Raw genomic sequence first — 71,680 nt, 5'->3', positions numbered from 1 at the left:
CGAAGGCACCATTGCCAACCCATTGGATCTGATATCATAGTAGTTGGTGTTATGTTGAGTATGAATTAGTTATGCATACTAGTTGCTTTGCCATTTTGGTAGATCTGTAGGACTACCTGTGTTACTATCTGATTATTTGTATGTGCATTAGTTATGTTATATGCTAACATGTTATGTGGGATGGGTTGAGGTTATACTGCTCAGTGCGATAACCAACAAACCCTAGCGTATTCTAGATATGAGTTGAGGGTCGGGAAGGGCATGCCAGACTCATACTGAGGACTCAGGAGTATTCCAGATATGAGCTGAGGGTCAGGCAGGGTATGTCAGACTCATACTGAGGACTCAAGAGCATTCCAGATACGAGTTATGGGTCGGGAAAGGCATTCCAGACTTGTATTGTGGGCTCAGAAGCATTCCAGATACGAGCTGAGGGTCGGGCAAGGCATACCAGACTCGTACTATGGGCTTGGTGGCAAGCCATATGTGAGTTGTGAGCCCAGGGGTAAATCCAGTCTGTAAAGTTGTGGACCCATTACATTCTATTATTTGTATATGTGTTATTTGTTATGTATCGGTATTTTGGGAGAACTCACTAAGATTTGGGCTTATAGTTTTAGTTTTTGTTTCAGGTACCTCAAATGATAGCGGGAAGGCAAAGGCATGATCGTATAGCTCCTCACATTTTATAACTATGTTTCTGGGTTACTCTGATATAAAACTGTTTCGAAAACAAAATTGTAATAACTGTTGGTTTCTAAATGTTTTTAAAAGTTTAAATTTGGCCTGATTTTTATGGATATTACAAGTTGGTATTAAAGCCCTGGTTTGAGTGAATTAGAGGAACATTTGTGTGAATCCAGTCTTAAATCAAGGAAAGGATTTTCAAATGTTTTTCAAAATATCAAAGGAGGATGCAAAGGGTACAATCAGCTAGAGTCAGTAAGTAGACCCCAAAATACCATACGAATATTTGATATTATGATACGTTAGAACAACATGTTAGTACTAGGCTAAGGATATTCAAGAATTGCATGATAGAATTTCCTGATTTTATGATGCCTGATAGCCTAGGGTTTTCCTTTTATGAAATTGACATCATTACTGTAGTTGCTTAGTGTATGCATCAAGGTCGTACATATTTAAGATCTTATAGCCTGAGAATGTTTGGTTTGGCCTTATTTCCTATTCTTGTTTGATGAAGGGCTTAGGGTAGGATCAGGTATTCGAAAGTCTATAGGGTCCAACATTATGTGTGGCTAGCATACACGAGTGTTGCAGGGTTGGTGGAAGTTTCATGGGTGGGTTGTGTGAGGCCGGTAGGTCAGTTATGAGATAGTTAGCCTTCCTCTAGGAGTGAGGATTGAGCGACCACCATGCATATGTATATTGTTAGGGTTTTTTGATGATACTTGAGACAAATATGGGTAGGTGTGGAAGGTAGTATGGGCCCGTACTACTGAAAGCATAGGACCCATAAGCATAGCAAGGAAGTCACAGTCCTTAGGGTTTAGTTGGGAGTTGGTTCCCTGTTATTTATGCGGATTATCTGATATCTTCCTGGTATGTTTTTAGAATGGTGGTTACGAGGCGCTATGTGATTGGATCCGAATCAGGATCAGGACCAGGAGATGGCAGTCAGGAGGGACCGACAGCGCCTGAGGTTGTTGGTCAGATGGGGACAGATGAGCTAGACACCATGATTCGACAGATCCTGCACGATGAGGTTGCCACTTTGTTCCGAGTACATTTGCCAGAGATGTTTGGGTCTATTAAGACCGCCATGGTTGAGTATTCCGACGCGCTCTACACAGCCCTTGCAGAGACGGCTGTCGCAGCAGCTGCATCAACTATAATAGCAGCAGGGGGAGGAGCCAATCGGGCTTTTCAGTACATGGACTTCGATAAAACGAAGTTTCCTACTTTTGATGGGACTCAGGATCCGATCAAAGACATGAGGTGGGTTTCTGACATGGAGGAGTGCTTCTTTACATGTTCATGTCCTACTGACCAGAAGGTCAGATGTTCCTTAAACCTACTGAGGTCCGGGGCAAAGGACTGGTGGATGTTGACGACTGGTTCGTACATGGATGATCAGAGAGTTGCAGTTACTTGGGAGCAGTTCAGGGATATGTTCCGCGCTCGTTACATTCTTCGGGATGAGTGGGAAAAATTAGGTCAGGAGTGTTGGGGATTTAGATAGGATAGTGAGTCGGTGATGGAGATCACCCGCATGTTCATGGAGAGGGCATTGTTCTGCCCGAAGTTTGCTTCTGAGCAGGCTCAGATGACACGTTATCTGAGCATGCTCAAGACTGACATCCATCAGTTTGTTTCTACCCAGCGATGTCATACCTTATTAGAGTTGCAGGAGGCTGCTAGGTGGCGTGAGTTGGAGATTAAGCTACAGTTGAGGGAGCAGCGGCAGGCCCCGACACAGTCACAGTCGGCGCTGAAGCGTTCTAAGACCACTGATTCTAGGACCGGGGGTCAGCAGGGCCGCTCTTATGGAAAGTGCAGCAAGGGTCATTTTGTGGTTTGTCAAGTAGGTAGTGGGTGCCACAAGTGTGGCAAGGAGGATAATTATGTGAAGGATCCTGGCCAGCCCGCCTCGGTTCCGAGTATAAGGCTATGTTACCACTGTGATCAGGGTAGCCACTTGAAGGCCAACTATCCGTTACTCGCCGCCAACCCAGCGCAGTCTCCCGCACTAGCTACACTGAGGATTACAGATGGGAGACCGGGTAGAGCAGGGCCCCCGAGGGCTCAAGGATGCGCCTTCCAGCTCACAGCAGAAGAGGCCATGGCAGCACCAGATGTGGTTGTTGGTATTTTTCTATCCCTTAACTTACTGATTATATATGTTTTATGCTTATCTATTTGTAGCTGTGATTAAGTATGTTTTTAGTGAACTCCTTTCCTGCATTTGTTTTATTTGACTTGGGGGCGAGTCGTTCATTTATCTCCCAGACATTTAGTAGGGAGTTCAGTGTGCCAGTTGGAGAGCTAGAGTGTCCGTTTCGAGTCTCTATCGCCAACAAACACGGGGTTTCTACTTCCTCAGTTTATCATGGATGTGAGTTGGAGATCTTTGGGGTGTCCTTCCCGACCGACTTGATTCCGATTCCCATAGGGGATGTGTGTGTGATTGTGGGTATGGACTGGCTTAGTCGTTGCGGTGCCATGATCGACTGCAAGGGTCAGCAGGTAGTGGTTCAAAACCCAAGTGGGGGAGAGCTGATTCTCTATGGCGAGGGTACCAGATTGGGATCAGGGATTTGTTCAGCTACTAGGGGTCGGCAGTATATTCAGCACGGGTGTGCGGGTTATCTAGCATATGTTGTGGATACGCAGGTCAGGGATCAGATTTCAGTTTTAGAGGTTCTAGTGGTCAGGGAGTTTGTTGATGTATTTACGGAGGAGTTACCCGTAGTGCCTCCGGAGAGGCAAGTCGAGTTTAGGATTGACCTAGTGTCAGGTGCGACCCCTATTGCCAAGGGGCCGTACCGGTTGGTACCACCATAGATGCAAGCTGTCATCACAACTGCATGAACTGTTGGGCAAGCTGTTCATCCGTCCGAGCAGTTCCCCATGGGGAGCACCAATTCTCTTCGTCAGGAAGAGGGATGCTTCACACCGGATGTGCATTGATTACCAGGAGTTGAACAAGTTGAAGTGAAGAACTGTTATCCACTTTCGATGATAGATGATCTTTTCGATCAGTTGCAGGGGGCATCTTGGTTCTTCAAGATAGACTTGAGGTCTGGGTATCATTAGGTCAGGGTTATGGAGGAGGACGTGGAGAAGACCGTGTTCAGGATTCGTTATGGACATTATGAGTTCGTGGTGATGCCATTTGGGCTCACCAATGCGCCTACAATTTTTATGGACCTGATGAATAGGATCTGCAGACCGATGCTCGATCGCTCGGTCATCGTATTCATTGACGATATCTTGGTATACTCCAAGACCCGAGAGCAGCATGAGGAGCACCTTCGGGAGTTATTGGGAGTTTTGAGGCAAGAACGACTTTACGCCATGTTATCGAAGTGCGAGTTTTGGTAACGAGAGGTTCATTTCCTTGGACACCTCATTAACCAGGAGGGGATTTTGGTCGATCCGTCCAAAATCAAGGCGATTATGCAGTGGGAGGTTCCAAAATCTCCTTTAGACATCATGAGCTTTCTAGGATTAGCAGGGTACTACCGGAGATTCATACAGGATTTCTTCAAGATTGCAGTACCCCTCACTCGCCTGATGAGGAAATGGGTGGATTTTCAGTGGGGCTCCGAGCAGCAGAGGGCGTTTGAGACCCTCTGATAGTGTTTATGTGAGGCTCCAGTATTGACTCTTCTAGAAGGATTCGAGGATTTTGTGGTCTTCTGTGATGCTTCCATCACGGGACTGAGAGCGGTCCTCATGCAGAGAGGATGGGTGATAGCCTACGCATCTCTGTAGATGTAAAATTGTAAAAGTCGAATATAGTGTATTGTATAGTTTCGCATTTTATGTTATTTTACTAAGTCATCTGTTTTGCGAAGTGAAAATGTTTAGACTTAGTATATTTTTTGTACACTCCTGTTCCCTATAAATAGGGACTGAGGTTAGAAGTAGAAAGAGACTTTTTCGTAACAGATATCTCTTTTCTGCTTATTTTGTAATCAGTCTTTATCAATATGAGATCTGATTAATATTTACACTTCGTGTTCTTAATCTTCAATCACTCAAATCTAACTTTGTTTTCTCAAATCTCGATAACAATTCTCATCAATTGGTATCAGAGCAGGATTCAAACTGCTTCGATCTGATTTTCGTGTTAGAATCATTTGCTTTTTGAGTTGCAACTTTACTCAAAATTTTCCGCGCATTTTGGTTTTGAAAATCACATTTGATCTTCAGATTTGAATTGATTCGGTCTTTGAATTGTTAAGTCGAGTAATCGATTAAGTGATTTGTGATCAATTCATTTGATCAAATTCTCTATTAAATCAAGTTTTTCAAGCTTTCTGAAAATTTCTGTGTTCGTCAATGGCGAACTTCAACATGAATACAATGACTTCCTACTCTCACTTGCTTGGTTCCTCAACCAAAATTCCGATGTTAATTCCAGAATACTATGATCAATAGGCTGATAGAATGGAAGATTACTTAAATGGAATTGATGAAGAACTTTGGAATTGTATCGATGGAACAGTACAAGCTCCTGCTAATGTTCAACCAATTGGACCATCTACTGCATCTACTGAAGTTGATGATCAACTAAAACGACTAAAGAATAATGAAAAGAGGTGCATGAGGGAACTAAGAGGTGCTCTACCTCCTGTGGTTTACAATTACATCCATAGTTGTAAAACAGCCAAGGACATCTGGAACACTCTAAAAGAGAAGTATCAAGGTAGCGAAAAGACAAAGATCAACTATGTGAAGCAATGTCTAGTTGAATTGAAGGAATTCAGACAAAAGGATGCAGAAACTCTTGAAAATTACTATGATCGTCTGAATGAGCTTATGTTTCACTGCAATAGGTATGGAATCACTAGGTCTCTCATGGAGTTCAATTTAACTTTCATTATGGGTCTTCGCAAGGAATGGCGAAGTGTGAGCATGATGATTAAGAATCAACAGAGTTTTGATACAACTAAATTGAATGATCTCTACAATCAACTGAAAACACATGAATGTGAGGTTTCAGAAATGTATGAAGAATCAAAACAGGTTATTGGAGGTCCTTTGGCTCTTGTTTCAAAGGTATCAGAAACTGATGTTAATAAAAAAGATGGTTCAAATGAAGAAGGATTTTTGATGAACTCTGATGATGAAGTTGTGGCATTCTATTCAAACAACAGAGTTAAGAATTTTTTCAAAAAGCCTTTTAATCCAAAAGGAAAGAGAAGTGATGTGAAAAATGCAGTCAGAAGAACTGGAGGGGAGGAGAGGAAGAAATTGGAGAAAGCTGATGAGAAACAAAAAGATGAGAAAGAAGAGAAGAAGTTGAAAGGTGATTCAGGAATTTACTGTCACTACTGCAACGGTGCGAATCACTTCGCAGCCGATTGCATGTTGCGAAAGAAAGAAGAGAAGAAGAAAAAAGTTAAAGATGAAGCATACTACTCTGAAAAGATTGAAGAGATACGTGCTAAGACCAAAGGAGTGTCTTTGGTTCCGAAGGGTGAATTTGCTGATGAAGAAAGTGGAACGTATCAGATCTGGTCTTCAGGATCTGATGATGAGGAAATGAGGCATCCCACACATGGAGCAATGTTTGCAAGTTTTGAAGATTGCGAAGAGAACATTTCAAGGAGAAGCTTCGTATCTAAATCCACTGACAAATCACCAATGACAACCAAGGTACGTGCAATACTTGAATCTTTTAATATTCCTTTATCTGCTTATAATGCTGAAATTGTTTCATTTGATGATACTGTGGCTTATTTTGATTCTGTGATTGTGTCTGCTAGTACTGAAGCTCAAAAATTAAATTTGCAACTAGGTGAGACACTGAGAGAATTAGAAATAAAGAGGAGCAGAGTAGAAAAACTTGAAATGTAGATCAAAAATATAGATTGTGATAGGAATAATCTTACAAATGATGTTAGGTTGTTGCTAGCACAAAGAAACATATATTGTAATTTTGCAAAACGATTGTATGCAAAATTAACTGCTTTACATCATTCTTCTGACATTAGCAAAGAACAACATAGGAAACTTTTACCTTTTCTTGAGTATGAACGTGAAAAAGTTGATGTTGTTTCTTATGATTGTGAAAGTACAATTGATTAATTTGATAAAATACCTAATGATAGATATTCATACAGTATTGTCAAAATTGATGAATTTCTGAATGCTGATGAGTTGGTTAACATTGTCAATGAAAGTTTGACAAAGAGTGAACAAGTGAAAATCATAAAGAAAACCGAAAATTCAATTCTTGCCTCACAATTCAATTATGCTGATATTGATGAAAATTCAGATAATGTGAGTGAAATCAGTGAGATAGAAGAGGAAGAAGAGGTTGATTGTTCTTAATTGTCAATCATTAATATCACATCTAAGATCAAAGGTAAAGAAATAATAGTTGATTCAATAGTGGAGGATGAAATTGATACATCTTCAACTTCGCAACATTGTAAGTTTGATAATGTGGAAGTTGAAAGCTGGAAATCTGATGATACTAATGAGAACAAAGAAGAAAAGAAAGATTCAAATGAAACACCTCAACAAGTTGTGGTTGATCAAGTGTTTGAAAATACAAAAGAATTTGACAAAATCTTAAATGACAAAGGCGCACATTATTTGGAAACCAACACAGTGGTATATCCAAATTTTGTATGTACTGATAAAATCATTTTTTCAAATCAAGTTTTTGTCACTACTGGAAATGCTGAAAAAGTTCATCCTGAATTCAACAAAATGATTGAAAAAGATAATCTAAAGTCAACCACAGAAGGTTTTTTTGCAAATCAAAACACAGAAGAAAACAATTTAACTCAAAATCCTTATGTGTTTCAAAAACAAAAATCATTACAAAAATGGGTGGTTAAAGGTGAAAAATCAAACAAAATTTTTGAAAAAGTTGAAAAATCAAACAAAATTTTTGAAAAAGTTGAAAAATCAAACAAATTTTTTGAAAAAGTTGAAAAATCAAAGTCTGAAGTGAAACTAAATTTACATGAATTAAAATTGATGGTTGGAAATTATTCATTCAAGCTTTTTCAGATTCTGCTCTAGAAGGATGTACTTTGGATAGGAAAAGTACGAGTGGTGGATGTCAACTATTGGATGGGAAGTTGGTGAGTTGGCAATCAAAGAAACAGACTTGTGTGGTTATATCAACCGCTGAGGCAGAATACATAGCTGCTGCTGCTTGCACTTCGCAAATTATTTGGATTCAGAGTCAACTTCGTGACTATGCAATAAACATGAACAAGATTCCTTTGTATTGTGATTCGCAAAGTGCAATTCGCATTTGTCATAATCCAGTACAGCATTCAAAGACAAAACACATTGCTCTTCGATATCATTTTATAAAAGATCATGTGGAAGATGGAAATATTGAAATTCATTTTGTTAAAACAACTGAACAACTTGCTGATATTTTTACAAAACCTCTTGATGAAAAATCATTTGTTAGAATTTTAGCAGGTTTGGGGATGATTAATGCGAATTCAATTTCAAAAACACCTGACTAAAAGTCTAGTTCAGCAGTTATAAGTCAAATTTGTTCAGAGGTTATTGTTCATTCGTAGGCTTCGCATGGCTTCGCATCCACATATTTTCACATCTGAGATCATAACAACTAAGGTAAGGTTTACGACTAATTTTTTTTTTTTACTTTTGAAAAATTAAAAATCCAAAAAGATTTTATTTTGTTCTGTTCTTAATTTTGAAAAATTAAAAATCCAAAAAGATTTTATTTTGTTATGTTTTTAATTTTGAAAAATTCAAAAATCACAAAAATATTTTTGTTTTCATTGTTTTTTAAACCTTGTGTGCTGATAATTTAAAACAGGGCTAAAATGCGAAGAGGTCATACTTATGTGTTTCTACGGGAAGGTATCATTTTTTTTTTAAAATAGTTAGGATGTCCCTAGAAGCATGTTGTTGTATGTAGACCAAAAGCCTCAACATGACTCTATGTGTGAAAAGAAAGCCTTAATGAAATTATCACAGGAAAATTTCTTCCCAAAAAGGCTTATATTCACATAAGTCAACAGAGCTACCTTACTCTTCTCAAATGAGTTAAGAGTTTTCTGTTTTGTCCATAATCACAGAGGTACACTTCGATTCTTATCCAATCTTTTTATACCAAACAATTCTTACACTCCAAATTTTTGAAGAGATTTGTCCTTGAGGTCTTTGATCAAACCAATCAAAACCTAGACAAATCACAAGTCTGTGTTTATGATCTAACATCATGAGTTCGTGATGGAAGTGAAACCCAAAAATCATAAACCTTAAGGAATTGACGGGGAACTTTGTTCTAGATTTTTACGAAACCTTTGTTTCAGTATCAAAAATTTCGAAACTTCAAATCACATTCAATTCGCATGTGTGGTCTTGATCAAATATTCACAACCAAGAATGTTTGTTACCCAACAAGATCCAGAACAAATTTTTCTTTTGAATATGATTTCAGTGTAAGTTTCATTCGCAAATCCTTGTCATGATAAATATTTTCACAAGCCAACTTGTCACTGACTACACTGGTTAAACAAGTAATTTCATTTACAATTTCTCACCTTATGTTAAGGCTGATATGTAATGAAATTTCAAACCAATCCACAATGTCTTTTAAAAAGAAGCCCTTCGATACTTCTCTACAAGTATTTGATTGTAAATCACGGGAAACTACACAAGTTATTGATTATCTCTCTTGATGATTAACGAAGCAACCTTTGCCTGGGGTTTTACTGCATTCATGTCAAATTAAATTTTTGACATCACAACATTCCAAAATTTTTTGTTTCTCACCTTATTTTGTTGACACAATGCACACACAAAATCCTTGAGGTTTTGAGTAAAATCAACTCAGACTGGTGATTTCGCAAATCTGGCATATGACTTCACTTTATATCCCAAAACTGAAAGAGCCTTGACTCCATATGAAGGGTTTTAACGATTCAGATTCTATAACGGGAAACTTGACAGGCTATGTACTCAAGATGGTTGGTATTCTATCCGGTTTTCAAGGAGATGTGACAGTTACTTTTTGAAGCATGGTTATCTTTTGCAGTAATGATCCGATTTTCAAGGTGCCACATCGGATAACATTAAATGCATCCCGCTTCAATTTCAAATCACTTTGAGTAAACTATAAAAGGGGGATCAAGAACACCATATACGGTTATGCAAACAAAACTCTCACAAACCTTCAAAGTTTCAACCTTGCTTAAAACTTCATCTTTTTCAAACCCTACAAATGGCAGCCACTCAATCCAACACTGATGAAGTTCTTTCTCAATCCCTTATGAAAATCCAAAGCACAAACTATCAAGTTGATCCAAATGTATCTTCGTATCCTGAAGAATTGAAAATGCTTATCGTTTCCCTGAAACGATCACCTCTGTCAACTGCCATGTTCAGTTCCTTCTCTGTTCCAATGATATGGTTATCCTTGGCAGCTTCAACGACATCATACAATCACACAGCGGATGTGATAACCTTCAATTTAACCAACAACAAACGGGTTAAACTGTCCAAGAAGATGTTTGTTGAAATCTTGCAGATTCCAAACAACCCTCCGTTTGTCAAACCTGTCAACTCGCATATCATTCACATGTTCAATGAGACGGGTCATCAACCGGAGCTTGAGAAAATCAGTGACTTTAGAAAGTCTGGGTTGCCGTGTATCTGGAATTTCTTATTTGGAATTTTTCTAAAATATCTTACAGGAAAATCCGTTGGACTGGATAGAGGATGAATGGAAGTATATGCCATGGTAATGGGCATATACTATGATATAAACGTAGATTATGCAACCCAGTTATGGAAGGAATTTGTTAAAAGTCTTGAAAACACAAATTCGGAAAAGGGGATCTCGTGTGCAAGATATTGGAGCTTGATTCTAGAAAAGGTCTATGAAAAAGAATCAATTCCAGTAATGGAGGATGCTTAAGTTGCAGAATTTTATTTCTATCAGTTTCCAAAGACAGTAAAAGATGATGAAGCCATCTTTACTCATGTGGCTCGCATTCCAGATACGATGTGATATTGCTATATTTATACTTATTTTTAGGCAGTATTTAAGTACATTTTTATTAATAAATTGATAATATGTTTAGAATAATGATACTTATGAGTTTCAATTGTTATTTTCAGTCAATACAAAGGATTTTCGAAGAGAGGGACCAAAGGTGACAAAATGGGGAACATGGGAGGCTTGGAAGACAAGAAAATAATAAATTCACGAAAAGAGCTCAATTCACGACGTGGCGATGAAGCCCACGACGTGGCACGGGTGTTCCAGAAGATAAACATCGTGACACTGAGGATTTCCTTGAAGGATACGGATTACTTGAAGCCCACGACGTGGCGCATCTGGCCACGACGTGGCGCGGGTTTTTGAGGATTATATAAGTCCTCCTGATTATTACGAGAAGAGAAGCTTTTGGCAGAAAAAAAGGATTCCAGGAGACGATTCAGAGCGAGAGAAAGGTTCTGGAAGAGGGTTTTCAACACCAAAAGAAGTAAAGGTTTATAATTTAGTAAAATAAGAACATGTCTTTCATTAATTTTAGCTGTGTTAGTTTAATTACTATGATGAGCAGCTGAATCTAGCTACTCTTGTTTAGCTAGATGAAGCTTTAAACCTATGAATAGTTATATGATTATGGATCGAACTTAGTTGGTGAAAATTTGCTTTTGTTTGATTTGTGTAACCTAGCATGTTATTATTTGTTTACCTAATTGCTTAATTGCATGTTTTATGTAGCATAGTGACCATTAAACTGCATGAACCTGTTTACCTAATAATTTAGTGAACATTGAATTATTAGAGCTAGGATTGACCAATCTTAGTTAGTAATTAGAATAAATAAAGTTTAGCTGTGCTGGAGAACGTGAATTGTGATCATAATTGCGTTTATACAACAAATCTTACATAGCATATTTACATTCATAATTAGTTCTGTGTTTAATTATGTGTGAACATACATGGTTTGACATGAATTAGTTAGTTATTGGTAAGATAGAACTAAATTACTAATACAACTAAAACCCAACTTAATAATCTGTAATCATTAGCTAGCCATAAGGGAGAAGTGGATTCAAAACTAAACAAGAGTGTGTTTTTATTATTGAATTTGATTTAAGTTCATCTGATCTTGTAAAACCAGATAAAACCCCTTATTAAACTTGTTAATAAATTAGGTCAATTTAATAAGCAAGTAAATTAATTAGAACACCATTCCCTGTGATCGACACCCGACTTACCCAAGCTATACTGTAATCTGACTAGGTACACTGCCTATAAGTGCATAGTTAGTTAAGTTTGTTAGGTTATAAATATTAAAATTAGTGAGTACTTTCGTGCACATCAAGTTTTTGGCGCCGTTGCCGGGGAACGGCTTAGTTTTTAGCTTATTTATTTGCATTAATTTGATCGATCCTTCTTGTGGAGTAAAAACCCACAAAAAGTTAATTTTTCAGCAAAATCATTTTTTTTTTCTGTCATTCACAGAGTCCACGACGTGGCACTCCTCTGGCCACGACATGGACAGTTAAAAAATTAGATTTTCAGTTTGAGTTTAGTTTTTCTTATTTTAGTTTAGTTTTACGTTTTTAGTTTAGCACGTTGCAGGAGTTCATGACCAGAAGCTCAAACACACACTTGGTGCCACCACTAGAAGACCCCGAGTCTGCACTTCACAAGAAAAAGACGCCCTTGCAAGAATTAAAGTCAGCCTTTTCTAGGAAGTCGGGAAAGAAGACAGGAGAGTCAAGTTCATCAGCAAAGCACGAGAGCAATCTTGAGCATTTGGATCGTACACCCGTGCAAACCGAGTCCGAATACGATACCGAGCCAGAATTTGAAGAACACACAAGTGAACCCGAGAACGAGCCAAGGAACGAGATGGCAGCAATTGAAGAAATGACCATGGGAGCATACAAGAAGCAGATCCGAGAAGATATGGGTCCCGGTTTAGTCCAACCTGCAATACCTATCACTGCCACGTTCGAGCTAAAGGGACACATATTGACTGCGCTGAAGGACATCCCATTTTTCGGGAAAGACCATGAGGATGCTTTAAGCATCTAGATGTAGTCAACGACATTGCAGATTACTTCAATGTCCCAAATGTCAACAGGAACACAATCTTGCTTAGGATGCTTCCCATCACTTTCAAAGGAGCTGCTAAGGAGTGGTTAAAAGCACTCCCACTGGGTACAATCACCACTTGGGCTCAAATGCGTGAGCAATTCCTGGACCAGTTTTGCCCACCATCCAAGATAGCAAAACTCAAGAAGGCAATAGCCAACTTTGAGCAACAGCCGGGGGAGTCACTATAAGAAGCATGGGAGCGGTACAAGGGCTTACTCAGAAATTGCCCGCAACATGACCTAAATGTGCAGCAAGAGATGTCAATCTTTTATGATGGGGTCAATGTCATGACAAGACAACTCCTTGATTCTCAAGGACCGTTGACAAAGAAAAATCCAAGGGAGGTCAAGGAGCTAATTGAAGAATTCGCGAAACACTCCCGCGAATACCATAATCCGAGGCAAGATGGAAGCAAAGGCGGTGGAGGGGCCCAAACTGAAGAAATTGCAGCTGTCATGGCCATGCTGAATAACATGGATCGCAGGATAACACAAATGGACCAGTCGATACATGCCATAAGAGTGGGGTGCGAGCGATGCAGTGGTCCACACTTGACCAAGGACTGCAACGTGGATGAGTTTGGGAACAGAAAAGCTCAAGTGTGCTACTCTAGTGGGGATAAGTTTGAGGAGGACTGGAGGAAACCGAAGAAGGAGTGGCTGCAATATGAAGAGTATAAGAAGCAAAAAGAAGAGAAGTATAGGCAGACAGGTCGAGGCCTTTATCAAAAGGAGCATCCACCAACCGAGAAGAAACCCGACCTAGAGACCATTTTGATGAAGTTTATGGAGGCTTCGGAAAAAAGACACGATGCCACGGATTCCGCTATCATGGAACAACAAACATTGATAAAGAACCAGCAAGCCTCCATCCATAACCTTGAAGTACAATTTGGTCAACTAGCCACTTTAGTTCATGAAAAATTATCCCCGAAGAATCCCGAAATAAAAGCACAATCTCACGTAATGGCCATCGATACTGAAGAAGATACAATATCTGAGTTCCTGGAGGCGTTGAAAGAAGAACCGCAGCAGCCCAAGAAATTAAGGATCGAAAATGGAGAAAGTGCTGAGCCAAGCTCACCACGACGTAGCACTACTCTGGCCACGACGTGGCGCAAGTCTGAGCAAAAATCTTTTGAGCCTATTCCAGCTTATCATCCACCTATGCTATTTCCCACCCGCGCAGCACTTAGTCAACTGGAGAAGGAACATTTGGAGTTGGTGAAGCATGTGAAAGGGATTCCAATTAATACTCCCTTTGTTGAGTCCTTATCCAAAGCTCCCGAGAACCAGAAATTACTGCAAGACTTGATAGATACGCGAAGGCAATTAAAGAAGCAGTCTACAGTGATTCTAGGTGAACAAACTTCAAAAGCTGTGTTAGGAGAAACACCAGAAAAGATGGGGGATCATGGACGCCTCACTCTTCCATGCGAGTTTGGGAATAAAATGAAGGTTAATGCTTTAGCTGATTCCGGGGCTAGCATTAATCTAATGCCTTTTTCATTTTATCAAAATTTGGAGATTCAGAAGATAAAGGCTACAAAAATGAAGATTCACATGGCGAACCGTTCGGTGACACAACCCCGAGGCATAGTGGAGGATATTTTGGTGAAAATTGGAAAATTTGTTTTTCCAATAGACTTTGTAGTCTTAGACATGAAAGAAGATTCGGATGTTCCGATAATCCTTGGTCGGCCATTGCTTAACACTGTTGGTGCCCTTTTGATATCCGCGAGTCTAAGCTAACTTTGAGGGTTGGAGATGAACAAGAAGTCTTTGGGATAAAGGATGACTTTCAAGAAGATAAAGAAGAGGTGTTCACAATTAATGAAGAGAATGAACTAGAAGAACTGGAAAAGCTTATGGAAGAAGAGATAAAGGCAGTTCATCAAGTCAAAAGGACAAAACCAAGGGCATCTGTTCCATATTTGATTGAAGTCATAGCTTACAAGAGCCCGCCTTCTTGGGTGAGCAAAGAGGACGAGGAAATGACAAGTGATGAAGAGGAAGTCACTTCAAAAGTAACAAGGCCGGTAGTGAAAGAAGAGGAGAATGTTATGGAATGCAAGGAACAAACAAAGGGCACGAAACGCAAGCTTGAAGAAGATGGAAAAGCTAAAAAGGAAAATTCAAAGAAGGCGTATAAAAGGAGAGTTCAAGCTTATAAACGGCGGTTCAAGGAACAAAAGATCCTGGTGGTAGACTCTTCCGAAGATTCAACGTAGAAGGCACGGAGTCCAGCTCAAGACTCCAAGAAAAAGAAGCGCTTCTCGGGAGGCAACCCGAGTTTGGTTTGCATTTTTTTAAAAAATTTTCTTTCTTTCTTTTCTTTTTTAATAGGAAAGACATCGATTCATCATCTAAAAAACCGGTAATAACTAGAGAATTAGCTGTAGGGAACTTTAAATAATGAATGATATGCAAAGAACTTAGTTAATATGATAAACATTATTAAAAATATTTGCACCTGGCAGTTTCCACGACGTGGGCATAGCCCAGCCACGTCGTGGGTTAAAATGGAATACGCGATCTTAAAAAAGGCTTAAGGTCCACGACCTGGGCATATCCAGCCACGTCGTGGCCTTTAAAAATCAGGGGCGGAGACCAATTGCTTAAAACCCTTTGACCGAGAAATCTCATTCCCCACTTGGAGACTGCCGCACTCACGGGAACATCATAACCCCACAGCCAATTTCTTATTCTACTTCCAATTTCCTTGCAAGATCTTGCCAATTAATCTATTTGGTACGTGTTTTACTCATTATTTTGTAGTAATTCTTCCAATTTCAAGTTTTCATGGGTAGGGTTTGTATGATTCACGAAATTGGTTGAATCTAGTGGTTGATTTTAGATTAAAATATCCCTTTAATGGTCATAGGAACAAACCCCAACCATTGATTTTAGTAGATATTGCATGCATATAGACCGATTTAGAATCTGTGCACGACGCGACCCACGACGTAGCGCAGCCTAGCCACGTCGTGACTTTTGTGAACATGTTTAAACTGTTTAATGTGTTGGTTGTTTGCTGTTTTGGTTTGCTTTTGTTTGCAGAAATGGGACCACGACGAGCTGTTCAGCAGGAGGAAAACCCGATAGATGTAGCAAGCATACATCCTTTATACCAGTTTCCTCAAAACATTCCCCAACCGTTGCTAACAACCTACGAGAATCGGCTTGGATGGTTATACAATAGGGAGTTTGCAATAGCCCCAATTATTGATTGGGGATGGCTTGGTAGAGTGGGAATGGTAGCGGAGCTGGATCGTTATTGGTCGAAGATTTATGTTGGAGATCAATTTTCGTTCACTTGTCACGGGTGGAGGAATTTATTCGCCATTCAAGAACCCGTGTACCGGGAATTGTCGGTAGAATTTTTCTCTACCGTATGTTTCGAAGAACGCACCCTTGATGTCACCTACAATAGGGCACTTGTGTTTCGTTTGGGTGGTGTATATCGTGAGTGTAGCCTTCGTGAATTTGCTTGGCGTATGGGGCTCTATGCGGAAGTGGAGATGCAATCTCCGTTTTTTTATCCCTTTCTTGCTTGGATGTGTGCGGGACTTTGCTCCGGGTACTTTGGATGTGCAGTTTTGGCAGGGCATTTCTAACCATGAGTACAACACTCGTGACTCGAGTAAGTCACAAATTCGGAATCCTGTTTTCCGATTTTTGCACCACCTTATCACGTTTTCAATCAATCACAAGCATCATGGTGACAAGGTCCCCATCCAAAATTTATTTTATTTATGGACTCTTATTACCCCAGGGGTTTGCTGTGATTTGCCTTATATGTTGGCAAGGTTTATGGGGAAGAAAGCGGCCAATTCTAGGCCTGGGAGTCTGATTACTGGGGGGGCATTTGGTTACTCGTCTGGCTAGGTCATATCATATTTTGACCCATGACTTTGTGAGGAATCTTACTCGATTCCCGGACACAGACTTGACCATTCAAGTCTTGGGTGTGATGCGAGCGGTGGTGAATATCAGGGGTCGTTTTGTTATACCGCCGATAGATGATGAGCAGGAGGAGGTGCAGCCGGGACAGCAACCACCAGCCAGGCCGAGGCGTCGGAATGTGCGGGCTAGAGGTGAGGTCGAGCGAGAGTGTGCTGCTTCGCAGTATGTGCAGGGAGTGCCCACCGACCCTTCTCAGAGTCGGGTGGGAACATATTTGGATAATCTACGGGGTCATGCCATTTACCATACCCAGCTTACTAAGGGTATTTACTCACATTTGGGTGTGACCCGACCACCTTCTATGCCACCACAATATCCCTATTTTCCGACATGGGAGGAGCTATGGCGTCTGCAAAATGATGGGGCAGGGCCAAGTGGAGCACAAGATCAAGATGATGATTGATTTTATTTCTTTTGTTTTGTTTTTGAGTAGTTTTTTTTGTTGACTTTGGTGTGTGATGTAAAACCTTATTAAGACTATGATGTTACTTTTTGTTTCTTTTGGGTTGTTCTAATTTTTCAGATTAGCGTTGGAATTCTAAGGAGCATAGAAGGTTAACTTTCGAGTCGTGTTTGTCTAGTCAAGGAAGCTTAGAGTCGTGAGTCGGAACCCACAATTCAAGATAAGTGTGGGGTATATTAGGAGAGAGGTTATAGTTGGGAAATATATTTGCATAGAAGCGTCGGAAACCAGTTAGCCATTGGTCAAAGCTGCTAGAGTAAATAAAGCAAACAAGTCATTTTCTACTGATGCCCAGTTTCCACAACGTGGACTCCTTATGCCACGTCGTGGCACTCTTGCAGTTTGTAGAAATTCAGCATTTTGGTGTTCGCGGTTTCAACCCATATCACAACGTGTCCAGATATATGCCACGACGTGATCCAGTTTATCATTGCCACATTTTTCTTTAAATACCCACTTTGACGAATTGAAGTTTCGAGTCCTGTTTGTGGTTTATTTACGTATTCAATCAGTTCTACACCAAGTTTCTATTTTTGGAAGTCCAATTGCACATTTTCCACATTTTTGGAGATGCTCACGCCGCTATCCCAGGGGAGTCTGTTCCTTTTTCTCCCTTTTCTTTAATTTTGATTTGTTTTTATACATACAATGAGGGCATTGTATGAAATAAGTGTGGGGTAGGGGTAGAAAAAGTAAATTGCTAGAAAATTTTGAAAATTCAAATTTTTATTAATTGAATCTAGTAATAATAATTTGAGCTATAATTGCTAGTATTACGCGGGATGATCCGATGAAAGTTCAAATGTTTAGTTGAGCCAATATACGTTATAGTGCATTTGTGGCCTCCCTTATTTTAGTGAAATCATGAAACAAAAACATAACCCCGCTTGGTTTGAGGGATGCAATATGTTTAGCAGCCTAAACCTGAAATGTATCCAGGAAAATTATTATCATTAACCAATAAAGGTTGAGGTTGAGCGCCTCTGCTTAAGCATGTAGGTTTTGAGTGAAAAAAAGTGAGGTACATGTAAAAAAAAAGAGAGAGAATTACGAGTAAAGTTGGAAGAATTTTGGAGCAAATAAAGTGAAGATCAAAAGATCAAAATTCTGAAGAAATCCAAAAAGTTGAAGATACCAGAAATCAAATCAAATAAGGTGGTGAATTCAAAGAAATAAAAGATCAAATTATCAAGAAAGTGAAGAATTCCAAAAGAGCTCCATAGTGGTATCGAAAAAATTGTAATTCTAGTTTATGTATGCTTAGGTTGCTCAACTAAAAATACCTTGAGGTTGGGAGGTTTTCTGCGGATGGATTCGGAGGGTTGCATAAAATGAGCGTTGTTCGGAAAAAGGGGGCGAGTGTTTATGAAGATTGTTAGTATTTAAAGTATGGGGGGTACTTTAGGAGAATTTTAGACACAAATGCATGTGTTGAGGTTTTGGCATAATGGCTGAACTAGAGTCAGATTGTTCTGTGTAGTGTTAGTAATTAAGAATTAAGTTTAAATTTGCTTGAGGGCAAGCAAAGCCTAAGTGTGGGGTATTTTGATATTGCTATATTTATACTTATTTTTAGGCAGTATTTAAGTACATTTTTATTAATAAATTGATAATATGTTTAGAATAATGATACTTATGAGTTTAAATTGTTATTTTCAGTCAATACAAAGGATTTTCGAAGAGAGGGACCAAAGGTGACAAAATGGGGAACATGGGAGGCTTGGAAGACAAGAAAATAATAAATTCACGAAAAGAGCTCAATTCACGACGTGGCGATGAAGCCCACGACGTGGCACGGGTGTTCCAGAAGATAAACATCGCGACACGGAGGATTTCCTTGAAGGATGCGGATTACTTGAAGCCCACGACGTGGTGCATCTGGCTACGACGTGGCGCGGGTTTTTGAGGATTATATAAGTCCTCCTGATTATTACGAGAAGAGAAGCTTTTGGCAGAAAAAAAGGATTCCAGGAGACGATTCAGAGTGAGAGAAAGGTTCTGGAAGAGGATTTTCAACACCAAAAGAAGTAAAGGTTTATAATTTAGTAAAATAAGAACATGTCTTTCATTAATTTTAGCTGTGTTAGTTTAATTACTATGATGAGCAGCTGAATCTAGCTACTCTTGTTTAGCTAGATGAAGCTTTAAACCTATGAATAGTTATATGATTATGGATCGAACTTAGTTGGTGAAAATTTGCTTGTGTTTGATTTGTGTAACCTAACATGTTATTATTTGTTTACCTAATTGCTTAATTGCATGTTTTGTGTAGCATAGTGACCATTAAACCGCATGAACCTGTTTACCTAATAATTTAGTGATCATTGAATTATTAGAGCTAGGATTGACCAATCTTAGTTAGTAATTAGAATAAATAAAGTTTAGCTGTGCTAGAGAACGTGAATTGTGATCATAATTGCGTTTATACAACAAATCTTACATAGCATATTTACGTTCATAATTAGTTTTGTGTTTAATTATGTGTGAACATACATGGTTTGACATGAATTAGTTAGTTATTGGTAAGATAGAACTAAATTACTAATACAACTAAAAACCAACTTAATAATCCGTAATCATTAGCTAGCCATAAGGGAGAAATGGATTCAAAACTAAACAAGAGTGTGTTTTTATTATTGAATTTGATTTAAGTTCATCTGATCTTGTAAAACCAGATAAAACCCCTTATTAAACTTGTTAATAAATTAGGTCAATTTAATAAGCAAGTAAATTAATTAGAACACTGTTCCCTGTGATCGACACCCGACTTACCCAAGCTATACTGTAATCTGACTAGGTACATTGCCTATAAGTGCATAGTTAGTTAAGTTTGTTAGGTTATAAATATTAAAATTAGTGAGTACTTTCGTGCACATCACGATGCTTTGTAAAGTGTCTCAAACTCACAAAGTTTTAGTGAGATATTTGCGAACTGTTGATCCATCAGAGCAGACTGGAGTATTACTGGATGTTGCTGCTCCGTCAAAGAAGAAGAAGATTATAAAGAAGGATGTGAAAGGTTCTTCTCCACAAAAAGTTCAAGATGAAGATATTCAGATTGAAGAAACTTCATCAAAATCAAAGAAAGAAATAATACCTTCCAATTCTGGTGTATTGAAGAAAATTCGCAAGGCTGAGGTGATTACTAAAGGTGTCACTATTCGCAGTATTCCAGCTCCGGTTTCTCCAGTCAAGAAAAGACAAAGAGCTGAAGATGTTGCCAAAAACATGCAACGTACACTTGTCAAAAGAAGGAAGATGGTAATTCGTAATGAGTCATCTGATGAAGAAATTGTACCAGAAACTCCACCAATGACATCTACGGTAAATGTTTCATTACCGATCATTCATACTTCACAAATTACTACCACCTTACCACTCACCAAACCACTCGAATTAGTCCCTACCAAATCAGTTTCTGAGGAGGTACCTATTTCTGATACGGCTGTCAACGTATCTGATACAGGGGCATCTATCCTGAGTGTTGCAACCACAATCCCAATCTCCTTAATTATTTCATTACCAGTTGTTTCAATTCCAGTTACAACTTTATCCACCACTTCATCAATTTTTGATCATGTTCTTCAAAACCCATTTACAACTCTTTTTCCTTCTCAATCACTCGAAAATCCTCAACCTTCACAATCTTTATCTGATACTGAAGCTGAAGGCGGTGCCTTTGGAGGGATCATTGAAGATATTCATTTTGATTCAGAGGAGGAGGATATTCCTGATCATATGCTTATGACAGGAAAACAATTTAAAATCCTGAATCAAAAATTAAATGCTATTATTCAGTCACAAGCTGATTCTGGCAGGATGTCCTCTATTTCTGCTATGGAGGTTGATGTAATGATCAAAGGGGCTGAGAAGCGGATTATGGAGAAGGTTGATCAATCCGACAAAAATAATGAGCTTCGCATTCAAGCACAAGGGAGCAATTTTTCTTCAGTAGTCAAGGATTTGAAATCTGTTGCAAAAGAACGTCATGTTCTTTTTGTATAAGATGTGAAGAAAGTTCGCGAAGATGTCAACTATAAGATTCAAGAGTTGAAATCTGAACTTGCGAAGGAGCTTCAGGATATTCATGCACAAAATGTTGAAGTTCAAAAACAAATTGTGGAGGTTTCTTCACGAGTACAAAAGTTTGTTGATATTCTTGTTCGTGAAGCTCATACTGAAGAAACAAAGGAAAAGCTTGATCAGCTAACCAAGTTGGTGACTGAGCTCAAAGTGATGGTTTCGCAATCTTCAACAACACAAATTCTCATTCCTGAGTTCTTGTCTCTAAAGATTAATACTTTAGAACAAGCAATTCAGAAAGCTCTTGCTCCACTCGCAAATTTTACTTCTTTACTACCAAGGAGTGCCCCACCTGCCTTCACAGGGGTGCAAGGGGGAGAGAAAAGATCAAGTAAAGAAGGAGATGCGAAGACAGTTGGGAAATTTATATCTACTCAACTTATCACTACTCTTCCCATACTTACGAAGCCAATTTCCTCAACCACAGTAACCACAAAAACGATTGCCAAAGGAATCGTTATTGAAGAAAAAGAAGGAGGTTCAAGTTCAAAATCTCAAACAGATACGGTGGGAAAAGGAAAAAGGATTTTATATGAAAAATCAAAGGAGCAGAAGAAAGCTGGGGCTGAAGCTGAATTGGAAAGAATGAGGCAAGTACAGAGCATTATGAGGCAGAGGGCAAGTGATCCTTCCACAATGAACAAAGGAGATCCTGCGAAGCTTTACTCTTATGAAACAATAGAGTCAAAAGTTGTAAGAAGGGAGATGTACGAATTTGAGAAGAAGCCGAAGAGGAGTTATGATATTGCGAACTCAGATAATTGTCAGCTAGATTTTCCGATAAATGAAATGCTATTCATTACTGCTCAGTACAAGATAAGTGAGAAGTTTGATAATCCTGATGATTATACTCACATGAAAATCAGATTTCATGCTGTCTTGGGGAAGAATCCAGATGAAGTTTGGTCTTTATTGAAGATCAAAAAGGTTCTAACAATCAAGAAAGACGTATTGTTTGAAGATATGCTTCAAAATTTTCGTTATTTTGTTATCAGAGCAGACAACAAGCAGTATGACTTCACGGTAGTTGATTTTTCATTGATGAACTGCAATGATTTAATTCAAGTGGCTCTGATCTTGAAGCATATGGAAGAAAATAATCTCAAAGGCTCTGAGACAGAAGTGTTCAAGGTTGGATTCTCACATGTGAAAACATTCATTGACAACTACTTCAATTGTTTAGCCCTTACAGATGACGAATTGGCTAATGTGTTGGGAAGAGAAGTAAATGTTCCTTGGGAAGAAACTTTATCTCAATCAGCACTATCGAAATATGTAGTTGGAGAAATATGCCTAAAACCGTTCGGCATGGTGTTTTCTGGAAGAGACACAAAAGGGAAGCCCAAAAAATTCTTGTTCAAAGTCTCAGAGATTGAAAGATATAATTCTTCGTAATATACGCACTTTATTGTCCATATGAATAATTGCAAGAAGAATAATGAAGGAGACAAGAAAGATCTCAAGAAGGTGATCTCCTGGTATGGAGAAGTGCGAAAGACAATCCACTCAGCTGTTCAAAAGCTTATGGGATGAATAGCTTCGACTGTTTACAAAGGGGGAGAATGTAGATGTAAAATTGTAAAAGTCGAATATAGTGTATTGTATAGTTTCGCATTTTATGTTATTTTACTAATTCATTTGTTTTGCGAAGTGAAAATGTTTAGACTTAGTATATTTTTTGTACACTCATGTTCCCTATAAATAGGGACTGAGGTTAGAAGTAGAAAGAGACTTTTTCGTAACAGATATCTCTTTTCCGCTTATTTTGTAATCAGTCTTTATCAATATGAGATCTGATTAATATTTACACTTCGTGTTCTTAATCTTCAATCACTCAAATCTAACTTTGTTTTCTCAAATCTCGATAACAATTCTCATCAATCTCGGCAACTGAAGCCACACGAGATGAGATACCCTACTCATGATTTGGAGTTGGGAGCAGTGGTATTCGCTCTCAAGATTTGGAGACATTACCTCTATGGGGTCTGTTGTACCATTTACACGGACCACAAGTGCCAGAGAAACATCATGGATCAGTCGAACCTGAACATGCGACAACGCACGAGGCTAGATGTAGTCAAGAACTATGACTGTGAGATCCTTTACCACCCAGGTAAAGAAAATGTGGTGGCGGGCGCTCTAAGCTGCAAGTCAACTGGATCTTCCACTCCGAAATATGTATGAGGATATCAGTGGATTCTCTGCTTGTGGGCTTGATCATAGAAGCTCAAGCTGAGGGTATGCGTCATGAGAATTGGAAGCTTGAGAAGATTAGGGGTGGAAACACTCGGCTTGTGCAAGATAGCCAGGGGCTATTGAACCGCTATGGTTGTGCCTGGATTCCAACGTCTGGTAGGGTCAAACAGACGATATTGTAGCAGGCTCATAAGTCTCGCTTCTCTATTCACCCAAGGGCCACCAAGATGTACCGGGATTTACGTTTGAGTTATTGGTGGCCAGGCATGAAGAGAGAGATAGCATGGTACGCTGAGAGGTGTTTGACCTACCCTATGGTCAAGGCCGAGCATCAGAGGCTGCATGGTCAGCTACAGCCCCTGGAGATTCCCATGTGGAAGTGGGAACATATCACGATGGATTTCATCATCAAACTTCCAAGAACAGCGAGGGGCTTCGATGCTATTTGGGTCATCGTGGATCGATTGACCAAGAGCACCCACTTTATAGCGATACAGGAGAGTTCATCGGCCGAGAAGCTGGCCGACTTATATATCCACGAGATTGTTGTCCACCATGGGGTACCGGTCTCTATTGTTTTAGATCGTGATGTTTGGTTCACCCCCCATTTCTGGCAGAAGTTCCACGAGGAACTGAGCACTCGGCTACACTTTAGTACAGCCTACCATCTGTAGACTGATGGCCATAGTGTGCGGACCATACAGACTCTCGAGGATATGCTGAGAGCCTGTGTTATTGATTTCGGTGGGAGCTAGGACTCCTACCTACCCCTCGTAGAGTTCTCCTAAAACAACAACCTTCATTCCAGTATTGGTGCCCCACCATATGAGTTGTTGTATAAACGGAGATGTCGCACCCAATTTGTTGGGGGGAGGTCGGTCACAGGGTGATGGGTCGGACCGAGGTGGTCCTACAGACTACCGAGAGGATTCATCAGATCAGAAAGCGGTTGCAGATCGCATAGAGTTGGCAGAAGAGTTATGCTGACTGACACCGATCTGAGTTGGAGTTCCATGTCGGTGACATGGTACTCCTGAAGGCCTCGCCCTGGAAGGGTGTGATCCGCTTCAAGAAGAGGGGGAAATTGGTTCCCCGTTAAATCGAGTCGTTCAGGATCATTTCCAGGGTTGGCAAGGTGGCATACAGACTAGATCTACCAGAGGAGCTTAGTCATATCCACAACACTTTCCATGTGTCACAGTTATGAAAGTGCGTATTAGATGAGGAGGCAGTACTGTCCCTGGATGAGATATAGGTCAACGAGCACCTGAATTACATAGAGTGGCCAATGGCCGTATTGAAGAGGAAAGTGAAGGTTCTAAGGAACAAGGAGGTACCTTAGGTAAAGGTACAATGGGAGCATCAGAGGGGATCTGAGTGGACTTGGGAGCTGGAGGCTAAGATGCGGGAGCATTATCCGGAGTTGTTCACTGAAGCAGACTTCGAGGATGAATTCTAGTTCAAGTGGGGGAGAATTGTAACACCCCGACTCTCAGGTATAAACTTTAGTCTTATATCTTCATTTTGAAAGGTCGACTCGTCGAGTAGGAACGGATTTGGCCGCGTGACTTAAGTGACCAACTCGACGAGTCAGAGGACACGACTCGACGAGTTGGAGATGGAGGATGAAACCCTACTTTCCAGGGTTTTTCACCCTATATTAAGAGTCGTTAGCCTCCCTCACCCTCCCTTATAGCCCCTTTTGAGCTCAGAAACCCAAAATCATGCTTTCTTTCCATATTTGTGTGTTATTAAGCTTGGAAGGTGGATCTTGGTGAGAGGAGCTTGAAGATCAAGAAGCTTGGAGCAAGGAACAGTTCGGGATCTGAACTCTACTCCATTTTAGCATCACTTGAAGGTAACAAGTCGTTACCTTGAACTTCCTTCCATCTAGATCTCTTCATGCTTGAGATTAGGGCCATTTTAGCATGATTGGTGATTCATTTCGGGTATTGAGCACGATCTAAAGTTACAACTTCAGATCTAGGCTCATCTTGGTTCTTATAGTCATAAAGCTTCAGCGTTTAGCAGGATAATGCCTTTTCCCTATCTAGAACTACTTCTTTAGCTTGATTTTGGCCCTTAACACCTTGCATGTATGTAAAGTTTGCAACTTTACATAGGAAGTATGCCTTAGGAGCTTGGATCTACAATATCGTGCTTTGGGGTGGCTTAAAATCATCTGAATGGAGAAAGGATTGAAGCGACTCGATGAATTGCATGGCCAACTCAGCGAGTCTTAAAAAGATTAGTCGTTGAACGTTCTACATTAACTCGGTGAGTCCGATGAAGATTTGTCGTTGAAGGTTCCGCAAGACGACTCGACGAGTCAGTTAGGGTCTTCTCAACTGGTGAACACGCATGGAATCGACGAGTTTTCTAGAAACTCGACGAGTCAACTGGGGGGTTTCACGACTTCTCGAGTTCTTGAAGGACTCGAAGAGTCAGTGATCTATACTCGACGAGTTGGGTCAACATGGACTGTTGACCTTGACTTTGACTAAGCATGGACTAGTTAACTTCTGGTGGTATTTTGGTAAATTGGAAATTTATGGAATGGTTTTATGGTAAATATAGGTGGTGGAGTTTGTGGTTGTGATTTGAGAGTTTGAGCTTATCACTTCAGTTCGATAGTTGTGAGGTGAGTTATCCTCACTATACCTAGGGGTCGAAGGTGTCAATGTCGTCCCATTGGATCTGATATCCAAGTAGTTGGTGTTATGTTGAGAATGAGTTAGTTATGCATGCTAATTGATATGCCAGTTTGGTAGATCTGTAGGACTACATGTGTTACTATCTGATTATCTATGTGTGCATTAGTTATATTATATGTCGACACGTTATGTGGGATGGGATGAGGTTGTACTGCTCCGTCCGGTAACCAAAAAACCCTAGAGTACTCCAGATATGAGCTAAGGGCCGGGCAAGGCATGCCAGACTCATACTGAGGACTCAGGAGTATTCTAGATATGCGTTGAGGGCCAGGCAGGGCATGCCAGACTCATACTAAGGACTCAGGAGCATTCCAGATACCAATTGTGGGTCGGGCAATGCATGCAAGACTCGTACTGTGGGCTTAGGAGCATTCCAAATATGAGTTGAGGGTTGGGCAGGGCATACCAGACTCGTACTGTGGGCTCAGAAGCAAGCCAGATGTGAGTTGTGGTCCCGGAAGGCAAGCCAAACTCACACTATGGGCCCATCGGTAATCCACTCTGTAAAGTTGTGGACCCATTACATGCTATTATTTGTATATATGCTATTTTTCGTGTATCGGTATTTTGGGGGAACTCACTAAGCTTTGGGCTTATAGTTTTAGTTTTTGTTTCAGGTACCTCAGATGATCTCAGGAAGGCAAAGGCGTGATCGTACAACTCCTCACATTTTATGACTAGGTTTCTAGGATACTCTGGTATTGAACAATTTTGAAAACAAAATTGTAATCACTGTTGGTTTCTAAATGTTTTTAAAAGTCTAAATTTGGCCTGATTTTTATGGATGTTACAATCATCGATCACTCTACCAACATTCATCTTGTTCCAGGTTAGATTTCTTTCCTGGTTACCAATTTCATCACTACATCGGTTGCACTTTATCGTTAATTTAGGTTAAATAGTTATGGGTTTCACTCAAGTTGTCATAATGTTTGATTATTTATTGTTGATTTAGCATGTTAAAGGTAGACTTTTTTTTGAATTCATTCCCGGTTTGCAGGAACTACCCTCGTTTGTGATTCGATGTTCCAGATCATAGTTCATTATGGGTTTTTGAGCTCCTGGTTTGTTTTGGATAAATTAGATCTTTCTTTTATTTTTTCTTCTTTTGTTCTACTAATAGCTATAATTTGAATATAATTTTTACTAAAAATGAGTGTTGGAATGAAAACAGGATTTATATACCGTGAAACTTCACATGGTCACATGGATGTGGAGTTTTTGGTGACACACACCAATTGTTTGATTAAAGTCCTCTTATAACTTTTCATAGTGGAATTGGATCTCATGAAGCCTTACATGTGAGATACGATGGAGAGTGTTTTATTTCACATCTTACTTTACTTATTTTTTATGGCATATGTGTTTATGTGTCATATTCACCATAACTTGAACACTATGAAAACAACCTTAAATATTATTTTGATAAAACATTCAATGTAACCTTATCCTTATCCTATGTAATTCCATTTCCAATTTTTTATATTTGTTATCATATTAATGGTTTTGAAACACAGTTTTATAATAAATTTAATAAGAAACATTTCATTTTATAATTTAGTTTGACCAATTTGGTATATCTATTTGAAATTGTATTTGTATAGGAATTTGCTAGAGGCCAATAACCAATTTCGTTGCCCTTTCCATCTGTCATGGTAAGTTAGTTGTTTTCTATAGCTATGTAAGTTCATATTTCGGAAACTATTATCTTCTATTTGTTCAGTTGGGAGCCTGATATTGGCTTTAGAATCAAGAAATCATCAAGCAGAAGTGGAATCTCTTAGGTTGCTTCTTGATTAATTTGGTTTATATGATAAATGAAAATAGTAAGCTCTAGGGGGGTAGATTGGAGTCTATTAGAGATTTAATGATCACTGTTGGATTTCATGCACACAAGGTGTTTGTCATATTGTCTGAAAGAACCTATTAAGTGTAAAAGTGGCATTTTATGTGAATATTCTTAACTTTGAACCCTCATTAAGCCAAAATTAAGGCCCTTAGGTTAAATTGAATTTCACATCTAAAGAGCCTAATAAGTAACCAACAATCATGTTAAAAGTGATAAACTTAAGTCATAAGCATTAAGCCCTTAATAGAACACCTAAAGTGATTTAAAAGCTATTATGATGAATTTACCCAAATCTGTCCTCCGAGTTCTAAAATTTGTGCAAGTCAATAAGAACACTTAAAAATCATGAGACTTAGTTTTCTAGAAATATTAGTGTATCTAGTTTCTTCAAACCTTGAATCACATTTAGAAATTCCAGATCCTTGATGGATAAAATTGGCAATCTTCTCAGGCTAGTCCATGCTGTCACAAATTTCATGCATTGTCTTCAAAAAAATCATAATAAATTCATTAAAACTCCAAATACCAAAATTTCAAATGTTATAGTTAGATATGGATGTATAGTCTCTCACATATGAAGGGACCGATGTAATTCTTAGTATATTGGTACAATTTATTCCAAGAGTCTTGAGTTGTCTAGAAAGTGATAGCTTAATGTTACTAACTTCTAAATTTAATATAAAATCAACCAAAATTTATTAGAACGAGATATTTATATTTCTGAAAAAATAAAGGGGGAAATTTACTAATATTATTTTATCAAAATTTAAGAATGGGTTGAAAGGTAAGAAAATAGATCCCAAACAGAGCACTACAATCAAAGAGAAAATAAGGAAATATGTACATAAGTTTTATAATAGTAATACAACAAAGGACAAGCTAAATAATGTTATAATTGTTGTGTAGGTTCTCGGAAAGGAAAGGATATGTCTAGCTCAATCTAGCTAGTTTTGAAGTTTAAGGAGGTGAGTTACACTAACTATCCTATTATGTTGGCATTACTTGTTTTATTTATTGTTCACGTATACCCTTATCCGATAGAGTGAACAATGAAAGGCAACATGTAGTTTGTTCTCTAGTGAGACAAGCATACATGATTAATTTTTGCATTCTTGATTCGTTAGTTGTTCTTGTGCATTAAATCACATGTGATTATATGATCTAATCACATATGACTTATATGCACAAGATTCATTTTTGTGTTTTCTATTCAATAGTTGTTCTTTGTCCATATTAATCGTATGTGATTAAATACATAAAATGAAATATGATAAATACTTGATAACAAATAGATTAAATAGTAATCTGAAACCAATATCTTTGGCAGCTGAACAAAACCCTGATCCAATCTGGTACCCTCACCATAGAAAACAACATCAGAGTATATTCTCCCAAAGATCTCTTGTGCATAAAAATCATGGTGTGATGCGCTGCGATCATGTCGGCTCCTTTCCTTTCGAAGAAGAAGTACCTGAAACAAAAAACTGAAAATTGTAAGCACGAAGCCTAATGAGTTCCACCCATCATACCACATAATCACATACTGCCAAGCATATTTGAGTGCCCCGCCTACCCTGTCAGGCATATCCGGGTGCCCGACCTACCCTGTCAAGCATATCTGGGTGCTCGTCTTACCCTGTTAGGTATATTCGGGTGCCCGACCTACCCTCCAGTTTAATTCAATCAGTTATGGGGTCTATTTCACCCCTACCACTACCACATAATAACATAGCATAAACATATTGTCAAGCATATATGGGTGCCCGACCTACCCTCCGGTTTATTTCAACCAGTTACGGGGTCTATTTCACCCCTACCACTATCATATAATAACATAGCATAAATATACTGTTAGGCATATTTGGGTGCCCGACCTACCCTCCGGTTTATTTCAACCGGTTATGGGGTCTATTTCACCCCTACCACTATCATATAATAACATAGCATAAATATACTGTTAGGCATATTTGGGTGCCCGACCTACCCTCCGATCTATTTCAACCAGTTACGGGTTCTATTTCACCCCTACAACTAGCACATAATAACATGGCATAAACATGCTGTTAGGCATATTTGGGTGCCCAACCTACCCTCCGGTTTATTTCAACCGATTAGGGTGTCTATTTCACCCCTTACCACTACCACATAATAACATAGCATACAAACACATAAATCTCTACATATAGTGGCATACCAGACAATTATCACAAAGACAATCATCTCTACTATAACAAACTAATAGTGGGTTGGCATTGGTGCCTTCGACCCACTCATACAGGGAAGGTAATTGACCTCGAATACCTGAGTGGAAAGAATGATCCCTGAACGTTGGCTCTATAGCTCCCTAAGCTATCAATTACCAAACAAAAGTTGATTAACATTTAGGATTTACATCCTTAACCAAAATCCCTACTTGGGTAAAATACTAATTTACCCTTATCATAACTTGGTCCAAGAATGGAACCCTAAATCGCCACCCTATGGACCAATAGTTACATAATCCAACAAAGCCTAATATATGGCCTAATTTCCAATTGGGCCCCATCCCTTCTCATGGCCCAGCCTAAGGTCCAATAATGCTTCTCTACTCCAAAGGTTCAATTACAGATGGCCCACTAAGGCCCAAGACACCAGCTCATGGAAATGGCTGAAACCAAGGCCCAAAACAACGCAAGGCCCAAATCCAGTGAATAAGCGGGGCGTACTCCTCTGTACGCTAAGTGTATAGGCTGTACGGCATGTACAACGCGCGTACATGCTTGTACGCCCAATGTACTTGCTCTGTTATGTCACTTATACCATTAAGAACTTGATAATTTATTCTAGGGGTTGAAATCACAGATCCAAGTCTTCTTCAACATCTTAATCCATAAAGTTACTGGCTTGGTGACTTTACATGACCCAAATGAACCCAAACTCAAAGTATAGCAATTTACTTCCATGAAAATGACCATAACTAAAGCATGGAAGGATTTTAATCCAAAGATGACAACTTTATGATTCAATGACCCAAATAACACTAAGAATGGCAATTATAAGCTTCATAAACTATAAGCACTCATGACACTTCATCAATGGGACCAAAAGGGTCCATAAACCCATACTTCAAGAGATCTAAGCAAATAAACACCAAGTTCAAAGCTTTATACCTTATATTAATGCCAAATGTTGATAACGTTCTGGATCTATAAGCCTTTACTCCTTTGATGATGCTTCAACAATGGCCACCTTCCTTCTCTTCTTGCACAAACACCAAAAGTCTTCTTTCAAGCTCCAAGCTTCATCCAAGGCACTCTAGGGTTTCATGAACGTCAAATGGAGTGGTGTCTGGCTTAAAATGACCTAAGAAGTGGTATAATGTTGCTTATATAGGGCAGAAACCTCGAAATTAGGGTTTTGGTCTGAAGGGAGTATGCCCCGCGTACCCCTTTGTACGCTCGACGTACTGATGAACCACCCACGACCAATCACCTTTATACGCTGGGCGTACCCATCCAAGCACGTACATGAATCCTTGCATGCCGGGGACTGATATGCAAGCTTTTCCCTCCAAGGGTCAATTCTGTCAGTAACTTCAAAGTGCCATAACTCACTCATCCTAATTCCGTTATCAACGAACCTTATATCCATGAAAAGGTGGCGAGAAGCCGTACACTCCTAACAACACACCCAAGCCTTAAAACCCTCCGAATAAAATCCAAAACACATTAAAGATCAAGATATCAATTTACAGTCATACCCTTGGCTTCCAAAGACACAATCGAATACATAGATCACTTAAACCATGGCAAATAGATCCGAAATAGGCTAAATCCTTCCTTTCTGGAAGCCTTAAACTCCATGACAACTGATGATTGGGCCACAACCCCAAGCAACAAGGCAAATCTGAAACCGAGTGTTACAACTCTCCCCTACTTAAATTAGATTTCGTCCTCAAAATCACTCCTTACTAACACTCATATCAAGTAAATCAACCTGATCATCATGATTAGAAAATTTTCACATATAATAGCCTCCCCCAAGGTAACCTAAACCAAAATTGAAACTTCCATCATAAAAATAACACCCGAACCTTCAACGCTTGCAAGCCACTTCTACCTTCTGGGACCTGACATCTATAATAACCTGACTTCCCGATAGCATGCCCGTGCTGAAACAACCCATGCCTTGTCTCAACCAATGGAAAACCAATCATAACCCTTCCAACCCTGATCATACAATGAATCCCTAGAATAATTCTTCAAACCAGGTGAAGAACGAATCCTCAATATCTCAAATAAAACCAACCCTATTTCACCTGAAATTTGAAGCCGAAGTCTTAATGGCCTAACTCCCTATCAAATTTGCCACCAAACCATCCTCATAAAGTATCTCACCACACAAATTACATCCAGTCTTTGCTCACTCTGTTATCTCAAACAGAGCAAAATCACCAACCATATACCACTACAAAACACTCATACTCGAAAGAAGGCTCAAATAATCCCTCGAATAACAGATTCATCCCTACAACGGTTAGACTCAGACGAGAGCTATGCAATAGGGTCAAATCATTTACTCTGAGATTATTCAATCCCGATGTTAATGAATTAGCATTACCCAAGCAACCAGTTACACATCCATACATGAAATCCTAAAACACTAATACTGCCAAGCATATGTTGGTGTTGGCCTCTCCTTCGATCTATTTCAATCGAATACTTTCGAGCATATATGGGTGCTCGGCCTACCCCTTCGGTCTAACCCAACAAGATATTGCTTGAAACACTGGAACTATCCGAAATAGCATGATGCCTCTTGGCTGCTTCAAGTGCGGCCGAATTGGACATGCTAGCAGGGATTGTATTGCTACCACCACCACCACTACATCATTTGATCTGATTTGCTTTCAGTGCAATCAGAGGGGACACAAGAAGTTCCAGTGTCTGGGTCTAGCATCAGCAGGACAGGTGGTGGCACCTGCTCCTACCACTTTGAGGATTACAGACGGCCTTCAGGGCCAGGATGAGGCGCCAGTGGCAAAGAGCATAGCCTTCCATTTCACAACAAAGGAGGTGTTGGATTAGTGTCTAAGTCCATAACTATATTTGGTATGTACTTGATCCGGTTGTAGCATGGTCCTTTTGGGTAGCCTTCATTGGTGCAATTTGACTGGATGATTAGTGGAGAAAGAGAATATTATGGTCCATTTATACATTATATGAATAATATATTAAAAGAGAAATCATATTGATTAATTAATATTGGTCAAGAATTAATTAAGAAATTAATTTTATGATCAAAAGATATTAATTAAACTTAGGGGACTTGAATTGCAATTATAAGATAATTGGATTTTGGGCAGTGGATCATATGGATAAAGGGGTGGACAAAATTAGGGTCGAAGCCCACCTTGAAATCGTTCAAGGCCTTATTCCAGAAGGTTCCATTGGACTGCTTAAGGCCTAAGCTATCAAATTAGGGTTTTGATTGAAACCCTCGCAGCTCCACTATATAAGGACCCCTAGGGCTTTAGAAATCGGCCACCAAAAACCCAGGGAAGTCTTAGAGCCGATTTTAAACATCTCATCCCCTCTCTCCAAGATCATCCAATTTTCTTTGGTGTTTATGATCCATTAGAGGCATCACATTTGAGGTGCTAGGTTCTCATAAGCTAAAGATCTTGAAGCAACAATCAAGGTAACATTCTTATTTGTTATTTATGTTGTTTTCAAGTTTTGTTGTATGCTAGATTAGGGTTTGTAAGCTTTGGATGATTTGCATGTACAATAGAGAAACCTAGATCCAAAGCTTTAGGGTTTGCATGTGCACCATAGGACTGATGTATTGCTCTAAACCCATCAGGAGGCACGTGCAGCCCCTGCTGTGGTTACATGTATGTACCTTCTCCATTATCTCTTTATTATTTTTATTATTACTCATGTGTGTGTGTTTGTTTATAGGATCGTTCTTAGTGAATGATATATCAGCTATGATACTGCTTGATTCGGGGGCTACCTGATCTTTTGTGTAGCTCGCACTTAGAAAGCAATTTAGTAGAGCTCCGGGGGAGCTGGATTGTCCCTTAGAGGTTGAGATAGCAGATCACAAGATTGTTCGAGTTGCTAGGGTTCGCCGAGGATGTACCTTACAGTTATTTGACCAACAATTTTCAGTAGATCTGGTTCCTATTCCCCTCTATGGGAATAAGGTTATAGTGGGTATGGATTGGTTGAGCCCTAATGGGGGCAGTGATTGATTATGAGCTGCAGCTAGTGAGGTTTCACACTCTTAGTGGGGGAGAGCTAGTGATTTAGGGCAAGAGGCCACAACGCGGACCGATTCTCTAGTCAACAATGAGGGCGAGGCGCCAATTTCAGCAGGGTTGCGCAATATACATCGCCTATATCATGGATACCCAGGATAAGGATAAGGCGATAGTTGATGATGTACCAGTAGTGCAAGAGTACCCGAACGTATTCTCGGAGATTTTCCTGGGATACCTCCGGAGAGATAGGTTGATTTTAGGATTAACTTGGTCCCTGGTGTGGCTCTGATAGCCAAGGCACCATACCGGTTGGCTCCTCCTGAGATGCAGGAGTTGTCTACATAGCTGCAAGAGCTGCTAGACAAGGGTTTTATCAGGACAAGTTGTTCACTATGGGGAGCCCCGATCCTGTTTGTGAAGAAAAAGTACAAGTCACATCACATGTGCATAGACTACAGAGAGCTGAACAAGATAACGATGAAGAACCGTCACCCACTTTCGAGGATAGATGATTTGTTTGACCAGCTTCATGGAGCATCTTGGTTTTCCAAGATTGATCTATGGTCAAGGTATCCCCAGATGCAAGTCATGGATGATTATGTTTAGAAGACAACTTTTAGAACTCATTATGGTCATTATGAGTTTGTGGTGATGTTGTTTGGGCTCACCAATGCTCCAGCAGCGTTCATGGATCTCATGAACCACGTGTACAGACCGATGCCAGATTGGTCTGTAATAAATTTCATCGATGACATCTTGGTTTACTCCAAGACTCAGGGGCAACATGAGAAGCAGCTGAGAGAGGTGCTGGAGACACTGAGGAGGGAGAGACTTTTTGCGAAGTTCTCCAAGTGTGAGTTCTGGTTGCACGAGGTGTAGTTCCTAGGGCATCTCGTCAACTAGAAGGGTATTTTGGTCGATCCGGCCAAGATAAAGGCTGTGATGCAGTGGGAGATTCTGAGATCTCCAACTAAGATTCGGAGTTTCCGGGGTCTGGCAGGGTATTACAGGAGATTTATCCAGGACTTCTCCAAGATTGCAGTTCCGTTTACCCAACTGACCAAGAATTCGGAAGTTTTTCGCTGGGAACCTAAGCAGTAGGAAGCCTTTGAGACGCTCAGGCAGCGATTGTGTGAGGCACTGATTCTGACCTTGCCAGAGGGAGTTGATGACTTCATAGTTTACTGTGATGCCTCGGTCACCGGTATTGGTGCAGTTCTGATACAGGGGGGCCATGTGATAGCTTATGCGTCGATGGCAGCTGAAGCCTCACGAGGCTAATTATCTGACGCACGATTTAGAGCTAGGGGTTGTGGTTTTCGCCCATAAGATTTGGCAGCATTACCTCTATGGGGTCCGTTGTACCATTTACACGGACCACAAGAGTTTGAGGTACCTTATGGATCAGTCGAATCTGAACATTAGGAAACATCGGTGGTTAGATGTGGTTAATGATTATGATTGTGAGATCCTTTATCACCCGTGCAAGGCCAATGTAGTGGTTGATGCCCTGAGCCGCAAGGCGGTAGCGGCCCCGATCCAAGACATCTGTCTGAGGATGAAAGTGATTACTCCATTGTTGGAGCAGATCTGAGAGGCATAGGTTGAGGGCCTGAAGGAGGAGCGTCAGAAGTGCGAGCAGATTATAGGCCAGGTTGCTTCCTTCGATTACGATAGACGGGGGTTGTTGACCCTGCATGGGAGGGTCTAGGAGCCATACTGGGGAAGAGTGCGGAAGGTATTGATGGATGAGGCCCAGAAGTCCAGGTTCTCCATCCATTCCGGGGTGACGAAGATGTACAGAGATCTTCAACCCGATTACTGGTGGCCCTGCATGAAGCGGGACATAGCCTGGTATGTAGAGAGATGCCTAACCTGCAGGAAGGTCAAGGCGGAGCACCAGAGGCCTCACAGCAAGATGCAGCCGTTAGACATACCCGTGTGGAAATGGGAAGACATTACTATGGATTTTATCACAAAGCTTCCTAGGTCCACACGTGGGGTTGATGCGATTTGGATCATCGTGGATCGGTTGACCAAGAGCGCCCACTTTATACCGATCCAGGAGAGTATCTCGGCCGAAAAGCTAGCAGAGATTTATGTGCGAGCGGTAGTGTCATGTCATGGAGTGCTTGTCTCGGGGTTGTCAGATTGAGATGTCCATTTTACTTCCAAATTTTGGAAGCGGTTTCACAGCTAGATGGGTACTTTTCTCCATTTCAACACCGCCTTCCACCCCCAGACGGACGGACAGAGCAAGAGGAAGATTTAGACTCTCGAGGACATGCTTCGAGAATGTGTTTTAGATTTCGGTGGCAGTTGAGATACATATCTTCAATTAGCAGAATTTTCATATAACAACAGTTACCACGCCAGTATAAACCGGCCTCCCTTCAAGATGCTCTAAGGGAGAAAGTGTAGGACCCCAATTTGTCGGGGTGAGGTCGGTCAAAGAGTCATGGGGAGTACAGAGGTAGTACTCAAGACCACCGAGAGGATCCAGCAGGTTCGGAGCAGGCTCTAGACTGCTCAGAGTCGGCAGAAGAGCTACACCGACAAGCAACGTTTAGACTTGGAGCTTCGGGAGGGCGACATGGTTCTCCTGAAGGTTTCTCCCTACAAGGGAGTCATATGATTCCAGAAACGGGGCAACCTGGTCCCCAGGTATATCGGCCCCTTCCGAGTTATAGCCCGGGTGGGCAAGGTAGCGTACAGACTGGATCTTCCCACCGAACTCAGCCAGATCCACAGCACATTCCATGTTTCCTAGCTACGGAAGTGTTTGGTGGATAATTCAACATTGGTACCCTTAGAGGATATTCAGGTTAATGACAGCCTGAATTACATTGAGAGACCGGTGGTGATTCTGGATCGCAAGACGAATGAGCAAAGGAACAAGAGGGTTGAGCTAGTGAAGGTGCAGTGGCAGCATCGCAAGGGCTCGGAGTGGACTTGGGAGCCTAAGGAAGAGATGAGGGAGCACTATCCGGAGTTGTTTTCAGACACAGCAGACTTCAAGGACGAAGTCTAAGACAAGTGGGGGAGAATTGTAACGCCCCGTTCCTGCTAGTGGAAGGAAGCAAAGGCTTGGAGTTGCAGAAGGAAGGTTGGTGATCCAGATCTAAGGACTCATTTTTGTCTTTATAAAGGTATAAAGCTTATACCTTGGCTTCTATTCACTTAAATCTCCTTCCTAGCTTGTATGTCGTCATTTTTGGGCCATTTCCAAGGTAATTCAGAGATTTGAACTCTAGGGGATGAAAGGACTTCATATCTAGGCACTCTTGAGCTATAGAAGCTCAAAGTTGCTACCTTTATTCAGCCATGACTCCATTCTACGACTTAGACCTTCAGTTTGGCTTGTATTGGGTGTTTTAGCTTCATAGCACCATGTATGCACATAAAGTTAGCAACTTTACGTGTAATACTAGTCTAAGGAGTCCAGATGTATGAATTAGAAGCATTGGAATGGATTAGAATTAACTGAATGGTTATGTCACATGGAGGAATCAAGGAGTTGTTCTTGGACTTGACGAGTCGGGTCGTGAACCCTAACCCCCTTTTCTAGTTGTGAGTGAAATCATTGAGTTTAGGAGATAACTCGGTGAGTTGAACAAGATTAGGACTCGGAAGCTGAAGAACTCGACAATTCTAAGAAGGGACTCGACAAGTTAGAGTCGATATGTCCCGATGTTATGACAAGGAGAACTCAACGAGTCTGGGAAGGGACTCGACGAGTTGACTTAGTTGACTACGAGGCAGGGTAGTGCATGAAATCGTCGAGTTGGGTTAACTGAGAGTTGACCTTGACTTTGACTTTGACCTGTATGTTGACTTTGACCAAGGGTAAGATGGTCATTTTACCCAAAGAAGTATTATCAGATTTTGATTAAGTGTTGTTATGGAATTGATAGTCGGAGAGTCGTCGGAGCAGCAGACATGCATTCCTCATTCGAGTTTTTAGCAGTCAGTCTTGCGAGGTGAGTTCCATTTCAGTAGGAACAGGTTTAGGGCACTTAGGTCGGCCCGTATATGTGATATGTTAGTAGATGATTATGGGCGGGGCACGAATCTCGTAGCAGTCTAGTGTGGGCGGGGCCCGATTCTCAAAGTAGTATTCGAGTATAGATATGTGATTGTTAGGTAGATATACTTGTTGGCTGTGTAATACTTGTATGCATGTTAGTAGCGGAGTATAGGCGGGTCCCGAATCTCCTAGACAGCGGAGTGTGGGCGGGGCCCGAATCTCCTAGATAGCGGAGTGTGGGTGGGGCCCGTATCTCCTAGTTGCATGATATATGTATGGTATGTGGTAGTTTAGGGAGACTCACTAAGCTTCGTGCTTACAATTTTCAGTTTTGGTTTCAGGTACTTCCGGTAGCAAGGGGAAGGACTCGGGGTGACCGCATGGCACACACCCCAGTTCTAGCCTGGAATGTTTAGACTCTGATATTTTTCTCATATGATTTTGATACAGTACTTGTCACGATGTTTTGAGATACATGATACTTGATTTTCTTTATGACTATGGATGATTTGTGGTTATTTATTATGTTTCAAAACGAAATTTTTGGACCATTTTTTTGGGATGTTTCAGTTTTGACGATGATTACGACAGAGGCGAAGATGAAACATATATAGATGATAAGAAGATTAGAGATGTTAATCAAGTGGTACCTTGGTCATCTTTGACGCTTTCACTGACATTCGGTTCCTCTGGAAGAAAAGAGTACTTTAGGATTTTAGAAACCGATTTCAAGAAAACAATTTGATTTTCAAATTGATTTCACACAAACATCTTAGAAAAAATGATTTCAAGCAAATATTTTGATTTAGTAAATCGATTTCATATGCCGATTTCAAACAAACATGTTGATTTTAGAAACCAATTTCAAGAAACATTTCGACGTAGAAAATCGATTTTAGATACTGATTCCAAGCAAACATTTTGATTTTATAAACAAGTTTAGTTCTAACAGACAAAATTCCTCATCACAATGGTTGGTGAACCCTTGAAGACGAAGATGGCAATGGTTAGTGAAGGAAAGGGGAGGCGAAATCGATTGGGGTTCAATTTCATCGAGGTAACATCAGTTTCATCTTCACCGGTCTTCATCTTCATTAGTTTCTCTCTCTAGATCTACTTAACAACTATTAAAAAATGAATGAAATTGGTTTTTAACCAAAAGAACGATATGGGTTTTTGTTTGAAAAAAAAACAATGACGAGTTTTCCTAACCCTGGAAAAAGAAGGAATGCATCCCATCCACACTAAGCCTTCAATCGATCTTCGCCATATCAAACTCTATGCTTGGTGTTCGATTCTACCGGAGTCAACATCAGGGCCACTGCCGGAGCCAAAGAAGACAGAGACGGAGCTGAGAAGACAACATCGGAGTAGGTGAAGATGAAAGACGGTAAGGGATTTGATCGAATTTGGGTTCTAAAGAAAGAATTACATTACATGTTACACGTGACAATTGAGTTGGCATCTAAACCTACTGATTAGGATAGGTGTCACCGGGTGACCTCTTCAAATTTTCCAAAATGGCATTTTTAAACCTAAAAATACAAGTTTGTGTCATTTAAATGCAAAAAATAGTCACGATGGACTATTTAAACCAATATACTAAAGTTTATTAGACTACAAGGATAATAACCTTTTTTTCAAACCAAAAAATTCTTGAGTAATAAAGGGCTATTTCACTGTTTGAGCTTTTTCAAACTAAAGCTTTTACATGGAAGGTGTTGGATAACTATTTTTTTCCTTATTGAAAATGTTTTTCAATAATATAATGGCCTAAAGCGTCCATATTTTTTCAACCAATTGTAGAATCACAACTAAACAATCAAAACATAAAATTGAAGAACTTTTCGATTGTGGGGTTACATTGTTAAAGTAATTTAGTGTATTTTAATTTGTTTTAAGCACGTTCCTTTTTTTTTAAGTAGAAGTAGTAGAATAATTCAAGCCACTAAGTCCTAGTCTTTGGCTTAGTGGAGTTAGCTCTGGTTTTTTCTGCAAGTTTTTCTTTTAAGTAGCATGGCAAAATGTACGTTGATTATCCCCACTTTACTTTGAAATAAAACACAGAAGCATTTTGCCTCAATCTCTCTTACGATTTCCTCCTGTTACATTGGTTCTTATTTCCTGAAAAGCTTGTGAAAAGCTAGTTAGTTCCAACAGTGTGGTATCAGAGCACAACCTGGTGCATGCCCAAGTATTAATCTCGTGAAGAGATGACAGGAAATTCAGGAAATAGCAATGGTCAGAAAGAAGGGCAATTAACACTCCATTATCTGATGCTGTCAAGAGATAATTATGCAGCTTGGGCAATCAAGATGAGAGTGTTTATGTTGGCTCAAGGAGTATGGGATGCAGTCGAGCCACGAACATCAAACACAGTTGTAGATCCAAAAAGGGACATGATGGCCTTGGCAGCAATCTACCAAGGTATCCCTGAGGATCTGTTGTTGTCCCTATTGGAGAAAAAGTCGGAAAAAGAGGCGTGGGATGCCTTGAAGAGGATGTTTCTGGGAGCCGACAGAGTAAAAACAGCATGAATACAAACTTTGAAAACATAGTTTGAGGCGTTAAAGATGAAAGAATCGGAGGAGATATACCAGTTTACTGTGAAAGTAAACAATATTGTGAGCACTATACGAGCATCGGGTGACACAATTGAAGAATCGTATGTAGTGAAGAAGCTATTACGAGCAGTCCTGTCCAAATTCCTTCAAATTGCATCCACCTTGGAACAATTTGGAGATCTGAAGACGATGACGATCGAAGAAGTCGTAGGTCGTTTAAAGGCCCATGAAGAACGAATGAAAGGGAATGAAGAGAAGGATGATCGAAAGATACTTCTAACACACCAAGAATGGTCCGAAAGATACAAGAAAAAGTCAGATGATGACTCCAAGTTCAAAGGGAATCGAGGGAACTCACGAGGAAAAGGAAGAGGTCGTGGCAGAAGTAGTAATTCCGGTGGTCGAGGTGGTCGTGGACGAGGAAATTACCACAACCAGAGAGAAGGCCAACGTGGAGCAACAAGCAATCAAGACAAAAGTAAGGTCTTGTGCTATAATTTCCAAGAACATGGGCATTATGCGGCTGAATGCAAAAATCCCAAAAAAGAAAGAACACAAGAAAACAATTTAATTCAAGATCATGTAGAGAACGAACCTGCTCTATTGTTGGCTTCACTTGAAACAAAGGAAAAAATAGGAGAAGTGTTCTTGAATGAAGAGAAGGTGAATCCACACCTGAAAGGGAAGGGAGATGAACAACGTCAATCAAATGTGTGGTATTTGGATTCAGGGGCAAGCAATCATATGACCGTGACAAGAGTAAATTCAGAGAATAAAACAAGATGATACATGTTTATGTACGATTTGGCAACGAGTCCAGAGTTTGAATTGAAGGAAAGGGGTCAATTATATTTCAATGCAAGAATGGAGATCAAAGAAAGCTTCAGGAGGTGTATTACATACCAAATTTGTGCAGCAATATAATAAGTCTCGGTCAATTATCTGAAGGAGGTGATGAGATCAAGATAAAGGAACCATTTCTATGGGTTCATGACAAGGGGTTGATTGTTGATGAAGGTGCCTAGATCTCAGACTCGATTGTACAAGATCGAACTAGAGGAGGTGATTTCGTCGTGTCTAGTTGCTGAACTCACAAATCCAACGTGGCTATGGCATGCGAGAATGGGGCATGTCAACTTTAGAGCATTAAAGGAGATGTCAAACAAGCAATTGGTTGAAGGAATGGAAAAGATCACTACTAGAAAAATAGCCTTTTACGACGCGCAATCTACGACACTCAGTGATTTATGTTACGCAAAAGGGAGTGACCTTAAAATGGTGTCGTCTCTTCAAAAAATTTAAGCATTTAGGTCACGCATTATTGCGTGCCCTTAGATTATTGTCTTAATGAAAAAAATAAAAAACACGGAGGGCACATGTGTGTCATCTAAGGATGTCGCTTTATAAATTTTAGTGGAAGCGCGCGTTCCATCCTTTTTAATAGTAGGGGGAAATGAAATCCTAAAAAATTAAAAACTTTGCCTTTCATCCATCTTTTAGGGATTCCATGTAAACCCTAGACCTCATTTGAAGGTTTCGTTCTTAGTCAAGTTGTTTCTGTTCGGGAAGGAATAACGAATTCATCCTCTCCACCAGCCGACAAGCTTCACTCTTTGCTTCTCCTTTTCTCTGTAAACCCTAGACCTCATTATGCGGCTGCAACTCTTCCTCCCTTTCGTATTTTTGGAGCTTGGCAGCCATACAATGTTCAACGATGTCAACTATCCCCTTTTATCCACCATTTTCTCCCTCTGGGATGTTAAAGACACGCCATCCCAAAATTAGAAGAACTAGGGCTTTTGTGCTCTGGATCTCACAGGAAACAAGTTTGCCTCGTCCCCACCCTCACCCATCCAAATTCCTTCTTCTTCAAATGGTTATATGTTCTTACCTCTCAACCGTACCTGAATCAATATATCTGTCTCTCTTGTGTCTATTCTCTCAATATCTCTCGTGCTTTCCTATTTACAACCAGAGTTTGAGAGTGAAAAGAAAAAAGAAGAAAGAAAAGATGTGCCTATTATTCCTCTTTCTCCCTCTTTTCTTCCTCTATTTCGATCAAATCCCTTCTTCTTCTTATTATTATTTTTTTCGATTTCTAGGTGAGGTTGCGTTCGAAGGTTGTCAAGGGGTTATGAGGAGAAGGGAGAAGAAGGGTTGTGATCTCTTCTTATGAAAGCGGCGATGAATCTACCACGAGGCGGCACAAAGGCAACTAGACTCATCCACATCGGCGAAGAAGGGAAAAGAGGAGTTCTAAAAGAGAGAAAGAGAAGAGGAGAGAGAGGCGGAAGATAAAGAAAAAAGATTAAGTGATAAAGATAGAAGGAAAATGAACAGGCGCTGGAGATCAAATTGAGAGGCAAAAGGAGGGGTTCAGATTCAGAAGACTTCATCGTTTTAATTTCATCTTCATTGAGTACAAGTCGGCGTCGATTGGGTCATACAAACCAACGTCGCAACTCATTCCTTAATCTCAATGCGCCATCACACCCCTAAATCTCGATTTCACAGACACCTGTCATTGATTTTTTGTCTATTCCTTTTCTCCTCCTTTTTGAATCCCTTTCTATTGCGTTACAGCGAAAACACATTTTCAATTCCGAAAAAACCCCTAAATATGACCTAGTCGGTATGTTTAAAATGATGATTCTGATGATACCATCTACTGAGGGAGAAGAAAGGAAAAATGATGAGGCATCGTAACATCATCATTGACCACCGTCCACATATTCTCCCTAAGTCGAAAACCTAAATATTGTGGTGGTAGGTTTGACAGTGGCAAAGATGGAGAAATCAAAGTGCTTGTTAATGGGTTTAACAATAAATCCAGTACGCCCATGAGAGGTTCCTCATACCACTATTTCCTTCGGTTTTATATCTTTCTTATATATAAATTTCTTTTTGAAATTGCAGGTTTTGTTTCTTGTATGTTGAAATCGCCCCCGCTTTTGATGTTTTCTTTTTTGTTGTTGACCAGTGTGGAGTTATTAATTCTAAGGACAAGTGTGTGACTCCGGTTAATGAAGGTCCACGATTCTTTTTTGGTCATCGAGTGTTGCACCTTTAGAAATGGTGAATATGTGAAAGGAGGCTTAGGTCAGTTAGAGCAATGGTGAACTCAGATCACAACAGAGGTAAATGTTGAAGTTTTTTTTTTCTTATTATAATGTCTTATGATAAGTTTTTTCTTAATTACAGGTTTCATGAGTGTAGTACACTGATAAAATGTTAGGGTTTTTTTATTGTTAATGTAGCAGTGTGATAGTATGATTATGTAGTAAATGCCCTTATCAGTGATATCTTCAAAAACAAGTATTTGTCTATTATGTATTTACAATAAGTTATGTTGCATATAAGGAAACAAATAAAGGTAACTAAAGGGAGTTTATAGTAAATTAACAAATTGATCATTGATCTAAAATATTTCAATTTTGCTATACAGGTGAGAAACCAACTTTTAACCGGATGCCTCGTTTGTGGTCCCCTCTTTTTGACTTTCTGCTTCCTAAACACGGTTGCAATCGCATACACAGACACAACTGCACTACCCTTTGGTACAATTGTTGTGATTGTTTTGATATAGAGTTTGGTGACATCACCTTTACTGGTTCTCAGGGGTATTGCTGGAAAAAACAGCAAAGCTGAATTCCAAGCTCCTATTCACACCACAAATGAAATTAGCTGATTCCAGAAGCCCTTTGCAGCGTTTTGATTCCGATGTAATGACCAAAATTGAATCCATAGTTTGGTCAAAGGGATCCATTCATTATATTCAGACTTTTACCTCTTGATAAAAGTGTAAAATTGTCTTACTTGAGGAAACAGACTTAGTAAAGAGTCAAAACGAGACTAAATTATGATTTTACCCCTGTTAAAAAAACAAATTTCTTGATATTCATCAATCTCAACGTGGGAGCAGTTGAGAGGTAAAATGAATAGGAGCAAAGAAGTAAAATGTTAGTGTGTTAATGAGTTTTAGTTATCCCATGATGAGAGCGAAAAAAATAGGTTTTTTTTGTTACACAAGATTTATGTTTCTTTTGGGATACTTTGGAGGATTAGGATGAGAAGGGCATTTGTGCAAGGGTAAAATTCAGGCACATTGCAGGACCAAAAAGCTATGCTAGAATCCATGAGGAGGAGATGACATTATACTTGCTTTTTTCTATACTTTTTAAGGTTATTCCTTGTAGAAAATACTATCATAATGACCATTATGCCCTTTTAAACCGTGACAGAAGGCAAAAAGGCCCGATGGGCAGGAACCCTCACAAGCAGAACTATTTATATTGACTTGTACACTTAAAAATGGAAAACCTGTGAATGAAGCCACAGGTACTGTAATTGTATGAGTTTATTTATTTATTTATCTATTGTGTTGAAAATTGATTATTATAATTTTGGGTTAACACCAAACTTGGCCAACTAACTATTTCAGATGTCTCTAAAACACCAATTTACACACTTTCTACAGCAAGAGGTAACTAAACATGAAATTTTATCTCAAATTGGTCCCTGTAACTTTGTTTTTTATAATCTTGACCCAAGTTTTATTATGAATTATTAGGATAATGACTATCATATTTGTTGTCCTTGGGCGAACTTTTTACTATATAGATGAAATCCTTCCCTTTAGGTTTCTTTTCTCTTTAATTGATGGTAATTAAATCCATTTTATTCGTTCATCCTAATAATATATTATCTTGAATGCCAGATTCGGTGACATGGACCTTCATCTTGATGATAGTGTTACAGCATTGCTTCAATGTTGCTTTAAACTGTCGGCTGTTAAGTTGTTTATAACGATTTGATTTCTGCAAACTAGTAAGTTTTTCCGTAACTTGATAATTTTTAAACATGGATTGTGTAGGTGTATTGTTCTTGAAACTTGAAAGTTTCTTTTCCTGTTTATAGAAAAACAAGGATCGAACACTCTGTCAGTTGGTCAAGATTCACCTACTGAACCCTGAAGTTCCAAGTTTTGTTTTTATGATACAAATTATACCCACTTCAAAGTATTGTTTGCCAACTCTTCCTGCATCCCTAATCATATCATCTATAAGCACAACATTTTTATTCATATGTTGAAAGAAGGACATGGCATATAATATCCCTAGACAATATAGTTGTTATTTATGCTTTAAAGTGATTCAATTTTACACTTTTCTTCAGGAACAAGAATATTAAAGCGGTGGAGTGAAGAAGGTAAGTAGGTGAAGGTGCCCTATCTGTGATGGGCCCATGCCCAATGGATTTATCCAACAGTAATCCGTATAGTAGCAGTGGGATTCTGACTGCAGCTAGCACACTCATTAGCACTTTTCTTTTAGTGTTTGTAGATGAATAGGGTGATAAATCATTTTTCTCTACAATTGGTAAGTAATTGGTCTTAAAGAATTAAAGATTTTGTTTGAAATTACTACTTAAAAACTACAAAAATATAACCATTCTTTGTTATTCTTAAGCTAAATTAAGATTTAAGACGTTGTTTGTTCAGCTCTTACTGCAGCCTTGTCACCCCTTGGTGTCATTGGTGTGGCCTAGCTGGTCATGGACTTGCAACTCTGGTAATTTATTAATTTATATCATTAATGCAATCATGAGTGAGAGACTTCTCTTGATGACTTCTCTTGATTTGCAGGTTTGTTAAGTTCATTTTGTTTTCTGATGCAAAAAAGTGGCTAATATCTTTGTGTTAGTTGTGTTGTGGTATAGTTGATATTGATTATTGATTAGTTGATATTGTACAACTGACATGATTATTTATTAGTTGATATTGATTTGAATATGGTTGATTCCACTCTCATACATACCATGTGTATTATTAATTAGTTGATATTGATATTGTACAACTGACATGATTATTGTGTAGGATTTCCGTGTTGTTCTTGATAAAGAGTTGGGATTGATATTGAAGCTAGGAGACATGATGAAGGGAGAGCTTCTTCATACACCTTAATGACAAGTTACTGAAACAAGAAGGTGCCCCTTTATAGCAATGTAGTATTAGGTTACATTGTTAGGGAAAACCTCCTAATAACAATGTAAATTTAATTTATATATTGTAAGAAATAGAATTGTATCACATTAAATTTTATGCAATGTATTGTATTTTTTGTATATGGTATTTTATTTTTATTATGAGACATTAAATGAAAATTTAATTTAAAAACTAATAAATATATAAATATTTTTTTTAAACATTTAAATTTACGATACGCAAAAATGTGTGTCATCTTCATTTATGACATGACCTTTCTTGACAGGGGCTTTCTTGATACGCATTGCGTGTCATTAACACGCGCGTCGTAAGGTCACGACACGTGAATGCGTGTCGTCTTTCTTTATGACAGGTCTTTCCTTGATATGCATTGCGTGTCGTAATTGCGCGTCGTAAATGCGCGTCGTCTCTCTTTATGACAGGGTCTTCCTTGACACGCATTTGCGCGTCGTCTGAGCCTTTTACGACGCGCAATGAGCGTCGTAAAAGGCTGTTTTTCTAGTAGTGGATAAACATTCCAATACAACCGTGTGAAGGATGCTTGGTGTGAAAACAGTCCAGGAAGCCCTACCCATCACTTACAAATTACAGAGCATCGAAGAAGTTAGAGCTCATACATGGTGATTTGTGTGAACCTGTTACACCTCCCACACCTGCTGGCAATAGGTACTTTATGTTACTTGTTGATGACTTTAGTAGAGTAATGTGGGTGTATTTGCTAAGAACCAAAGATGAAGCCTTTCAAACTTTTAAAAATTTCAAGGCAAAAGTGGAAACTGAAACAGGGGAGAAGATAAAGGTCTTAAGGACGGATTGTGGTGGTGAGTTCTTGTCTAATGAGTTCACTAGATTCTGCAATGAAAATGGCTTAGAGCGTCATTACACATCCCCATACTCTCCACAACAGAATGGGGTTGTGGATAGACGAAACCGGACAATTTTGGAGATGGTGAGGAGTAATCTGAAGACTATGAATGTACCGGAAGTACTGTGGGGAGAGGCAGTGAACCATGCGGTGTATGTCTTGAACAGGATCAACACCAAAGCTCTCGATGACTCAACACCTTATGAGATGTGGACTGGTCGAAAACCACATGTTGGGCATCTTCGAATCTTTGGGTGTGTTGCACATATGATGATTGCAAAGAATCATCTAAATAAATTAGATGAAAGAAGTAAAATGGTGGTACATTTGGGAATTGAGAAGGGATCAAAGGCGTATCAGTTATTGGATCCTGATACAGGGAAAATGTTTGTAAGCAGGAATGTTGTGTTTGAAGAAAATCAAACATGGACATGGGAGAAGACAACAAAGATCAGAAATGTGTCCGGCGTGACCTTCACCGTTGCTGGTTTTGACTTTGCTGAGGTCAACAATGATGGTGATGAGAATTATGAAGATGGGTCTGAAAACCCAGATGAATCAAATAATTATGGGCCACCAGATGATGAAGACTGGAGTATGAATGAATCGGAGCCCACCACTCCTAATACAGGCCCACTTGAAGAACCCATAAACTCACAATCGACGTCAAATCCTCCATCAACCCCAAATTCTCCAAACTCACCGGCAAATCAGTCGAGCACGACGTCTAGTTCCACAGGTGGTGGAGCCCCGAAACATTATCGCCTTCTCACGGACCTATATGAAAGCACAGTGCCGATGACCGCAGAAGAAATAGACCGATTAATGTTGGTCCAAGATGAAGAGGAGCCCACATCGTACCATGAAGCAAAGAACAAACGAGAATGGGTGAAGGCGATGGAAGCATAGATAGAATCGATAGAAAAGAACAATACATGGAGCCTAGTTGAACTTCCAAAGGATCGACGACCGATCGGCTTGAAGTGGGTATTCAAGGTAAAGCGAGATCCAGCAGGGAAGATCATAAAACACAAGGCAAGAGTTGTAGCAAAAGGGTATGTGCAGAAGCATGGGGTAGATTATGAAGAGGTATTTGCACCGGTAGCTAGAATTGAAACTGTTCGAGTGATTTTAGCTCTCACCGATGCAAATGGGTGGAAGGTCCATCATCTCAATGTGAAGTCAGCATTCTTGAATGGAAAGCTGGAAGAAGAAGTGTATGTAGTACAACCAAAGGGATTCGAGAAGAAAGGTCAGTCTAGTAAGGTATACAAACTGTCAAAAGCTCTATATGGGTTGAAACAGGCGCCAAGGGCATGGAACGCCTGTCTTGATAGTTATTTGAAGGAGCTGGGATTTAAGAGATGTTTACAAGAGTATTCAGTTTATACAAGAAAAAAAAGGAGGGAACACATTAATTGTGGGTGTGTATGTCGATGATCTCTTGGTCTCAGGAAGCTGCAACTCAGATGTAAAGGAGTTCAAGATGGAGATGAAAGCTAAGTTCGAGATGAGTGATCTTGGCCCGTTGACTTATTACTTAGGAATCGAAGTCAACCAACACAGTACAGGAATAACATTGAAACATGAGGCTTATGCAAAGAATCTCTTAAACAAGACTCGAATGTTGGATTGTAATGCCACAAGAACTCCAATAGAATACAAGATAAAGTTGAGCAAGAATGAAGACGGAGAACCGGTTGATCCTACTGAATATATAAGCATTGTAGGTGCTCTAAGGTACCTAACTCACACTCGTCCCGATCTCTCGTTTTCAGTAGGGGTAGTAAGTAGATTTATGGAGAAACCAACAATCAAGCATCTCCAAGTTGTAAAAGGAATACTTAGGTACATAAAGGGTACCTTAAATTATGGCTTGACTTACACCAGAAGTGAAGGTAGAGTCACCCTTATACGGTACTCTGATAGTGATTTTGGAAAAGATATGAATGATGGGAAAAGCACAGGTGGGACAACATTCTATATGAATGGGAATCTGGTAACATGGGTATCACAGAAGCAAAGAAGTGTAGCTCTATCATCATGTGAAGCAGAGTTTATGGCTACAACCACAGCAGTCTGTCAAGGCATTTGGCTCCGCCGACTTCTAACTGATATAACAGGACAAAAAAGTACCACCTGTGACTCTCTTTGTTGATAATCGTTCAACCTTAGATTTGATGAAGAATCCGGTTTTTCATGGGCGTAGCAAACACATAAACATAAGGTATCACTTTATTAGAGAGTGTGTTGAAAATGGGGAGATTGTTGTGAATCATGTGTGTGGCATGAAGCAAAAGGTTGATATTCTCACAAAGACAATGACAAGGATCAAGCACGAAGAAATGAGGGACTTGATTGGAATAAAAGCAATCACAAAACACTGAATTCAGGAGAGAATGTTAAAGTAATTTAGTGTATTTTAATTTGTTTTAAGCACGTTCCTTTTTTTTTAAGTAGAAGTAGTATAATAATTCAAGCCAATAAGTCCTAGTCTTTGGCTTAGTGGAGTTAGCTCCGGTTTTTTCTGCAAGTTTTTCTTTAAGTTGCATGGCAAAATGTACGTTGATTATCTCCACTTTACTTTGAAATAAAACACAGAAGCATTTTGCCTCAATCTCTCTTACGATTTCCTCCTGTTACATTGGTTCTTATTTCCTGAAAAGCTAGTTAGTTGCAACATACATTGATTTCCAATATATGCTAAATAAAAAAGCTCTCATAAGATGTTTTTATAAACAAATTGTATTTGCAAGTCCAACTGTTCGACTACTACAATTCCCAATTTAAACTCCATTTTTTGAAGATGAACAAGATAACTTGCCCCAAATTAACAGATTCGTTATACGATGACACAAGATTCAGCAATAATAAAGCCAACTATTCTTTCATTTGCTTTGAGTTTCAGATTCTACATTACACTGTATATCATCTACCAACACATTGGAAACAGGGAAACAAATTGGATAAAGGAAAAATTATACATCCGCAATTTGGGGACAAAATAGCATTGAAAACCATATAATTTTACACAACTATAATCGTACATGATGATTTTCAGCTTAAAGATGATCATATCAACAAACAGGGAGATCTTCCGGTGGTTGTTCTAGCGTCTCCAGTTGTCCAACACCATTATCAACCACAAACACCATAGCCAAACCCCATCCAATATGAACATCCAAATGACAATGCATAATCCAAGTACCTGAGTAAACAAACAAACAAGATTCATCAAACATTTCTTTGAAATTTCAGATCAAATATCCCTGTTTTTTCACATTTTTTTACCTGGATTATCTGCAACGAATCTAATCACAGCCCACCCTTTCACCGGTAAACTTACCGTATTCCTAAGAGGCGGATCCACAAGATTAAACCTAGCAGTATCAGATTTCGGATCAAAGTTCCCAAACCCTTCTGCAACAACATAAAAATCATATCCATGGAGATGAATCGGATGATTTTCAGCTGTAAATATACTCGTCCCCTGTAACACCACCTGAACCCTCGCTCCATATTTCAACTTATACACCTTCGTCCCACGAACAGGTTGCCAAAGCGACCTACTCACATTCCCTGTATAATCAAACTTCACCGGAGGCGTCGCCGGAAAATCCGTAGTGAAAACTCCGGGAATCCCATGGTGGTGCGCTTGCAACAGCGAGTAGTTAGACGGAAGCACAAATGAAACATTATTCATACTCGCTGTGAATCGTGTCCCATTTGGAGCTTGACATGTATTACTATTGGCATTTTTCGGACACTGATTGATTCCAAGTCCGGCGGTGATGAACAGATTTTCATCGATTGTGGTCGGAACTAAGGTTTTTCCCGGGCTTCTGAAACTGGTGGTGAAGGCGGTGGCGGTTTTTGTGTCGTTGAATGGTGGAAGATTAGGCATGATTGGGTTTGAATTTGAAGCGGCGGAGGTAGCGGTAGTTGTGTAATTTAAGATGGCGGTGGTGGTGGTGTTGTCAAATGGTGCACCTTGTGCACTAGCGTACGCACGGGCGGCGATGTAGTATTGACGTGGTGGTTGGTCTCCTTTTATGAGTACGTCGGTGGTTTGACCGGGTCCAAGCATGAGGACGGAAGTGGTGAAGGGTTTTACGTAAGAAGCATCAGCTCCGACGACGGTGAGTTTGTGGCCGGCGATGGTGAAGAAGAGTTGTTGATTTAGTGCTGCGTTAATCACGCGAATGAGGTTTGTTTCTCCGGATCCCATTGGAACTATGAAAGTATCTAATACATTTAAAAAGAAAAAGAGCAAATTATTTTTTATGACACAAACGAAAAAAAAGTAGTTTTTTTTAATATATTAAATTATTAATATGTCAGTTTATAGAATTTGTTTTTTTTTCTTACACCTTAAGGTGTTCAAGAGTATCATGTGAGATTAAATCAAATACACAACATAACATTAGTCTCGTGCGAATGTTAGCAATTACAATGAACTCAATTCACATTGTAACTGAACCTTCTACACTGTGTGTTTATTGTAAAATCCTTCACCATTTATGCAATTATACAATTTTACCACCTTTGGAATCAAGATTCATTAAAGTTTTTGTTTTCTTTTAGTTATAGAAGCAAACCTTTTTTCGAGCAGTTATATAGATCACCGGGTTGACCATTAATGGTATACGCATCTGAAACATTCGGAGCTCCTCCGGTTCTTGTCGCTTGCCTTATAACATCAATCGGATTCGCATTCCACCATTCACCTAATCATCATCATTATCATATTATTATAACCCCAATTAAGTAACCTACTTTCTTAAAATGTAAATTGATATATAATTAACTTATAAAGTAACATACCAAGAACAATAACCGATTCATGGTTGGGTTTAGCAAATGGATAAGAATCTCTTTCTTTAGGGCGAATAACAATAGCACCATAAACAGTAGCTCTAAGCCATGAACTATGTGCATGCCACCATAACGTTCCCTCTTGTCCAGAAATCATAAATCTATACGTATAACTTCCTCCTGGTCTAATCGGACATTGAGTAATAAATTCAGGCCCATCCGCCCAAGCTGTCCTAATTTGTCTAACACCATGCCTGAATTTTTTTACCAAAGGTACCATTTATTAAGTGTTATACTAAAGCTATAAAATATAAATAGTTTTTTACTAAAAAGAACATTTTTATCTGTACCAATGAATGGTGACATTGTATTGAGCTTTATTGACGACCTTTATCACTAAACTATCACCATTGTTAACTTCCAAGGTCGGCCCAGGCAGCTGCCCGTTAACCGTAATCGAACTACGGGTCTTGCATAGTCGTGTCACTTTTGTGGCTTGAACCTATTTTTCATGACAAATAATTAGTATAAAAAGTTGTACATATTCAAGAAATATTAAAAGATTGAATTTGGCACACATACAACGAAATCATGGTAGTGAGTTTTAGCAAATGCTAAACTTGAAAAGAACAGCAAGAATGTGGTTAAGAACATGATGGTTGAGTGAGCCATTTTGGTGGATGAGTTGTAAGAATTGAAATGAATGATGATTGTTTATATAGGGAAGATGATGAAAATGGGGGTTGTTTGAGGTAGGCACAGTAGGTTTTCGGATGTTTAGAGTTTGATAGTGAGATACTTAGATTCGATGGACATTATTTTTCAAATTAAGTTGGTGTACCGATGACCTATACCACTTTCAATCAATGATTAATTGCTTCAGAAGTATGCTATCTTATGTTTTTTTCATGCAAAAATATTTAGGATAATTACCTTATTAATTACATCAAGTTGACCATTTACCAACTTCATTAAATTTCTTTAAACTTTGGTACTATAATACTAGATAGATAAAGTTACACGACCTGATTCATAAAGAGTGTGTTTTTTCTGTTTATTTGTCAATTAGACTCTAATGATCTTTGACTTTGATTTCTTAATTTAGACTCTCTCTCTCTCTCTCTCTCTCTCTCTCTCTCTCTCTCTCTCTCTCTCTCTCTCTCTCTCTCTCTCTCACTATTAGAAAAAGGTTAATAGAGTACGGTTGAAATTGTGAATATAATACGTACATAGAGGGCGTATTAGTAGAGGGGTGTATTAGATTACATGCATAATAGAGTACGGCTATTTGACCGTATTATATTATCCTATCTAGTTTACAACCATCGCATGCATACAATCATCTAATACGCCATATATACACATCTAATACACCAATAAACAACCGTACTTGATGTCTCACATCTAATACACCAATTCCATTCCAATTCCACTCCAAACAGTCAATTACAGTCCATGGATGCTCTGGAACACATGGATCAATCTCTACAAAATACAAACCTACTATATGATTCCATTCCAACCATAAGAAGTGGGACATCAGTGATCATGTTTTCATTTTCAGAAATAGAAAAAAAATTACAATGAACTTAGTTCATTAAACAGAAAAAACTTTGTTAATGTCACATCTCTAACCTCTCTTTCCCCTTTGTCACCTCTAACCTCTCTTTCCCCTTTGTGGTTGATTCATTGTATGCCTACAAAAATTAACAAGAAAACTTACGATTCAAAATCTCAAATAACTTTTAATGAAGAAAACTCAAATAATAAGACCTTGGCCATTAACAACTTCATCTATAGCAATGCAAGGGTGAAAACTTCTCCAGAACATAAAAAATATGAGCAAATACAACATGAAATACAACTTGTGTACCTTACAAAAAGGCTTCACTTTATCACCAAAAGTTCTCATCCATGTTTTAACACGTTCCTCCAATTCCTCACTAGAAAATGGTTTTTTGTCCTTCCAAATGTTCTACAAACAAATTAAGATAAAAAATTTGTTATTTAACAAAGGTGAGCCTTTATTACAATAAACAAAAATGAAAAAAAATATATCTAACAATATACTTACTTTCGGAAATCCATGTTGTCGAAAAAGTACAAACTCATGCATCCAGTTCATAACGTAGTAACCACACTCCCAATCGGACAATTGTTGATTACACTAAAACAATTATATACGTATGAGAGTTTTCTTTTCGGATATATATATATATATATATATATATATATATATATATATATATATATATATATATATATATATATATATTAGTAAGATTAATTACCTTGGGGAAAATCCAAGTCATTGGACACAAACGTGATTTGTTGGTTTTTGTTTTTTTAAACCTTGTAACAGCCCTAAAACAAAAATAAACAACAATGATTTGTTAAAATTTATAAAAAGATATATCATTTCGAATACTAAAATAATAAATTTCTTACTTATTCACATGTTCAACTATTGTGTAGTCTTTCAATGTCTTTGTCTGTCTTGCAGAATCCAAAATGTAGCTTTTATATTGATGAGGACAAATCACTATCAACATCCAATGTCTCCTAATAAAGATTAAACAAATTAAACATAAACAACTTTTGATTAAAAATATCATAACAGTAAAGACATTTAGAATATCATACCTTTCCCAATATGGTGCAAGAAAAAATTGTTTTTCCTCATGAAAATTCATCATATCAACAAGATCATTGATGACATGATCTGTTTCACCCCTATCATCGTATTCACATCTCGTAGACGTGATACATTGTGGGTTTATAAAACCACATTTGTTATCCATTCTTGATACAAGCATGAGTGAATGTAGCATTCTGAAAACACAATATATATTATCATGGTAAAATAATCTGAAACATTAATACCATAAATGTTAAAGTACTTACATTTGATACCAGAGAATACAACTAATATCAAGTTGTTCTTTGTTCAACATCTCCATAATGGCCACTGAGCTAATCACGGTTTCAACACTCGCAGCGTTGAAGATCCCGGGTTCAGACACAATAGGAAACGACTCCGGAATGTTGTGGCTCTTAAACAGTTTCTTTGGCATCATGGGTTCTTGCATCGTTTTGTATAACTTTTCCTTTTGTACCTACATTAAGAAACCAAACGATTATCATGAAAATTGTATTGCTATGAAAATAATAACAATGAGAGAGAGAGAGAGAGAGAGAGAGAGAGACGTAGGTTTGTGCCATATACCCTATTTTCTGCTTCATCCCCCATCATCTCTTTAGATGCTTCCAGTTTCCTTCTTTTCTTTCTAGGAAGATTTTTCTGCCACCAAAAAATAGTAAAAAATACAGTATATTTCTGTGGTCTAAATGCTAAAAATAGCATCCAACTTTCATATATTTTCATTGTAACTTTTTATCTTATTAAGGCATGTTAATATATAATATCTTTCAAAGAAATCAAAAGAAGAAAATTATGCACCTCATACTCTTGCTTTTTCTTTGCTTTCTTCTTCTGCTCTTTAGCTTCTTCAACATTCACGTTTTCTTTCTCTTTTTCCTGAAGTCCAAATTAAAAGATTATATTTTAATATATGTAGTTTTTTTATGGCAAATTAACTATAAATGAAAACAATACCTTTCCAAAATTGTAAGTTAGAGTGACTACCTGGTCATGAAGAATAGGAGCAGCTTGGGTCGACATTGATAATGGTTCAATGAGAGGTCTTTTATCTTTCTGCATAATTGAAATCGAGTTTAGTAAATAGTCAATGATGCATGTGATTAGATATTAATGTACCTTAATAAGAGTAATTGAATCTCGAGGCCATTGAATAAAACTATGAAGTGCCTGCCCTAGATTATATACACCTTCAATTGGCGAGATTGGAAGAAGGAAAGAATGATGATCTCCATAGATAATATCAACTGATACCCTCAAGTGCCCTGCTTCTAGAGGAACCGAATGAATTACACCATCTCCGAAAGGGAAGACGGTTCCTTTGGCTAATGATGGGCGTACTGTGCCATATGGTAGCATCAACTCACAGTCGGTGGCTTCCTACAAACAAATATACATTTTGTTTAATGCAAAGTTATATTATCAAACATGCAAACAAATATATATGTTAGAAAAAATAGATACCGTTATCTTATGCAAATCATCCAACAATGTCGTGGATGTCTTCGATCCAACACTTGTCGTCTTCACCCGAGAAAAATTTGTGTCTTCCGCCATATCAATTGTCTTATCTTTCTTCAACGCAGCAACCACTATCGGTACTAATTGTTCCGACATCTCAGTCATTAACCTATCTTTGATCTTGTCATAAAAGTTGCTATTCAACATCCTCGTCTCTAGCTTTTCTTGCATCTGTTCAACATCGGGTAACTCATGTTCTTTCTTTTTTCTTTTATAAATCATTGATTGCTTTAATCCGATATTATGACCAACTGCCCTCGTGCGACCGGAATGTTCCCGTCCTAGTACCTCCGCCAGTAGATCAGATCGAGGTCCAAGCTCCAACACTCCTTGAGATATCAGAATATCTTTTTGGATCTATAAAAATGCAAACAATACAACTGTAAGAGCAGTTTATTTAATAAAGAACTTTCAAAGACCACTATCTTACAATCTTATCTGCTAGAGGTTCGGTCTCTGGCGTTATAACCAACTGCCCCGATGCATTGCGTTTTCTCCTGGCATAGAGAAAATTCCTTGCCCGCTTGCTTGATATATTGTGGCCTTTTATTGTTACACCAGATGTTGCCTCTTCATCCCATTTGCTTTCATTACCACGATACCCGCTTGGGCCCAACCGAGGATGGTTCTTGTTTTTATTTGCTGCCTCCCTTCCTTTTCTTCTTAATTCCTTTACAAATGAATTGTCCAATTAGAAATAGTAAAACACAATAATATTATAAACTCAAACAGACCTCAAATTCTTCCGTGGATTTTAGAACAATAAACTTTTTCCACATTGCTTTGTCAAGGTACGGGTATTCTTTTACTGGATTGACACCTTTTTCCCACAACTTAAGAAGCGCCGACTTGTAGGCCTTCCATTGCGTGTTGCAATCTCTAAGTACTTGTGCTTTATGATTATCATCTCGTATATGCCAATAATTCTGCTTTTTTAAATAAAAATGAAGATAACAATTATTAGGTAAATGATATGATACAACTTGTATGATAGAAGAGAATAACATGGCAGGAAATTGTGATTGCTACTATTAAATGATATCAAAAGTGTGTTGAAATGAGTTTTACCTTTATGTTCAACCACAATTGATCCTTGTCACATTGATCCACTAAATCCCAACTATCTATAAGGATAGAAATCATCTTCCTCGTAGTCACTCCACGATAACTGGTGAACTTAAAGCGGTTAGGTCCAATAGCTCTACCGAATTGATCAAACTCAACTGTTAAATTTGATAGATATTCTTTGGAATGATCTCTGATCAATGTCACACTTCTCTTTTTCTTTTCTTTACGGTCCATTGTATGCCTACAAAAGCATAAACACTCGTATAATTAATTCTAAGAGTCTCAAACACCAAAAAAAAACCAAAATTTTATATAAAATTGAAGATGCCCAAGGTAAGTTTATGCTCTTTTCAAAACAAATTCAATGCTTTATGTACTCTTGATTCATATATTAACTCAAATAATGTTTGTTAATATGTATACCTTGCTTCAAGATGTTTCGTTTTGGGTTTATCAACACTTATTTTTCTGGTTTTTCTTTCTACCATACGGATCCTCCTGCTCTTGGTTCTTTGCACTAGTACCTCATCCATATGTAATGGTAAATTTCCAATGTATAACCTCAGACCTGTTGATAAAAAAATGAGCATAAAAAATGGAAGTGGATTAGTCGAGAAAATAATTAGAGAAATAAGTGGAAAAAGAAATCAATAAAGATATACAGTAAAAAAAGAAGCGGTTAATAGGTAAAAAGAAGATAATTTTTTTTTTACCGTAGGTACTTTTCCTAAGAGCATTGAGCTTCAATTATACGTTTAATGACAAGAAAACATTTATATGGCAAAAAAGTGTGTTTTTCATTATAATATAATCGTGTGTGAAAAATTGTGTTTTTTAAAATCAGACCATGTAAAGCATTTCTTTATTAATGTAAAGCATTTCTTTATTAATGTGTGAAAAATTGTGTTTTTTTTTTAACTTTATCATGAAATACTATTGAGAAATCGTCATAAATCCATCTTGAAAACAAAATCAATCTTCTTGAAACTATTTTTGTATGCATCTTACTATACAAGTGAAATGAATGGTGGTTGAGCCACGAATCTGCACTAAAAAAGCATAAGTGATAAGTGACACTTTGGAATATACAATTGAAATGAACGTTATCCCATCTTATATTTTCAACCATCAATTCAGTCATCATCTCTTCTTATCCTAATCAAACTTGTGCATACCACTCATTTTCTACTTTATTAATTCTATGATTTTAAAAGCTTCTCAACACAAATTTGTATTCTTATATAAAATTTTCAGTAAGTCTAATATAATGTTTTAATACAGGGATTTTAGCATTAGACACATGCTATAATACTTTTAAAATAGATAAAAAAAAATAGTAACATGAAACAAATATATACAAAAATAGTAAATATGTGGATATCAAGGGATTTGACATTTTTTTACATTTTGATTTTATCTTGACTTGTTTCTTTGCATCTATAGCAAGTATGTAGATGTTCATAGATCTCATGCTGAGTTTAAAAAGGTAAGTCAACATCCGGTCAACTCTTAACTTCTAGTTCAGTTGTTTATGGTAGACTTATAAAGTTTCTTTAAACTTGTAGATCCTAGAAGAAAACAATTTCAATCATGATGATATTATGAAGAAATCTCTAGAGAAGGTATTCTTTTTATGCTATTGATGTATATTCTGTGCAAAAGACGTGAATGCCCTCATGAGTCATCCTCATCATTGGAATTGGAATTCCTGTAGGATCTTCCTAGCTTAAATGGAAGCTCAAAGAAGCGACAAAGGTCTAAATCCAAAGGTTGGTTTGTGCTTTCCGCTTATACTTATAAGGGCAAATTATATAAAAAAAGTTAAGTAAATAATTAAATAATAAAAGCATAAAATAGAATTAGAAAAAAGAATGTTTATGTGGAATGAAATTATTACACTCTTAATTGTAGCTATTGTGTTGACTACCCTTAAAGGAGTTGACTTTGACCTCCTTAGGTGTTCTGTAATAAAAAAATGTGTTGAGGGTATTCTGGTCATTTCTTAGTTAGGATGGTTATTAGCTTTTAGTATAAATAAGAGGCCTTGTGTAGTTAATCCGTAGCTATATAACATGCTTTTGTTTGTCTCACAGTAAAAGAGGCTTCTCAAAAAAGATCATCAAAAAAGGACACATCAGATAAACCCCAGGTAATTAATTAATTACCTTTATACACCTGCCCAAGTGAGGCTGCTGCTATTGGAGAAGTGGTGAGCTCTGAATAGATGTTTGGTGAAAGGGGTTTGTAGCAAATTCTTTCTGAGTTTTTCTATAAGAAAGAATATTGACACATTTTTTTTGTTTCTTTAGAGGAGTTCACATAGGAAATCATCAGAGGGTAGCAAAATATGCGCCTTTGACTTGTTGGCATCCATAGCTGACAAGTTATCACAGGAGAGTGAAAGTTCTACTTCAATCACCAGTCCAGAACAAAAAGACCAGATTACCCTCTCTAAAGAATCACCACATTCCGGTAATGATTCTGGTTTGGAACATGTTTCTGATGTGAAAACTAACGTGAAGTTGGAACCATGTGAAATTGTCGATTACTAGAAATTTTACTGATTATGGTCTAATAAACCAATAACTGAGTAGCATTTATACTTTTACACAGTATAACCATTATCAACTCCTAGTCAACTAGCAGCATTGCATAAACACAACATTAATAACAGAAGACATTGTCATAAACAGAGCATTAATCAAAGAAGGCCGATCGTACCTGTAAACAACGTGAAAGAAGGAGGAGGCAGAAGCGGCTGTTGGCCGGAGTAGGAGACTTCGTCTGTGTCGTCGACTGAAGACCGGAGGCGGAGGCGGAGGCGTCGTCGGGTGAAGGCGAAGGCTTCGTCGTTCTCGTGATAAGAAAAAAAATACACGAAAAGGGAACGTAATTGCAATTTTGACTTTTGGGTCAATTTTGTTTAGTTTGCAAATTTTGACCTAATTGAAAATGTGCTGGGCTACACTGATGGGCCCCTTCAATATGCACATCCATATAAAAAGTACAGTACAAGTGTTTAAAGCTGGGTGATAAATGAAGATTCTCCTAACACACACACAGAAGTAAGTATTATTATTATTGTTAGCGATCAGATTTTTCTGTCACACGCGTGTGCCTTCTTTAAAGTTTTTAAACGTTTTCAATTTAGAATCACAAAACCAAGATCATATTCCAATTTGCTCCAAAAACAGTGATTTGATTGATGCATATCCACTTGAAAAAGTTTTTAAACGTTTAGTTAATAAGGACAAACACGTCCCATTGCTTTATGGAAATAAATATGTGGGTTGATTTAAAGAAACAAGTATTTTTGTTGATTAATCAGAACGTGAAATTGTAACAATTAATTCAGAATAATCGTTTTTAAAAGATTAGGAACCCGGATATTTATTTTTCAAACAAGCTCACATTTCAAGATTTCATATCTTGTGTTGTGAGTGATGCTACAATACAATGATTTATTTGAACTATTATTATTGATTTGATTTGTGGGAAGATGATATAAATGGAATAAGTTTATATGTTAAATTTATATATATGATTCTGAGAGTACTGTACACAGTAAGTATTAAAAAAAAATCATTTTGAATAACATCCTTGATATATTCCCGATTAATTTACTAAAGCCGTGTATAAAGCATTCACCTTAAATATAGTTCCTTAAATCTAGCTTTCTATAAGAACTCGATTGCCATAATTTAATTCTTATTTTTTAATTCAAAATTATAATAATCTCTTAATATGGAACCCACTTGCACCCAATATGGAGTCATCATTCCTAATCGATTAATACGCAAGTTGAGTTCATAATGGACTACCCATAACATTCATGCATTGTCATTTCGTTATTTAATTTGTACAAATGCAAAAATATTATCACAGCTAGCGATTTCTTGTGTTTGTTATCAAAACTTAACCAATTATCATTTGTAATGATACAACAGATTAGATGCTGAAAACTAGAATTTCCAAACTTGGACATTTTTTTCATTCTTTCTGTATTTATATACATGAGCATAATGGTTTTTTTTAACGTGTATTCTATCAACAAAACAGTTTGTAATTCAGTACGATCAATAATAAAATGAAGATAAACTTATGTAAGTCATGACATAAGTTGGATCATCTGGTGGTGATAGCAGCTGTGTACATTGATGGATAACAGTTGCTTCTGCCTGTAAAATTACAAAAATACCCTTACTACTATCTAAAGTTGTAAACACATCAATGATTCATATAGCCAAACAGAAAGTAACCTGTTTCCATATGTTCCATATAGCCAAACACATCAATGTGTAGTTAAGAACATAGAATTGTTCTTAACTACAACTATCATTGTTATTGTCCTTCAGTGTCGTGTCCGTCTGTGTTGCTGCAAACAAAAATGTATTAAATACATACATAATACTATCCTCATATGTTTCAGATTTACATTCAAATTATATTTTTTATTTTTAGATCGAACAGAGGGGTTTATTACCTTTCTTCAACATATGATCCTTCGTTATGGTCCAATCTTAAGTAAGCAGCGTCATTAATATCGACATTCATAGATGGAATACCAATAGAAAATGGAGGTAGGTCGTCAAACTGGTTATATTCTTCCTCGTCCACGACATTTTCAACTCCGAGTATACGTCGTTTACCATGAAGAACAATGTGCCATCTCGTGTCCATTGGGTCCTCAACAAAGAATACTTGGTTAGCTTGCTTAGCTAGAATAAATGGTTCAGATACATAACCGTTTGTAGAAAGATTGACAAGTGTGAAACCGTCTTCATCAACTTTAACACCTCTTCTATTGTCAACCCACTTACACTTGAACACGGGTACTACAACCGAGGAATCATAGTTCAATTCCCAAATTTCTTGAATGACACCATAATACGAGTCTTTGGCTATACGTGACCTTCCCTCATGATTTGCACTAGAGTATTCGGTCGACATGGCTATTAGCGTCACTCCACTATTTTGTAGTGTGCTCTTTCTATCCTGGTTTTGGGTATAAAATGTATACCCATTAATGTCATAGCTTTGATATGTTGACACAGCATTTTGCGGACCATACCCCAACACCTGCACTAATCTATCAACATCTTTTGTCCTTAAGCTTACTTTCACCTTATCTTTCAACCATTGTGGAAATTTTTTAATATGCTCGTTAGCTAACCATTTTTCGGTCCTCCTACTATTTCTTGATCGTAACATTTCCATGTGTTCCTTTGCATAAGGAGCAACAGATGTCATGTGTTGCAGGACTGTAAAGTGTGCCATGTGGAATTCGTCTCGATCAGGAATTACCACTTTCGATCCAATTATACCAACTCCTTGAAGTCTACCTTCATGATGTGATTGCGGTATTCCAATAGTGTTGACTCCTTTGAGATAGTTTGTACAAAACTCAATCACTTCCTCTGCAGCATATCCTCTAACAATACTGCCTTCTGGTCGATGTCGGTTCCTTACATATCCTTTTAAGACACACATATATCTCTCGAAAGGGTACATGTATCGCAGAAACACCGGACCACAAGCCTTTATTTCTCTTACAATATGGGATACAAGGTGAACCATGACATCAAAAAATGAAGGTGGAAAGTACATTTCAAGTTCACAGAGAGTGAGGATAATATCATGTTGCCATGAGTCCAAAACTTCAGGATCAATCACTTTCGAATGAATCATGTTGAAGAACAAGCAAAGCTTTGTTATTGTATGTCGGACATGGTCCGGAAGTATTCCACGAATTGCAATAGGAATCACATGTGTGATTAGAACATGATAATCATGTGACTTCATACCAATCAATTTCAAGTCTTTCATTGACACCAACTTCTTGATGTTTGCAGAATAGCCAGATGGCACCTTGATACCATGTAGGCATTTACAAAACTTTGTTTTCTCATCTTTAGACAATGTATAGCAAGCTGGTGGTAGATATGTACGTCTTCCTTCTTTCTTAATAGGAGCAAGCTCTGGACGAATTCCCATTGCAACCATGTCATCTCGAACACTAAGCCCATCCTTTGATTTTTTTGGAATGTTCAACAACAAGCTTGTTAAGCTTTCAGAAACATTTGTCGTAATATGCATGGGATCAAGACAATGTCGGACTTCCAACGTTTTCCAGTATGGTAATTCCCAAAAAATAGACCTTTTCTTCCAATTGGTCGGCTGATTGTTTTTACTGCGTTTTCCAAAAACAATCTTTAAATTTTGAACTTGGGAAAATGTCATTTTTCCATCCATTGGGAGATTCATATCTTCATCCTCGGTTTTACCGTCAAACAAGTTTCCCTGGGTACGATACAAATGATTCTTTGGAAGTGATCGTCGATGTCCCATGTATACATTTTTTTTACAGTTTTTCAACCACATCGACTGTGTGTCCTTTTCACAAACTGGACACGCCTTCTTTCCTTTTGTACTATATCCGGACAAATTTGCGTAAGCTGGAAAATCACTTATAGTACAATAAATCATTGCATGTAGCTGGAAATACTCTTTCTTGAATGCATCATAGACTTCAACTCCCGAGTTCCATAATTCTTTCATGTCGTTAATTAATGGAGCCAAAAACACATCAATATCGTTACCGGGTTGTTTCGGACCTTGAATTAGCAATGACATCATGATGTATTTCCGTTTCATACATAACCACGGTGGAAGATTGTATATGCAAAGAAGAACCGGCCATGTGCTGTGACTACTTCTCATGTGTTTGAACGGATTAATTCCATCTGCACTAAGTCCGAATCGGAGATTTCTAATCTCATTACCAAATTCTTCAAATTCATGATCAATGTTCTTCCATTGCGGAGCATCAGCCACGTGTCTCATCTTTCCATCTCTTTTACGCTTCTCAGCATGCCAACGTAATAATTCTGCATCTTTGGCATTTGCAAACAATCGTTTCAGTCTTGGTACAATGGGCAAATACCATAATAACTTGGCAGGGGGGCCATTCTTTGTCACATCACTATTATATTCTGTTTGTTTCTTCCACAAATAACGCGACCTTCCACATGTAATACATTCATGTAGATTTGCATGCTCATTTCTATACAACATACAATCATTTGGACATACATGTATTCTTTCGATTTCCAAATCCATTGCACACATTATTTTTTTCGCTTGGTATAGTGAAACAGGCAACTCATTACTTTCAGGGAGCATTTCATGTATAACCCCTAACAGTTCTGTGAAACTTTTATCACTCCAACCATTATTTGCTTTTAGGTTAAACAATTTCAGGACAGCAGAAAGCTTGGAAAATTTCATGCAGCCGTCATACAACGGTTTTTCAACGTCTTCAAACAACTGTTGAAATTTTTCATAATCTCTATCAGGCACATTATCTTCAATATCATGTAACATGTCATCTAGGTTATCATGGATGTCATCTTCTGAATCATCTATATCATCGTAACTAGATTCAACATCAATTGTGTTATGATCAATCAATAACTCGCCATGTTGTGACCAACACGTATATCCATTCATAAATCCTTCACATATCACATGTTCTTCTATTATATCCAAATCATAGACCTTTTTACAATTTCGGCACATTTTACAAGGACACCAAATGTAAGATTCTCCTCTATGCACCCGATGATCCTCAGCAACTTTAAGAAATTTCTTGACGTTATGTAAATATTCACTGCTAGCCCGTGGTAGTCCATACATCCAAGTTTCACGATACATCTGTGTAAAATAATAGCACAAAAAGAAAGGATTAGAGTCATCCCACAAAATAATAACAATGTATTTTCTTGTATTTACAAATAATAGTATAATGCTTATATTGATAGTGAAATGTAAGTGCATTGCTATTATAGGTACAAAATTATCACACAACCTTCCACAACACAGCTCATTACTTTTTATATCAACTTTGTTACAATTTTTGTGACCTGAATCAGGCCAATATATCATGTTTTACCAAAAATGTTGATCATTAATAAACCTGTTTCAAGGATAATTTGGTCAAGATAAAAGATTTAACCACCAATTTTATCATTTTTTACAAATCAAAAATATTCTATTAAATAGTTGATTACATTGGAATTGATACAATTATTAGAAGAATATGATAAAAATGAAAGAATAACCATTGTTTATGAGGTACAGAGGGAATCTGTATCCTTTTAGTTGATGCAAACTCAAATGCTTACAGTAAACAAAAAATCAACAATTAACCACCAATTTTATCATTTCTTGAAAGATTTTAGCCAACATTTCAAGATTATTAAGCAGGTATACATATTATGTTTGCACTATATATGTGTGTATTATGGAACTTAATCTAATATTTCGACAGACTTGATGAAATAGGGAATGTGGTCTCTGTGAGTAAGAAGTTGATATATTGAAATTGATTAGTATGAACTTAGTACTCAAGGACTATTAAGGACTTGATGAAATAGGGAATGTGTTTGAATTTTAAGTTTTCAAAATAGAGGTCCTACCATTTGATTTTGCATCTCCATCAAAGCCAAAACGCTTCCTTGTCTTTCGTGTGAACAATTGTAGTTCCTTTGTATTTGTATTTTTGCTCTTGTTTTTCTGTTGCAAAAACAGAAATCAAATCTCTTACCTTTAAATTTGAACCGCTACCTGTGTTTGTCTATTGCAAAAACAGAAATCAAAGCTCTTACCCTTTAAATTTGAACCGCAGGTCCGGTGGTGGGATTTTCAGGTTGGTTGAATTATTGGAGGTGCGAGGCGAGGCGAGGCGAGGCGAGGCAAGGCGATGATGATGGTGTTGCGACAGGGGAGATGGAGATGAAGGACCGATTAGTGTGGGAGGAGGAAGTATGTGAGGAGGAGGAGGCGTATTCAATTTAGGTATTAGCCGTATTCAATTTATGTATTAGTCGTACTTAATCAAAATGGGGGCGTATTTTTTTAGTTATTTGATTTTGTTTCTAGTACATCTCATTGACCGTATTAGATGCTGCAATTAACCGTATTAGATGTACAATTGTGTGTATTATATTTATCTATCCCTTTATAGTACGGGTTTTTTTACAACCGTATTAGATGGGGGTGTACTCTATTACCAATTTTCCAGTAGTGTCTCTCTCTCTCTCTCTCTCTCTCTCTCTCTCTCTCTCTCTCTCTCTCTCTCTCTCTCTCTCTCTCTCTCTCTCTCTTATATATATATATATATATATATATATATATATATATATATATATATATAATAATTGAAAAAAATTAAAAAGGTTAGAATGGATAATCATTATCAACCAATCATTTATTTCTGCCGTAAAACGTTTCCGGCATACCGGGCCGACGGAGGATGAGTAATATTCATAGATGAATATATAAATATAAGTGTATTCATATATGAATACATCACCTCCCCTCCGCTACTAACCACCGCCGCCGCCACCAACAACCACAATCACCCCCGCCACCACCATCGTCGTCATATTCATATATGAATAATCATTTCCGCTATACTTATTCATCTTCTACTCTAATAAATGAAGGTTTATTGTCACACGTCACACTCTCATTCAATTTGTCAAATGTCATTTTGTGGTTATTCTGAATTAATTTTTTTCACATATCATTATATAGGTTTTTATATTTTAATAAATTCTACATAATACTTTAATGTAATAATTACAATAAATGTAGTAATAAATTAATATCAGTTTCATTAATGGATTTACCTTCTTATTTCAAAATTTTCAAATTAAAGCTATTAGTTTATTTAGTTTATTTATTTAAATTTAAAAGATAAAAAAAAAATTGATTTTAATAATTCATTATTTTTCTTATTTTTTTTATAAATCCAAAGTTCTTAAATATTTAAACTTTTATATTTAATTTTTTTACATGGATCTTACACATAGTATATGAATACACTTATTCATACATATTCATAAATGAATATGATCTGTTCCGGCCATTGACACTAGAGCGCTTAAGTGGCAGATTTAAAATGAGTGACTCATTCATTCTCTCGTTCTCAATCTTTTTTTTTTCAACTGAACACTTCCATATATATATATATATATATATATATATATATATATATATATATATATATATATATATATATATATATATATATATATATATGTGTGTATGTGTGTGTGTGTGTGTGTTTGTTAATGACGATAAATGAAAAGAATGGATGAAATTGATGGTTCTTTTGCCCGCAAAGGAATTAAACTCTAGATGGCTTTTGGTTCATAAAATGTTTACAAATGAATTGAAATCTTTCAAGAAATTAGTATCTATCAGGAATTGTAATCTAATTTCATAGTCTGTTTTGGTTGGCAGGAAATAAAATTGTAATCAAATTCTATATTTTGTTTGGTTGTAAAGAATGGAATTAGAATAACGTAAAATAATATAATTACCCTTCTTATTTTTGGTCAATTCTATATATGGTGGTGGGTGGTGGCGGCGATGGTGATGGTAGTGGCGAGTAAAGGTAGCATGTGGTGGTGGTGGTGGCGGGGGCTTTGATGGTTTTACTGGTGGTGGCAATGGCAGTGGCAGTTGGTAGCGTCGACAGCGGTGACAGCGGCGGCGATGGTGATGGTAGCGGTGGCAATGGCGGCGGTAGTGGCGGTAACGTCGGTGGTGGTGGTGGCAGTGGTGGTGGTGACAATGTTGGTAATGATGATAATAGATGGTAATATGATAGATAATCTTGCAGTTTACCTCATAAATTAGAATTAATTTCATCCAAACTTTGAAGAAATTCACTTTCATTTTATTAATTTGATGGAAAAGTTTTCATTTAGGAATTCAAATTTATCTCAAAAAATTAAATCAAATACTAGAATGTGTTAGGAACTTTGATTCCAATTCCTCCAATTCTATTATATTCGGCCATTGATGTTAGTTATTTGATGAAAACTAGTTATTATATAGATAAAATACAATACTAAAGGTCAAATCCTTTTTCCTCACAAGTAATAGCAATACGCAAACTATTTAAGACTTCTAGAGTGAAAATGACTTGTTAATGATTTTGGTCAGAAGATTAGTTGAAAAACAAATATTATTTGATTCATGAGAAGCTATTTATTAATCGATAAAAAATAATGTTTAGTAAACTATTTGATAAGCTTGGTGAAATATTTATAAAATGACATATAAATTAATTGATAAAAAATAATATTTAGTAAACTATTTGATAAACTAACAAAAATATCTATAAAATAACATATAAGTCATGTAAAAAACTGAGTTTTCTTTTTATAATTATGAAAACATATAATTAATAAAACCGAGTTTTTTATTAATAAAACTGGGTTATAAAAAGTAATGTTTAACAAATTTTTTAACTTTTTGTTTAAACAAAAATTAATAAGCCTTTTGAAACACTAATCTTAGCTTAAAAATTAGTTTTTAGTTTGCCAAATATTATAAATTAAAAAAGCAATCTAAGAATAAATTAACCTATAAGCTAATTGTTGCATGCAAAACATACTCTTTGCATATGTTTAGTAAACAATACAAATGTTTTATCTAGATACATTGTTTTATGAAAAGGGATACTAACCATGGTTATTCAAAAAAAAATGATACGTATATTTAAAAAAGAAAACATGAAATATTATTCTTCTCGACATAAAAATCTTACCATTATTATATATTATTATAGTGACATTTATTCATGATCTTTTTAGTCATTTTGAAATATTTATAATATTGGACTTGATTTATAAAATAATTCCTTGTTCACAAAACAGTTGGGTTTCCTAATCCTAACCCTAGTAAGTTGATAGGAGAAAAAAAAACAATTACAAAGATGTTAAAAAAGATGTTAAAACAAAGAGTTAATATCATAAAAACTTTAAGTTTTCAGAGTTTTGTCGGTTTTGTCTAAAATTAAATTTTATGTTTATTTTTACCCTTATATTTTCATAAAAATATTCGGTTTTACACTTTTACTGGGGATAACAGTGTTTTTAGGTTACCATTATATTAAATTCGAAAAAAAAATTAAGTATACAATTTTTTTTATTTTATAATTTTACCCTTAAGTTTATAATTTTTTTACACTTTTACCATAATTATTTTTTTCATATTATACATATTCATACACAAAAATCGTTTTTTATATACGAAAAAACATTTAATTAAATATCGTATTTATATTTTTTTAATTATATATATGTGTGTGTGTGTGGGTGGGTGGTTTTTTTTGCATTGTTATACCAGTTAAAACATAAAAAATATATTTAGAATCATTAATACATAGTTTTTAGATATATTTTTTAAAAATATAAATACATATTTTTACATTTTTAGAAATATTAATATGTATTTAGACTTCTAAAAATATATGTATATACTTATAAAAACGTAAAAACAAATATTTGTGCTTCTAAAATACGTATTGATAATTCTAAATAATATATTTGAACTTCTAAAAAACATAAATATCTCTCTCTCTCTCTCTCTCTCTCTCTCTCTCTCTCTCGCTCTCTCTCTCTCTCTCTCTCTCTCTCTCTCTCTCTATATATATATATATATATATATATATATATATATATATATATATATATATATATATATATAAACACATTTATGATTAAGTAAGTTTTTTTTCCTTATAAACATGTCTTTTTATTGATATGTATATTTTTAAATACACAAATTTATATATTTGTAGTTCTAAAAACATATTAATTATTTTTTTTTACCTTTTTAACGGTTTAACTAGGCAAATATATATATATATATATATATATATATATATATATATATATATATATATAATTATAATTAACTTTTTCGTATAGAGATACGACTTTTCTGAATGAATATGTATAATATGAAAAAAAAAATACTTAGGGTAAAAGCGTAAAAGAATTATAAATTTAAGGGAAAAATGTAAAAAAAAAAATTATAAACTTAAGGGTGCGAAGTTAATATTATGGTAATATTGAAAACCTGTTATCATTGGTAAAAGGGTAAACCAAACATTTTTTTGGAAAATGTTAAGGTAAAGACAGACATAAAATTCAACTTTGGACATAACCGATAAAACCTTGAAAACTTAAAGATTTTTATAACATTAACCATTGCAACTAAAGATGTTGAGTATTCTGGCCAACGCCACCCCTACGGTAGCTTAATACCATCTTCACCCCTACAGTAGCTCAATACCATCTTCACACCACAACTTGAGGATGCATTCTTACGCCAAAAGATAAGAAAAGAAGAAAAAAGAAGAGAAAAATTATGTGGTCAGCCATGGCCATGGTTACATTTGGGGACGCTAAACTCAATGTTTTAGAAACTAGTTTGAACCGGATTGGACCGGTCGGTTTTAAAAAGATTCAGTTAAATCGGTCAAAAAAATCGGTTGAACCGAATAAAAACACATGAAAAAAAATCATTTACATAATAAACTTTGGTGATTTTTTTTCTAATCTATGTAGTTTTTTCTAAATAAAACTATGTGTTAAATGTTATAAAGTTTTTTTAATGTGTTTGTATTCATCTAAAACTATTATTTGTTTTAGTATTATATTTTATTTTTTCTTTTTGACGTATATGGATTGATGTAAAATACTAACACTCTGCTCCCGAGTTCAACTTAAGGAGAGAAAAGAAATGAAATGAATGGAAGTGAGAAGAAAGTAAGAGAAACTGATTTTTCCGAGTTTCATTAAAGGAACGAAATGAAGGGAAATGGAAATATCACTTTTCCTCTTAATTTTCCTTCCGATTTGGAAGGATTTGGAAAGAAAGAACAAAATGTTTAACTTTCCTTTGATTTCTCTTCAACTCGAGAACACAAAACACAAATATCTTTTTCTTTCTTTTCT

General features: G+C 37.5%; 4 protein-coding genes, 1 non-coding gene and 1 pseudogene across 8 annotated transcripts; 2 read left to right on the top strand and 4 right to left on the bottom strand.

Annotated features, from left to right (window-relative positions):
• Nucleotides 1-12,954: 12,954 nt before the first annotated feature.
• Nucleotides 12,955-13,061, bottom strand: LOC145077461 (small nucleolar RNA R71). The gene has a single exon (XR_013693205.1). It is a non-coding gene; the product is annotated as a small nucleolar RNA R71 (small nucleolar RNA).
• Nucleotides 13,062-49,283: 36,222 nt separating this feature from the next.
• On the top strand, nucleotides 49,284-49,955 carry LOC145075904 (secreted RxLR effector protein 161 pseudogene; annotated as a pseudogene).
• Nucleotides 49,956-50,657: 702 nt separating this feature from the next.
• Nucleotides 50,658-53,295, bottom strand: LOC145074387 (laccase-12-like). The gene is made up of 6 exons (XM_079020773.1): nucleotides 53,195-53,295; nucleotides 52,963-53,114; nucleotides 52,622-52,866; nucleotides 52,396-52,524; nucleotides 51,089-52,042; nucleotides 50,658-51,005 (listed from the first exon to the last, which is right to left on the bottom strand). The coding sequence occupies exons 1-6, from the start codon at nucleotides 53,282-53,284 to the stop codon at nucleotides 50,875-50,877; spliced, it is 1,701 nt and encodes a 566-aa protein (XP_078876899.1). The 5' UTR covers nucleotides 53,285-53,295; the 3' UTR covers nucleotides 50,658-50,874.
• Nucleotides 53,296-54,008: 713 nt separating this feature from the next.
• LOC145072734 (uncharacterized) lies at nucleotides 54,009-60,673 on the bottom strand. Its single transcript, XM_079019199.1, has 17 exons — nucleotides 60,582-60,673; nucleotides 58,284-58,428; nucleotides 57,861-58,101; nucleotides 57,527-57,718; nucleotides 57,223-57,462; nucleotides 56,736-57,149; nucleotides 56,391-56,651; nucleotides 56,259-56,327; nucleotides 56,073-56,150; nucleotides 55,839-55,913; nucleotides 55,517-55,728; nucleotides 55,256-55,444; nucleotides 55,061-55,174; nucleotides 54,904-54,976; nucleotides 54,687-54,779; nucleotides 54,486-54,587; nucleotides 54,009-54,309 (listed from the first exon to the last, which is right to left on the bottom strand). Exons 2-17 carry the CDS (start codon nucleotides 58,391-58,393, stop codon nucleotides 54,235-54,237), a joined length of 2,538 nt encoding a protein of 845 aa, XP_078875325.1. The 5' UTR covers nucleotides 58,394-58,428; nucleotides 60,582-60,673; the 3' UTR covers nucleotides 54,009-54,234.
• Nucleotides 59,208-61,070, top strand: LOC145072735 (uncharacterized). 3 transcript variants are annotated; one of them, XR_013691115.1, is made up of 6 exons: nucleotides 59,208-59,346; nucleotides 59,426-59,482; nucleotides 59,575-59,629; nucleotides 59,954-60,069; nucleotides 60,170-60,332; nucleotides 60,554-61,070. XR_013691115.1 is itself a non-coding variant. In XM_079019200.1 (6 exons), exons 2-6 carry the CDS (start codon nucleotides 59,462-59,464, stop codon nucleotides 60,559-60,561), a joined length of 303 nt encoding a protein of 100 aa, XP_078875326.1. In that variant the 5' UTR covers nucleotides 59,208-59,346; nucleotides 59,426-59,461; the 3' UTR covers nucleotides 60,562-61,070. The 3 variants fall into 3 exon arrangements, 2 of the variants coding, with proteins under 2 accessions (XP_078875326.1, XP_078875327.1); XM_079019200.1 differs by having other exon boundaries at nucleotides 59,954-60,009; XM_079019201.1 differs by having other exon boundaries at nucleotides 59,954-60,009; nucleotides 60,474-61,070.
• A 751-nt stretch (nucleotides 61,071-61,821) lies between these two features.
• On the bottom strand, nucleotides 61,822-66,652 carry LOC145072733 (uncharacterized). Of its 2 annotated transcripts, XR_013691114.1 has the most exons (5): nucleotides 66,527-66,652; nucleotides 66,338-66,434; nucleotides 62,344-65,573; nucleotides 62,120-62,235; nucleotides 61,822-62,038 (listed from the first exon to the last, which is right to left on the bottom strand). XR_013691114.1 is itself a non-coding variant. In XM_079019198.1 (4 exons), exons 2-4 carry the CDS (start codon nucleotides 66,356-66,358, stop codon nucleotides 62,202-62,204), a joined length of 3,285 nt encoding a protein of 1,094 aa, XP_078875324.1. In that variant the 5' UTR covers nucleotides 66,359-66,434; nucleotides 66,527-66,652; the 3' UTR covers nucleotides 61,822-62,201. The 2 variants fall into 2 exon arrangements, 1 of the variants encoding a protein (XP_078875324.1); XM_079019198.1 differs by having other exon boundaries at nucleotides 61,822-62,235.
• Nucleotides 66,653-71,680: the final 5,028 nt, after the last annotated feature.

Source organism: Lactuca serriola, chromosome 9, assembly GCF_051521515.1.
Source record: "Lactuca serriola cultivar US96UC23 chromosome 9, Lser_US96UC23_V15, whole genome shotgun sequence".
NCBI classification, from domain to species: Eukaryota; Viridiplantae; Streptophyta; class Magnoliopsida; order Asterales; family Asteraceae; genus Lactuca; species Lactuca serriola.
The sequence above is the reverse complement of the archived record's forward strand: the minus strand, read 5'-3'. Positions and strand labels throughout refer to the sequence as shown.

What these genes read in the sequence shown, in the direction of transcription:
- LOC145072735 (XM_079019200.1), top strand. Translation starts at nt 59,462, where the DNA reads ATGAAGAAATCTCTAGAGAAG. An exon ending in ACAAAGGTCTAAATCCAAAG is followed by an intron (nt 59,630 to 59,953) that starts GTTGGTTTGTGC and finishes TTTGTCTCACAG; the next exon opens with TAAAAGAGGCTTCTCAAAAA. An exon ending in ACACATCAGATAAACCCCAG is followed by an intron (nt 60,010 to 60,169) that starts GTAATTAATTAA and finishes TTGTTTCTTTAG; the next exon opens with AGGAGTTCACATAGGAAATC.
- LOC145074387 (XM_079020773.1), bottom strand. Translation starts at nt 53,284, where the DNA reads ATGGCTCACTCAACCATCATGTTCTTAACCACATTCTTGCTGTTCTTT. An exon ending in CTCACTACCATGATTTCGTT is followed by an intron (nt 53,115 to 53,194) that starts GTATGTGTGCCA and finishes CATGAAAAATAG; the next exon opens with GTTCAAGCCACAAAAGTGAC. An exon ending in ATTCGTTGCAGATAATCCAG is followed by an intron (nt 51,006 to 51,088) that starts GTAAAAAAATGT and finishes TTGTTTACTCAG; the next exon opens with GTACTTGGATTATGCATTGT.
- LOC145072734 (XM_079019199.1), bottom strand. Translation starts at nt 58,393, where the DNA reads ATGGATGAGGTACTAGTGCAAAGAACCAAGAGCAGGAGGATCCGTATG. An exon ending in AACCTCTAGCAGATAAGATT is followed by an intron (nt 57,150 to 57,222) that starts GTAAGATAGTGG and finishes GCATTTTTATAG; the next exon opens with ATCCAAAAAGATATTCTGAT. An exon ending in TGTATTCTCTGGTATCAAAT is followed by an intron (nt 55,445 to 55,516) that starts GTAAGTACTTTA and finishes TTGTGTTTTCAG; the next exon opens with AATGCTACATTCACTCATGC.
- LOC145072733 (XM_079019198.1), bottom strand. Translation starts at nt 66,358, where the DNA reads ATGGAGATGCAAAATCAAATG. An exon ending in TGGAGATGCAAAATCAAATG is followed by an intron (nt 65,574 to 66,337) that starts GTAGGACCTCTA and finishes TATTTTACACAG; the next exon opens with ATGTATCGTGAAACTTGGAT. An exon ending in GGATCATATGTTGAAGAAAG is followed by an intron (nt 62,236 to 62,343) that starts GTAATAAACCCC and finishes TTTTGTTTGCAG; the next exon opens with CAACACAGACGGACACGACA.